This window comes from Sapajus apella, unplaced genomic scaffold, assembly GCF_009761245.1.
Source record: "Sapajus apella isolate SASKATOON/1434 unplaced genomic scaffold, GSC_monkey_1.0 scaffold66, whole genome shotgun sequence".
NCBI classification, from domain to species: domain Eukaryota; kingdom Metazoa; phylum Chordata; class Mammalia; order Primates; family Cebidae; genus Sapajus; species Sapajus apella.
Genome location: NW_022437006.1, coordinates 6,124,071 through 6,196,159, shown reverse-complemented (window position 1 = coordinate 6,196,159; position 72,089 = coordinate 6,124,071). Strand labels below are relative to the sequence as shown.

The 72,089-nt window shown below is 37.0% G+C and overlaps 2 protein-coding genes, 1 long non-coding RNA gene and 1 other non-coding gene across 19 annotated transcripts in view; 2 read left to right on the top strand and 2 right to left on the bottom strand.

Annotated features, from left to right (window-relative positions):
• YAF2 (YY1 associated factor 2) overlaps positions 1 to 5,203 on the top strand; it is an 83,563-nt gene extending 78,360 nt beyond the window's left edge. For 11 of the 13 annotated variants that reach the window (XM_032248469.1, XM_032248470.1, XM_032248466.1 and 8 more), the window contains 2 exons: positions 2,344 to 2,496; positions 3,366 to 5,203. In XM_032248469.1, coding sequence (XP_032104360.1) covers positions 2,344 to 2,496; positions 3,366 to 3,603 — 391 coding nt within the window. In that variant the 3' untranslated portion in view covers positions 3,604 to 5,203. Of the gene's footprint in view, positions 1 to 2,343; positions 2,497 to 3,365 lie in introns of those variants that run through there. The other 2 variants (XR_004259972.1, XR_004259970.1) reach the window with 1 other exon arrangement.
• On the bottom strand, positions 1,864 to 1,970 carry LOC116530428. The gene has a single exon (XR_004259990.1). It is a non-coding gene; the product is annotated as a U6 spliceosomal RNA (small nuclear RNA).
• Positions 5,204 to 13,161: 7,958 nt separating the features above from the next.
• Positions 13,162 to 68,830, top strand: GXYLT1 (glucoside xylosyltransferase 1). Of its 4 annotated transcripts, none has more exons than XR_004259966.1 (9): positions 13,162 to 13,627; positions 27,160 to 27,252; positions 38,636 to 38,807; positions 42,272 to 42,397; positions 46,276 to 46,527; positions 52,542 to 52,665; positions 52,967 to 53,139; positions 62,689 to 63,002; positions 63,088 to 68,830. XR_004259966.1 is itself a non-coding variant. In XM_032248464.1 (8 exons), the coding sequence occupies exons 1-8, from the start codon at positions 13,416 to 13,418 to the stop codon at positions 62,848 to 62,850; spliced, it is 1,314 nt and encodes a 437-aa protein (XP_032104355.1). In that variant the 5' UTR covers positions 13,162 to 13,415; the 3' UTR covers positions 62,851 to 68,830. The 4 variants fall into 4 exon arrangements, 2 of the variants coding, with proteins under 2 accessions (XP_032104355.1, XP_032104356.1); XR_004259967.1 differs by having other exon boundaries at positions 62,689 to 63,192; positions 64,164 to 68,830; XM_032248464.1 differs by having other exon boundaries at positions 62,689 to 68,830.
• LOC116530398 lies at positions 51,791 to 52,425 on the bottom strand. Its single transcript, XR_004259968.1, has 3 exons — positions 52,347 to 52,425; positions 52,140 to 52,277; positions 51,791 to 51,845 (listed from the first exon to the last, which is right to left on the bottom strand). It is a non-coding gene; the product is annotated as an uncharacterized LOC116530398 (long non-coding RNA).
• Positions 68,831 to 72,089: the final 3,259 nt, after the last annotated feature.

Here is a 72,089-nt window from a genome sequence, read left to right as displayed (position 1 = left end):
AACTCCACTTGTTCTCCCTCACTCATGGGTGGGAGTTGAACAATGAGAACAGATGGACACAGGGAGAGGAATGTCACATACTTAGGCCTGTTATAGGGTGGGGAGGGATAGCATTGGGAGAAATACCTATTGTAGATGACGGGTTGTTGAGTGCAGCAAACCACCACGGCACCTGTATACCTATGTAAAAACCTGCACGTTCTGCACATGTACCCCAGAACTTAAAGTATAATTTAAAAAAATGGTATAGTTGTGTAATACACATTTAGGAAAGCCTAGGGAAAAAAGAGAAAGATATATAACTACTCAAGAACAGAAAAAAATAACATTTTTCTTAAGGCCAAAAGGAACCATTATAGAAAAGTTGTTGATGCTTAAAAAATAACAAACAATACTAGGTACAGAGATTACATGATCATTTATTATATCACTAGTCTCACATTTTTACTTCCGGTATAGTGTAGTACCTTTCTATTTCAGACTAATGCCAGTAACCATTTTAAAATTAAAGTCGGAATTTCTTCAGTGATTTCTCGTCACTTAAGGATAAAATCAGACTGCTTAGCTTTCAGTCTTGGGACCCTTTCTTATCTGTCCATCTTGGTTTTTTCCCTTCTCTCTCTGCCACTCTGCTATCTCAAACTTGATCCTGCAGTAGTACCAGTATTCATCAGATATATTGTACGTCTTCATGCTGCTTTTTAAAGTGTGGTCCCCAGAGACATCAACATAACTTGGAAACTAGTTAGAAATACAATTTCTTGGGCTCTACTTCAAGGCCTACTGAATCAGAAATTCTGGGAGGAAGGGCTAAGCAAGCTAAACAAGCCTTCTAGGTGATTCTGATGTACCCTAAATTTGAAAACCACCACCTTAACCCTTTTCTTTTTTAATCTCAGCCATTAATTACCATACTTTCAATATCACTTTTATTTCTGCACCTCTTAATCTGCATCTCAAACTCAAGTCGGCAGTCCTATTTTTTAAGCTGTATGTTGGACAGCTGTCCTGGATATCCTTTCATTACTTCACACTGTCGAGGCCCTGTAGGCCCTGAACAAAATTCATTATCCATCTCCTGAAATCTGTTTTACATACTGTTTCCTATTTTCTCCCAGCCTTGCAGCTTAGACTCTTAGATTGTACAGTATTTTCTCATTATTTTTTATGTTGTCTTGCCACAGAGGAACAGGGAAGAAAAAAAAAGATGAAAAAAAAAAAACTCTGCTAACCAAAAAAGGGTCAGGATTTTTCAGGCAATAAAGTTAACATTATTTGTAGAGCATCTGTTAAAATGTATTTTTATCTTACTCTCCCTTACTTTTTCCCTCCTCCTCTCTGCCTCTTTCCTTGCTGTATTCTTCTTTCTCTCTCAAGAACATTAGAGACTATTTATTTTTAATCTTTACCTCAGTTGTGGAAGTTCTGTGGTAAAGCTGGAAAGGTAAAAGCTTGTACCAGCTTCAGATGTTGAAGCCAGGCAACATTTCAGATATCCCTGAACAGGTCCTACAGTAGGTTTTCAATAAATATTTTCTAAGTGAGTAAGTTAGCAAGTAGATTAATCTCAAAGGACTGGGCAGATCTCCAAGGTCAAAAGCGCATAGTGAGATTGTGGCTGGAGACATTAGAAACTTAAAGGATTTAAGCAATAAGGAGTGAGAAATTTTGATAATAAATATTTATCAAAAATTGTGATATTATAAATATTTTATAATAAAATTTGATAATAAAATTTTTAATAATATGAATGAAAAGTTTTAAAGAATAGATAGCCATTGTCATAAATGGTTAGGTATTTCCTTCTCTGAAGAGGGAGGGATAAATTATTATTTCTTTTATTTGTTTTTAATTTTTATTTTTTTTTTTATGGAAGGCTTCACGAATTTGCGTGTCATCCTTGTGCAGGGGCCATGCTAATCTTCCCTGTATCATTCCAATTTTAGTATATGTGCTGCCGAAGCGAGCACATAAATTATTATTTCATTGTAAACTTTGAAGTTTAATTTTTAGAATTCATGTTCATATATGGGTACATTCCATTTAGTTTGATACATATTTTAAATAATTTCTTATGTTGATTTATGCAACAGTATTCTAATGTTTGACCACATATTTAGACTATAAATTTTAACGTTATAGTTGGTTCTGTTTTTTTTGAACAGGAAAAACAATAATATATATCTTTAAAATTGTATATTTGATTGCCTTACATATGAGGAATTTTTATACTTGAAAGTTATTTTGTTATTAATTTGTTCTCATAATGTGAGCTATTCTCCCATAAAGAACGTATGTTTTAAGTTATAATTTAAAACACCTTTCTTTTTAACATGCACACAGGAAACCTCGACCTGTTTCCCAGTTGGTTGCACAGCAGGTTACACAGCAGTTTGTGCCTCCTACACAGTCAAAGAAAGAGAAAAAAGATAAAGTAGAAAAAGAAAAAAGTGAAAAGGAAACAACTAGCAAAAAGAATAGCCATAAGAAAACCAGGTAAATTTGAAGAATGTTTTATGACATTTTTGAAATAATAAAATCATTTAATTTTTTTTAACCTTGATATACTAACACATACAAAGTAGGAGTAAAATATTTGATCTCATAGTATCAGGAAATGTTTGTCTGAGTTTGATAGATAGGTTGGAAATGAAACACAGAAGCCACAAATACAAGCTTAAATGGGTTGCTGCTTTTTTCTTTTTACTAGATTGGAAGACGTTTGTGTCTGGGTGTTTTGTTTTGTTTTGTTTTTCCTTTCAAAAGAACTATTTGAAGCCAGGAGTGGTTTTCAAAGTACCAAACAGATACTTGCATGGGTCATGCGTTTCGAAATGGTTTATATGGGTACATCTAGTACGTAGTTTACTTAGAACAATCATGATACCCTTATTAGTTTGTGTCAGTGGAGTAACAGCCTTCCTTGCATGTAGCTCAACCTTAGCTTTTATCACTTTCCTCCATGATGCAACTATTTGATTGCTGTCTAAAACATCAATTTTAATAAAATGAATAAGCTGTCTGCAAAATTATGATACAGCTAAAGAAGCACAATTAAGTTACTTCTTCTAGGCTGTCACAGCTTTTGGTCACACTGAAGAATGTTCATGAATGATTGGTCTGATTAATGTTTGTTTTTGTTTTTGTTTTTCCCCATTTATTTATTTTATTGCATTTTAGGTTTTGGGGTTGATTAATGTTAATGAGTTGAAACATTTTGTGATGTTTTTGTGGCAGGTTACACATAAATTGCTTTAACTATATGTATTCATTTTATGACTTTTACCTACTTTTATTATTTATTATATGTTCAGAAATTTGGTAGACAGAAAAGCTAGTTTAAAATTTCATTTTTTTATGTTTAGGCCAAGATTGAAAAATGTGGATCGGAGTAGTGCTCAGCATTTGGAAGTGACCGTTGGAGATCTGACAGTCATTATTACAGACTTTAAGGAGAAAACAAAGTCACCGCCTGCATCTAGTGCTGCTTCTGCAGATCAACACAGTCAAAGCGGCTCTAGTTCTGATAACACAGAGAGGGGAATGTCCAGGTCATCTTCACCTAGAGGAGAAGCCTCATCATTGAATGGAGAATCTCATTAAAGTTTATTTTCTCCAATTTCTTAGTTACTTCTGTCCTACCACGCAAATACAGATTATGCCAAGAGGTACCACATTTTCATGACAAACATGTTCATGAACAATCCATAATTTGAGTTTTACATAAAATAGAAATTTGTTAAAATTTGTAGATTTTATTGCAACTATGCCTACCCAAACATTTCCAGACTTAATATTTTGGTATCTGCAATTAAGTGCCATGAAAATGTGGTTGAATTATTCATTATGCAGTGTTATTGGTAAGTGTATTTTCACTTTTAGTTTAGTGAATTCTAACACATAATTCTTGAATTCTCTACTATTGGCATGTAATGAATTTAAATTTTTTATAACATAGTGCAAGCTGCCTAAATATGTATTATTTGAGAATTGTGAAACAGACAGTTATATGTATACAAGTCAAAGATCAACTTAATCAACTATTGCTGCAACAGGTTTTTCTTAATGGTTATCCTCTTAAATACACCTGCTGGTACTTGGTGTGGTTAAATAGGAAAATTGTTATGAAATAAAGAATTTGTATGAACCTTTGCCAATCTTTTGACACGTTTTACTAATTATTGTTCCTGAATTATGTTTCTGGTTTTATCCATTTTTTGAGGTTTTTTTTTTTGTTTCTTTGCTTATTTTTCAAAACATTCATTTATTGTAATGTTTACTAGCAGACTAGTAAACAATAAAATATTGATTATTTAGCTTTATAATTCAGGTTTAGTGCTATTGTCATTGAACACTGGTTTTTTTTTATATCATATAAAACATTAAAATTCAAATAATTATAAGCACTTGGCAAAAACAAGAGAAAAGAAACTTGCCGTATTTTACAAGCTATAATTTTAGAAAAGCTTTATCTTGATAGTTTTATCACTGTTTCCTTGTCCCAAACTTATCCAGGGCCATAGAAGTATGAATCTAATTAATACGGGAATTGTTGCACAGAAATGGGAAATAGCTAATTTTAAATCAGTTAAATTGGACTCTTATTAAATATAACAATTCTTATAAAAATCGTAGTACCCTATTTTCAGACATAACTGCCAGTTTACATATTACTCAGTGTCCAGAAAGGAAAAAAGTACAGCCCCACTTATACTATGTAAAATTACCAATAAAATATTTTTATGACACAGATTTTGCATTTTTGTTTACAACTATTAAAGTGTTTTATGTTGTATTTAAAATTTCAGCCTAGAAACCACACAGTACTTCTTAAATTCTCCTGGGGTCTCCTGCTTCCTCTTAACCATTTGCTTAATATATATCCACCTATAGAAGATGTCTGAATTGTAAATGAACTTAAAAATAGAATGTGGATACAAAATATCACATAAGACATCATGGTAACATTTGAAAAAAAAAAAAATAAAACTGTAGACCCTAACAGTTGTGATATTTGGTGGTTTTGTGTGGTAATGTAATTTCCTGTTTAATTACAGTATTTTTTACAGGCACAGTGGTACTGTCTTTTTTGTAAGATGCTAGTTGTGAAATAGTTAATTGCATACAGTAAAAGTCTGTGATTAAAACATTTATATACCTCATTCTTTAGTGTTGTTAAATGAAAAATTAAAATTTGTGTTTATTGTAAGATACTTTCAATGGAATACCAACTAACCAGTTATGTTCCTTTAAAACATGAATTTTTTTTTGTCTTCTGTTTTTAACATGTTTCAAATGTTTTATATATTCATTTTGAGAGATAGTAAAAATTAAAAAATGTAATAGGGAAAATATTTAAGTCAAAACTATGCTTTAAAGGCATTACATCTTATGATCCAATACTTTCAGGATATATTTTAAATGCGCTGCAAGAGAGAAAAATCTGACAGGAGATGGGATTTTACCTAAATGGAGTATACTCATCTTTCTACAAAGGTGGGAAGACAGTATAGCATGGAGATTAAGCATGCTAACTGACACCTGGTGTTTGAATCCCTGTTGTAGAATGGAAGTGAGCTTAAATTACCCAAGCTTAGTTTCCATCTATAAAACAGGGCTAATGGTAGTCATATCTACTTCATAGGGTTATTGGAGGATTAAGTCAATCCATGTAAAATTCTTAACAATTATCTGACACATATTGGCCATTCAGTAAATGTGAGCTTTTATTATTGTTATAGGTAAAATCCCATCACAAAAATACAAAAATATTTTTTGTAACAAAAATTATTTTCATGCCCTCTTGGATGACCTAAAGTAAAAGTGTTCTATAGATTTCACTAAATTTTCAGTGTAATATCAGATGTTTTCTCTGGACCCAGAAAGACCATCTTTCCCTAATTAAAGAAACTGATGGGTGTGCACTATGAGACTGGAGAAATCAATTAAGTTGACTAGTTTGAAATTTTGTTTTATTAATCACAATTGTCTCAAACTGCCTTTCTTTCACCCTACCTCAAATACACTTCCACACCAGGAAAAGAGACCCAAATTCCATAAATAGAACTGATGTTAAAATATGCAGAAAGATTCAGAAGCTAGTTTTACAGTACATGTTTTGCCGTTTTTCACGAACTTACAATGTGGTTTGAGCAGTGGGTTCTTTTAGCCAAATTCCATACAAAAAGAACTTGGATGTTTTCCAGCATTTACTTTGCTATAAGTAAGAGTGAAGATAGGCTAGGTGCGATGGCTCATGCCAGTAATCCCAGCACATTGGGCTGAAGTGGGCAGATATTTTGAGCTTAGGGCCAGCCTGGGCAACACGGTGAAACCTCATATCTATAAAAAAAATTTAAATATGTATATTTGAAAAGTGAATATGATTATGTATACTTTGAGACACAGAAGAATATTCTTAAAACCTTTTGTATTATACAATAGAAATAAAGGTTTTATTTTTATTAAATGCTTTCCTAAACTGATAGTGAATAATAGACAAAGTGAAAACATTTAAAAAGGAAGAGAAACTTCACCTTTTCTAAGTTGATACTTTTAGATAAAGATCCTTATAGCCTAAAAGAATGCAGCCTCTGCGTATTATATGCATTAATGGTAAATGGTCTAGAAGTTTTTATTTCCACTGAGGTTTCCCCCACCCTATTTTTAAAACTTCCTGCTGTGGTTTGGATGTGGTTCGGCCTTACCAAAACTCATGTTGAGGCCTGATTCCACAGTTTGCTTGTGTTGGGAGGTGGTGCCTTTAAGAGGTGATGAAGTCATTAAGATGGATTAAGGGCTTTCTCATGAGACTCAGTTCTGGAATGGATTCGCTTTTGCAGTAATGGATGAATTCTCACAAGAGTGGGTTGTTATAAAGTGAGGATGCTACTTGTGTTTTGTTCTCTTTGCGCTCCTCAGTTCACCATCTGCTTTCTACCATGAGCTGAAGCAGCATGAGGCCCTCACAGATGGGCTGCCTGATCTTGGACTTCTCAGTCTTTGGAATCATAAGCCAAAATAAACCTCTTTTCTTTATAAATTGCCCAGTCTCAGGTATTCTGTTACAGCAACAAAAATGGACTGAGATACTTTTTCGCTCTGCAACTTACCCCTTTTCCAGAATCTTTTAAGGACTTGATGTAGGAACTGAGTTAGTTAAGTCATTAGTAGAAATTTGGCACTGTACTTTGAAAATTATGTGAAAACAGAAAAGTGAGTGTGTATATAAGGAAAGAAATAGTAAAATAATGCTTTCACTTCTTAGCACTCACCCTCTCTTGTATATCCCCAGGCACCTTCAGTTGTCTTGAACAAAGAATGCAGAACAACTGAAGAAGTTCAGAACAGTTACCAATGACAAAAATCGCTGATCAGAATAAAAAGACAAGGTTACAGAATATATGTTGTTACTGATCACTTTTCAAAAGCAGAAGGAAAAGAATGCTCTCCCTGGCTATTGAGGGTGATGCCCCAAAAAGTTCCTGTAGGGGTTTATTCTTACAACTTGAAATAAAGAAGTTTTTTTCTTTTTCTTTTTTTTTTTTTAAATACTATTTGGCCTGATTTGCACTAGATAGTTGTGACCATTTATAAGAACAAAAGAAAATTATTACTTTCCTGAATGCACATCTCTACCAGCCTGGATAATTTAAATGTTAAGTATGTAATGTGCAGTTGACCTTGAAAAACATGGGTTTTAACTGCATCAGTGCACTTACACATGGATTTTCTTCCAACTCTGCCACCTTTAAGACAGCAAAACCAACCATTTCTTTTTCTTCTGCCTACTCAACATGAAGACTCTGAGGATGAAGACCTTTATGTTGATCAACTTCCACTTAATGAATTGTAAATACTAGTTTTCCTTCCTAATGATTTTAATTTCTCTAGTTTTATTGAAGAATACAGTATATAATACATATACAAAATATGTGTTAATTGACTTTATGTTATCAGTGAGGCTTCTGGTCAACAGTAGGCTATTAGTTAAGTTCTGGGGGAGTCAAAAGTTGTGAGTTTTTGACTGCTTGAGGGTTGGCGTCCCTAACCCCCACACTGTTTAAGGGTCAACTGAATTAGGCTTTGTGCTTAGCCAGTGCAGATATTCCTGTCTTTACAGAATGGTCTAATTCTGGAGCATTATAAGACTAAATAATTCAATGGAAAAAATCGGGTAGCGATCTGGAAGGCTTCAGTGTTCTGGAACATGTTTCCCATTCTTAGTCTCCCCTGTCGGTGGGAGTTACAGACTGTTAATAGCTATTTCGCTGTTGTAAAACATTACTTTGTTGACTGGTTTTATTTACATCAGTATTATTTAATTCAGTGAACACTTATTGAGTATGTATTTTTCTGCTAAATATTATACTAGGGATTGATTACAAACAGGACAAAGATGTGGAATGCACATCTTAGAGGCTATAAATACAATGCCATAACTACAATAATAAAAATGTGTATGAGATACAGAGAAGAGAGAGTGCTCACCACACTTTTGTCTTTAGAAAATTCACTTAGGCTTATTATCTACTGCAAGTCCACAATGAAAATGTTAGGGTCTCATTTTGATGTTTGAAGCTGATAATGTTTGGTGTCACCAGTAGTTTTAGCCAACTACTGTTTTATTTACTCCAGCTTGAATTTTCAAAAACTTAAGACTTTAAGTCATGTAAAGTGAGATAATTTATTTTCCTGCACTAATTTTTTAAAAATCACGAAACAGCTGAAGTCTGCTATTTCCTTTTTGTAAATGAAGAAGCATATTACATCACTCTGTCCAAAAGAAATGTTACTCAGATTTACTTCAGAAAGAGCTTTAATTTGCCTTTTCCTTATGGACAAAGCAGAGTATTGATTGCCTGAAATTTGTGCTGTGATTGTAAGAATCTCCTATTAAAATTGGGTTCAGGCTGGGCGCAGTGGCTCATGCATGTAATCCCAGCACTTTGGGAGGTCGAGGTGGGTGGATAACCTGAGGTTGGGAGTTCAAGACGAGCCTGGCCAATATGGTGAAACCCCATCTCTGCTAAAAAATACAAAAAATTAGCCAGGAGTGGTGACAGGAGTCTGTCACCCAGCTACTTGGGAGACTGAGGCAGGAGAATTGCTTGAATCCAGGAGGTGGAGATGGCAGTGAGCAGAGATCCCACCCCTGCACTCCAGCCAGGCAGAGAGAGGGAGACTCTGTTTAAAAAAAAAAAAAAAAAAAAAAGTGTTCAGTTTTAATAATTGTGTTGGCTTGGTTGTCTGCCTATCTGTAGTCTTTTTAGACTTTTTTTTCTTTTTGTCAAAGGAAAAAGATTTAATAGATTCAAGTTCCACATCATGACAAAAAACTGTGAAATATCATTTTTTCTTCTTCTTTTTGTATTCTTTATAAATATTGGGTTTACTATAGCTCTGTAGTATAATTTGAAGTCAGGTAATTTGATTCCTCTAGTTTTGTTCTTTTTGCTTATTAGGATAGCTTTGGCTATTCTGTCTTTTGTGATTCCATCTACATTTTAGGTTTGTTATTTCTACTTCTGTGAAGAATGTCATTGGTATTCTGATAGGGATTGCAATGAATCTGTATATTGCTTTGGGTAGGTAGTATGGACATTTTAACAATATGATTCTAATCCATCAACAGGGAATCTCTTTCCATTTTTTGTGTCCTCTAAATTTAATCAATATTTTATAGTTTTTGTTGTAGAGATCCTTCTCTTTTGCTTAATTTTAAGATATTTATTTGTGGCTATTTTAATTGGGATTTGGGATTACTTTTTTATTTTTCAGATTGTTCACTTTTGGTATATAGAAATGCTATGGAGTTTTGTATGTTGATTTTTTTTTTTTTTTTTTTTGATACAGAATCTTGCACTGTTGCCCAGGCTTGAGTGCAATGGCACGATCTTGTCTCACTGCAACCTCCACCTCCTGGGTTCATGCAATTCTCCTGCCTCAGCCTCCCAAGTAGTTGGGTTTACAGGTGCCCACCACCATACCCAGCTAATTTTTTGTATTTTTAGTTGAGACGGGGTTTCACCATGTTAGCCAGACTGGTCTCGAACTCCTGACCTTGTGATCTCCCCGCCTTGCCTCCCGAAGTGCTGGGATTACAGGAGTGAGCTAATGCACCCAGCCTGTATATAGATTTTTTATCCTGAAACTTTACTGATTTTGTTTATCAGTTCTAATAGTTTTTTTTTTTTTTTGTGGAGTGCATAGGTTTTTCCAAATATAAGATTATAATTATCTGCAAACAAGGATAATTCAATTTCTTCCATTCCAATTTGGATGCCCTTTATTTATTTCTCTTGTCTGATTGCTCTAGCTAGGACTTCCAGTAGTATGTTGAGTAACAGTGGTGAAAGATGTTAGTGTTGAATGCATTTTTGAAAAGAAAGTAGGCTGAGTTCCCAGAAGAAAAGAGCAGTGATCTGGCCTTAGGCCCCAGAGGTGGTTTTTGGTTTCTAATAAGGGAAAATAAAAAAGCCTATGTTTTCTAGCACAGAATAAAATAAATAATTCAAGGAACACTTGTACTTAATTAGAAAAGAGAGCAAAAAAATTTTTACTTTATTAAAAATAAAATATATAAATATAAAAATAAAAGAAACCAAACATAACAGGATTACCTAGTGATGTAATTTCTGTATAGAAAGGGGTATGAGGGAACAATAAGAATTCTGAGTTTAGTCAAGGATCAGATAGAAGTGTGATAGTATCAGAATTCTTAATTATTTTCAGCCTTCAATTTTTGGGAACCTGGGTCAGAAGAGTCTTCTTATCTCTTTCCCTCTCTTTATTTCTTTTCTTTCTTTCCTAGTTTTAGGAATACATACTTTCATGCCATAAATGAAAGAAACACCTAACTGTTGTGACATCAAATATGTTAAATCATCTTCATAAACTTAATTTTAGGATTATCAAAATGCAATGTGTAAATCCTGTTAATAGAGGGGATACCAGCGTGCATGCAGCTCCAAGATTAGCCAGTTGAGATGGTGTGTCAGTAACAGAAAAATCATTTCTATTTTTCGAATGGCTTATGTAATTTTTCAACAGAAGAGTACAGGATTAGAAGGAACCCAAAGGGATGATATGGTCCAGCACCCTGACATCAATAAATGAGTGGTTATTCTTCCTGATATACTCTTTTCGTAAAATTGTTGCAAAAATGAAAACTGCTTGGCTTCTCTTTTTGCCATTCGATTATTTTAACCATCTGTGGGTCAAGGGGTTATTCTTAATTATTACTATGTTTAGCTTCTTTGTTGAAACAGAACAGTTATAGTTAGCATCTTTTAAATTAAATGTTTTTTGAGTACTAGTTCTTTAGTTTCTTGGTACCATATCCTTCAGCTTTCTCTCAAAAGATATTTTCATTCTTATCAATGCTTTTTCTATCATTCTGTGTACTTCTTTAAGTTTATTTTCATTTCTCTAAGAATTGTAAGGTGTACTGGAAGGATTAATTTAGTATTCTCATGCTTTTTATTTGCCTGTCTTCTCTTTGAGAGCAATACACTCCTTTATTTCTAAATACTCGGCATCCAAGCCCTTGTCTGGCATGTAGAATATGTTTAATAAATGCTTATTCAATGCGTCAGTGTATATTCTCATTCTTTTTACACATATTGATAGCATGCTAGTTTTCCTTTTTTTATCAGGTAAAGCAAAAAATAAAGGAAACTGAACCTTGAATTTGTTTAGTGATTTTCTCATGGTCACAGAACCACTACTATTTTGGTGTAGGGATCCGAGGATCTAAATGGAGACTACTTCTATGTTGTGCAGCATTTCCCCACCTTGTATTTCACAGCCAAACTTTTCGACGCTCAAGATGCAATTTCTGAAGTTTAACTGCATTTTCCCCCATGAATGTGTGTTTGTGTGTGTGTATATTTTCAAGCGTCCCATCCCTCACTTTTTGACACTGGAGCTGCTTTCTGCCTCCAATCTCTCCTCTCTGTTTCAGCCTCCATACTACAGCCAGAATCTGAGCTCTAAAATGCAAATATGATCATGTTACTTCCCTATTTAAAAACGCTTCCATGGTTCACTAGTGTCTGGCAGATTAAATTCAAATTCCTTGCTCTGCTAAACAAAGCACTCAAATATCTGGCCCCTTCTACTTCTACACTCTTATCACTCATCATAACCTCTCTTGTATTCACTTCGCTGTTGGTATCAAACTTCTCATATAGTTCCCTGCACAGGAGCCTGTTTATTGATCCTTCAGCCTGGAATTATTTCCCTTACCTGACTCAAAATTCTAGCGCCACCTTTGCTATGAAGTCTCTCTTGACCACACTCGCAGGTAGAGCTGATTGTTTCCACACCCATACAGGCCTGGGTCTTAACTCTGTATCATTGTGTTGCGCTTATTTACAAGTCTTACGTACGCTCCAGTCAGGTTTCTTTATACCCCTAGGTTCTCACTGCTTAGCACAAGCGATGCTCTTTTAAATGGTCAATGAATGAACGTAGTGGAAACAGCTGAAGAAGAGGGAGAAGAACTGGGGACGAAAGGAGAAGCTATGTGGGGAGAATACTAATTGTTCTGCACATGCAAATAATGAGTTGTGAGGGAGGTCAAAGGAAAGACCCCTGCCTTACGGGAACTGAGAGGCAAGGTCCGCATATCAGACAAACGAAGCAATGAGATTATCTGGGTGAAAATAGCTCGTGCACACAGCATCATAGAAACTTAGAGCCTGGGAGAGGCTGAAGAGGAAAGAGGCCTAGTCAAGTGCCTTTTAAGTGTTAGGCGGTTTTCGTGTGTCAGTTTAATCTTTACAACCACCCCACGATGAGGACAGTAGCTCCATTTTAGGGATGAAGAAACATGCTCACAGAATTTAGGTTGCCCAATGTCACAAACTACCATGTGAAAGAACCATAATTAGAATTTAGGTCAACTGCTTCCAGAGCCCTGAGGTTTTCGCTCCACCTCTCTCGGCGGTCCAGAGCCACTGGGCATCGAGTTACCTGCAGGTCGCCCGGCGCTGCCTCTAGTCGCGACGCGCACCACGTTCCGCGCACCCACATCGCCCCCGGCGTGCCCGCCCTGCGTCTCTCCCACGGCCAGTGCGCCGGCGCGTCCGGCCCTCCCGCCCGCGGGAGGGGCGGGGCCGCGTCTCTGTCGCTGACCTAGGGGCGCGCGGCCGCGGAGGCGGCGTCCTGGCTTCCGGGCGGGTTGTCAGCGAGTCCGGCGCCGCAGCTACGCTCGCCTAGGTGGTGGGCGGGGAGGGAAGGAAGGGAGCGGGCGCGAGGCTGCGGCGGCGGCGGCGGCAGCGGCAGCGGCGGCGAGGGAGGAACTTGTTGCGCTCGCGGCTGCGCGGTGCCGCTTTCTCCGCTCCAGTTCGCCCTGGCGGGCGCGGTGCTACCAGCAGCGGCGACGGAGACTGCAGAACGCAGCCGGGGCGATGCGGCGCTACCTGCGCATCGTGGTGCTGTGTCTGGCCTGCGGCTTCTGCTCGCTGCTTTACGCTTTCAGCCAGCTCGCCGTGTCCCTTGAGGAAGGAGCGGGCGGCGGTGGCGGGAAGCCGCAGGCCGCAGTGGCTTCCTGGCTAGCGGGCGGCGGACGCAGCACCCTGAGAGGCGCGGGCCCGGTGGCGCATCCCAGCGGGTCGGACAGGTACGGGCAGCTCCCGGTGTGGGGACGCGGAGAGCGCGGGGCGCAGGGCTCGGTCTGGCCCGGGCTACTCGCCGGTGGGTGCCGCGCTTCCCGCGTCTTTCCCGCGGTCTCTGATCCTCATTTCTCTCCTTCCCCTCCGGCAGGGGCTAAACCCGCGCTCCTACCGCCTGAGAGCGTCCCACACTTTTTGTGTTTGTCTTTTGACCTAGTCATGCGACCTGTAAAGCAGTTAGAAATTAATTTTCAACTTTTTAAAAAAGAGAGTTCGTTGAAAATAAGAGGTGTCCACAAAAGCCTTACTGCTTCCTGGGTAGTGAGAATTCTCTCTTGTTTTGCTGGAGTTCAAGTTGAGCTATTTAAACATCAGGCTGGCGCCCTAGTTCAGTGTTTCGGAAGTGTGTGTGTGTGTGTGTGTGTGTGTGTGTGTGTGTTTCTCTCATCCTAATTTTTCTGTGTTAAAGCTTACACTTTTTAGTATTAGCCACGGTAAAATTTGGAAATAGCAGTTGTGTGGGTTGTGAAAAAAAATTTTTTTGAAAACAATTTTTTCGGAAACAGAGCAAATTAAGAAAAATGAGCGATACTTGGCGTGCTCAAGTCTGCTATGGAGTGAGATTAGGTATCTTTCTTGACAAATCGGTATTTAAAAAGCGACATAATGACTTAGGTGGATTTGCACAAATCGCTGCTAGAGTTGGAATTAACATGAGGTTTAAATAGGAAAAAAATGTTTCTGTCGACGCATTATTAATGCTTGAAATCTGAGCGTTTACATTGTCTTGCAACATGGACACTTCCACCTTGTTTGTGGGCACCTCTCTGGGAGTGACCTGAAGTGCTCGCTACCAAGCTTTGGCAAATGCTGGTTTGATATAGAAAAGTATAGGGTTTGTAGGAAGGGGAAGCATGGGTCAGCTGTGGGCTGTTGTTTAACATCATTTTGAGTTGATGGTCATTCCCAGAATGAAAAGGGAACGTTTGGGAAGAGGAGCAGCGTGGAAAGCGGACTTATTATGTTTTTACCCTGCCATTTGGTTACAGTTACTGTAATTCCTAAATCAGGACTCTCAGTTATCTGTCGTAGGAGAAAGCAATCAGTGAAGACTTGAATGAGCTTCCTGAAAAACGACAGGTTGAAGCTAAACGGCTTATGGCCTAGTACGTTATTGTGAGGCATTTACAATTATGGAATAGGCATTATTTTTATATTGAGCAGAATTATAAGGAAGCAACATTTTAATTATTGAATGAAATTAGACTGATGTTAGCATTGAATTTTTAGTGCCTTCATCTTAGTTTATTTTGTAACAAAATTTTACAAATTGTGTTTGCTTGGCCAGCTAATTTTAATAAAATTATTTGAAATTTTGAAAATAAGAGCCTCACTTTTAATAAACATCCAATAGAGTCATTGCTGAAAGGTTAAGTTTTATGTGTCAGTACTGAGTCAACTAAAATGCTGTACTTTTTTAGGTCCTTTGAGTGGCATTACTCCTTATTTTAAATGAGGTGTACATCTAAGTTAAAACTAAAGGTGTATCTGTCTTTGTAAAAATGTGATGAACAACATGTCACCACATTTTCGCGCATAAGAAACCATTTGGGCAGAGGAACAACGTAAAAAAGTTGGATTGTCAAGTTTTAACCTATGGTTTGATTAAGGTCAGACAAGTTTCTAAGACCTCAGGGCTCCATTTTACATATCATCATTTATAACATCTTTATCGAAATCTCATAGAGCTAAATCAACTTTTGACAGGGCATGGCTGTAATCCTAGAATTTGGGGGGGGCTGAGTGGGGATGATTGATTTCTTGAGGCCAGGAGTTTGACACCAGCTTGGTCAACAACCCATCTCTACAATATGTATATATATATTTAGCTGAATGTGTTTCCCAGCACTTTGGGAGGCTGAGGTGGGAGGATCACTTGAGCCCAGGAGTGCAAGCCTACAGTGAGTATGATTGTGCCACTGTAATCCAGCCTGGGTGACAGAGCAAGATGCTGTCTCAAAAACAAAAACAAACAAAAAAACTCTTTTGGCCACCATGAGATATGGTATAGAAATCCCTAACCTCTCCATGTATAAATCATTTTGTCAAGATCCCAAAGCTGGTCATTATTGGAGGAGGATTAGAAACTGTATCCTTTGGATTGTTATATAAGAGCTCTTTCTGTAAAGAAAGATAATGGTCTAGTTTAGATAGTGGACTCAGTGGGCAGTGGGGCTGTGGGGGCAAGCCAGCAGCTTCCTCTTTTCAGTAGTACTTAGATATACTGCATTTTTGCCTTTTTTGATACCATCTTACCTGAAAGATTATGACTACTATTTCTCTCTTCTATTTTAAATGTGGGATCTAGGTTTGTACCAAGTGCCATTGGTCAGATCTTATAAAAACTATTCATAGTATAGAATTTCATGGCAACAAAATACTTAGAAGAGTCTTTCTAAGTCCTTGAAGTAAGAACTTTAAAATGAAAGGAACAATTTTTCAGTGAAATGTGTTATCCATTTGTGTATTCTGTTTGAAGCCATGATTTTAGTAATCAGAAAATACGTAGGTTTTGGAATCAGATAAACATGTGTTCTCAGTATTCTGGCTCTGGTTGCTGTGAAACTTTGGCTAAATTGTCTCACTTGCCTGTGTTTTAATTTCTCACCTGTAAAATGTAGGTAATACTTAACTTACATTTTTTTCAGCTTTATTAGGGTATAATTGATAAATAGAAATTGTAGATGTTTAAGGCTTACAGTTTGATAGTTTGACATACATATACATTAAGAAATGATCACCACAGTCAAGCTAGTTAACATCATTAATCACCTCACATAGGTTTTTTTTCCTTCTTTTTGTGATGAGAACACTTAAGATTTACTGTCTTAGCACGTTTTAGGTATACAATACAGGTCATTAACTTCAGTCACCAGGCCATACATAAGATTACCTTACTTAATTTGTAATATTAGTTGTCTTTGATGAAGAATAAATTGTCTCAAGCAAAACATGTGTATAGGGTTATACAGTTGTTGGAAGGAACAGAATTGGAGGAAAAACTGCAGATATCAGGGCAGCTCAAAGAGCCTTGAGGACTGGGAACTCTTCCACTAAAGACAAAACGTTTTTCGTGGGGTTTTTCTGTTCCTTGTGGGTTTAGTTCTGTAATCTCGAATACAAAATCATAGGAAAAGGCTCTCATTGGACTTGCTTGGATTGCATGCCCACTTGTGCACCCGTGTTACTTGGGATGGGGAGCTCTGATTGGTTGGCTCTGTGTCACTTGGGCATCTCTGTGGTAAACAGAATAACATGGTTGGTGTTGCAGAGGAGGGGTGCCTCAAAGGAGGAGGAATGCTGGATAAGGAGTGGCTCTTCTACAAGTAGAGACTGACTCTTTTAAGCTCTTCGGTGTGGACAGACTATTAAGTTCTTCAGTGTTCGACAGAGAACAGTAGTTATTACCGGGCATTAGTACTTCATACCACTGTGTTGCATTTTAGTTACTTTTTGCGTTTTAGTTACTCAGGGTGATCAAATTGTCATATTTCACTGATGAGTCCTGACATTGATTATCAAAATTTTACCTGTGGCTATACAGCAGTATTGGTAGTGGGGAGTCAAGAAATTACTAAACATTTCAGTGATACCATTTCTGGATCCATCATGCCCTTTGTGTATCTCATTGTCACACAGGGAGGTAGTTACATCACTTTTTTATTTTAAATCTGGTTAGGCCATAGAGTTGTGATTTCCACTGGATCCTGGGAACGCTAGTGTTATATACTGATAAAGAATAGGAAGTAAGGATTTTGTGGTCACAGACTTCAGCTTTGTCACTTACCGACTGTGTTGACCTTGAACTTGTTTTCATCATCAGAAGAGTATGGTATTGAATTGTTTATGAGAATTGAAATTAAATATTATTAAATAGCTGGCATAGAGTACTTAGTATGGTGCCTGACACAACAACATTTTAGCTAAAATTTTGGTAATTTAAATTAAAATTCCCCGCCCCCCTCAGTTTCTGACCTCTGGGAAAAATTCTAGTCCCTGGGCTCCAGTTAAGACCTGTTAAACCAAAATGCCTGCCATTGGGGTCCAGGAATTTATATTGTGATATGTGCTCCAGCTTGTTATAAAACCAAAAATTGAGAATAGTTTGGCCACTATTTTTGCACTACTGTTTTTAGTGAAGTTTCCCCCTTTTTTCTGCCGTTATGTTTGAAGAGAGTTGAGCCAGTGAACAGTAAAGAGAATTGAATTACTTACTAACTAATCTCTGCGTTGTTATTGCAAAAATATCTTAAATAAAACCAATACCCTGTACCTTGTATTTTAGGTCATTGAAGATCATAGTGGTATCTATGTTACATATTAGTGAAGTGTTATCTTTGTTTGTTTGAGCTGCTGTAACAAAATGCCATAGACTAGGGCACTTAGAAACTACAGAAATTTATTTCTTACAGTCCTGGAGACTAGAAATCCAAGTCAAGGAACTAGCAGATTTGGTTTCTGATGAGGACCCATTTCCTGGTTCATAGATGGCGCCTTCTCCCTGTGTTCTCACTTGGTAGAAGAGGCAAGGCAGGCCCCTTTAATAAGGCCCTTCGCTAATCCCATTCATGTAGGCTCTGCCCTCATGACCTAATCACCTACCAAAAGGCCCTGCCTCCTAACATCATGTTGGTAATTAGATTTCAACATACGAATTTTGAGGGGACACAAACATTCAGACCATAGCAAATGCTTAGTGCAAACCTGACATATAGTACTTAATACATACTAGTAATTAATTAAAATAATATCACTCTGTGCTTTTGGAAGGGAAACTTATTTGGCTGATGAAAAAATAGGTACTTTTGATTTAGAAATGTTATTTTTTATTTCTGAGGCAAGGTCTTACTCTGTCACTCAAGCTGGAGTACAGTGGCCTAGATCATGGCTCACAGCAGCCTGGACTTTTTGGGCCCAAGTGATCCTCCCACTTTAGCCTTCTGAGTAGCTGTGACTACAGGCATGCCAGCTACACCTAGCTAATTCTTTGTTCTTTGTTTTTTTAGACAGAGCCTTGCTCTGTCGCCCGGGCTGGATTGTGGTGGCACGATCTTGGCTCAGTGCAACCTCGGCCTCCTGGGTTTAAGAGATTCTCCCACCTCAGCCTCCTGAGTAGCTGGGATTACAGACGTGTGCCACCATCTATTTTTTTTTTTTTTTTTAAGTAGAGATGGGGTTTCACCATGTTGGCCAGTGTGGTCTTGAACTCCTCACCTCAAGTGATCTACCCACCTTGGCCTCCCAAAGTGCAGGTGTTAGCCACCATACCCTGCCTAGAAATCTTATTTTAAAGCAGTAAGGTAATTATCTATGTGCCATACCTATTAGAAGTACTCTGTCCTACGTATAAACTTAAATTCTGTTCGTAATATGTGTGTACCATATGAGGTTTACAATTTTTGTTTTCAGATTGGCTACTTTTTACTTTATCGTTTTTACCTATATCATGCATAGGAAAACTTTCTACCAGTTTTTCCCCCCCTTTCTTACATTTAAATCAATCCAGCTTTGTGGGGGAACTGAGGAGTAGAGGAGGTAGGTATATTGTGTGATGCTAACTTTTTCTTTGAAATGGTTAGATAATTGTTTCAGTGTCATTTGTAGATAAACAGTCCTTTTTCTACTTACTGTGGGTTAATGAAATTAGAAATTTAAGAAAAAGAAGTGAAGGTCTTACTTAGGGCTAGAAATTAAGTAATCTGGAAACAATTTTTTTTTTTTTTTTTTTTGAGACGGGATCTCACTCTGTCGCCCAGGCTGGAGTGCAGTGGCATGATCTAGCTCACTGCAGCCTCCGCCTCCTGGGTTCAAGCAATTCTCCTGCCTCAGCCTCCTGAGTAGCTGGGACTATAGGCATGTGCCACCACACCTGGCTAATTTTTTATTTTTACTAGAGACTGGGGTTTCATCATGTTGGTCAGGCTGGTCTCGAACCCTTGACCTCAGGTGATCCACCTGCCTTGGCCTCCCAAAGTACTGGGATTACAGGTGTGAGCCGCCACACCTGAGCTGGAAAGAAATTAGCTGAAAATTAAATAATAGTGATTTGACAGTATCATGGGAATGGCCTCCTTTAATGTGTCTGTAAGCATCTTTGCTTCTCTTGCACAGTCACAGGGTGGGTATACATGCTGTGAAGTTGCATTGTTGCCTTGCAGCAGCGTTTCATTCATACTGTCTCATTCTTATGCTGAATATGCCTAAATTTGTCACTGACTCTTTAAGTTTTGCATGGTTTTCACCGAAGCCTCTTGACTCTCATGGACATTTTGAAATGGTAATTACTTTTTCCAGTTTAATTTAAAAGTATAAGCAGGCACGGTAATCCTAGCAAGGAGGCCAAGGTGGGCGGATTTCTTGAACCCAGAAGTTTTACACCAGCCTGGGCAATATGACAAAACACTCTCAACAACAAAAATACAAAAAATTAATTGGGCATGGTGGCGTGCACCTGTGATCCCAGCTACTCCAGAGATTGAAATGGGAGGATGGCTTGAGCCCAGGAGGTTGAAGCTGTAATGAACTGTGTTTGCATCACTGCTTGCCAGCCTGGGTGACTTGTTTGTATGTATGTATACATAAAAAACCATCTGTAATTTGGTTTAAATAAACTTCTGTTTCAACAACTGTTATTGTGGTGAGCGTTGTTTTATCACATGTAAATACATGTAACCACCCCCACAATCAGGATACAGAATTGTTTCATCACCACAAAGATACCTTTTTCTACCCCTTGGTCAGTTGTAGACAAACTACTTAGAGCTAGATGCTTTATGCCTTAAAATTTGAGATGAGCCATAGTAACATTTTATTTCAGTTTGATCCACAGTGAAAAAGTTCCTTTTTAGGACTTCAGTGCTTTTGAATGTCAATATGCGTATAGTGAAGATATACCCACTTAGCTCATATTAACACTTTGCCCCATTAAAATTATTGAATAGAGTTACCTCTTTGATTGTTGAATGTTTAGTATTCTGCTTTCAACATCTTTAAGCAACTAATAACCAGAACCTGGATAACTACCTTTACTTTTCCAATATTTTCTAACTTTACTTTTTCTTTTTGGCCCAAACGTACAAGTACTGTCTTTAGATGAGTTGCTTTTGCTGATTTATGTTATTGCTTCTAATAAGTTACTGATAGATCATAAGTTCTCAGTGTGAGTTTCTACTCTTTATCTAAATCTCCAACATCAGTTTTTCAGAGTGGTAGAATGGGTATTTGGGAGCTAACTATAAATAAATAAATTAAACTATAAATAAATTACTTCACAGCAATACCTGTGTTTTATGATTTTTTTTTAATGGCATGCAGCATATGTATTCGCTAGTGCATATGTTTTTATATGTCCAGTAAAGAACATCATATTTCCTATACACTTTGTGTTTTTTGACATTGAATTATGATCTAGAAACTTAACTTAAAACTTGATTTTTCCCATCCAATTTTGACTGCCTTAGACCTTTGTGAAGTAATCATTCTTCACACTCCCCCCCACCAAAGAAACATTGTATCCATTAGCAGTAACTGCCCCCCTTGCACTCCTCAGTCCCCCAGTCCTAAGCAACCATGAATCTACTTTCTGTCTCCAGAGGTTTGTCTGTTCAGGACATTTTACATAAGGGAATCACACAGTATGTGCCCTTTTGAGGCTGGCATTTTTCTTGGCATAATGTTTCAAGGTTTATCCACTGTAGCATTGTATCACTGTATTTCATTCCTTTTATGGACAAATAATAGTCCATTGTACGGATATACCACACACTGCTCGTTATTTGATGAACATTTGAGTTGTTTCATGTTTTTTGGCTATTCTGAATAATGCCGCTATGAACATTCATGCACAGTTTTTCTGTGAACATTTTTTCAGTCCTGACTATATACTGAGGGATTTAATTGGTGAGTCATGGTTGCACACAACTCTGAATATACTAAAAACCATACACTTTAAAAGGGAATTATGCTTGCATTATTCTGCTTTGCTTTGTAACAGCCCCACACATCTCAGCAGTTTATAATAGCAGGCATTTATTTCTTGCACACATTGCATGTCTGTGGCCATGACTTTGCTTGATATATCTTCTCATCCTGGGATCCAGGCTGAAGGCACAGTCCATACATTGGATATCCCTAGTCTCATGGTAGTGGATGAGCAAGAAGGCAGATTGAACATCACAGTCCCATTTGAAGCTTCTGCTTCGTTGCCACAGTGTCCCGTCTTTGCACATTACTTTGGCCACAGCAAGTCACTTGAATAAGATCAAAGTCAATAAATGATGCAGGGATATATGCTTCCCCTTTCAGAGGCAGGCAAGGCACATGGTAAGGAACAGGGTTGTGTAATCCCTTTGCAGTTAAATGTGGGGAGTGAATAACTGGACAGTTACAGAGTGTACTACACAAATAGAGATTGCCAGTTAAGGAGAAAGAAAGACTAATTGTTGCAAGAAGATCTTTAAGGACCCCTAAGAAAAAGATGGGCAACAAGGGGATGCATGTAGAGTTGGTAGTAGGCATGAGACTAGCTAAGGGGAAGACAGTTAATTTATATTTCTACTAATCAGCATAGTCATATCATTAACTGTTCTTCAGTATTCATCTGAGAATGTAAATAAACAGCTCAGTTTCAACTGAGGATTGTACTGAAAAGGTACAGTGAAAGAAGGAGGTAGAAGTAGGTATAGGAACATGAATGGATGAACCATATGATATAGTCTGAGTAGCCGGGGAACGAGTAGAGGAGGGAGCTTAGGAAGCATGTGATTGGAGGTCTGAGTGATTTCCACACATGTAATGGGATATAAAGAATTAATAAGCCTGGGCAACAAAGCAATACTTGGTCTCTGCAAATTTTCAAAAATTAGCCAGATGTGGTGGCACATATTTATAGTCCTAGATACTTGGGAACTGAGGCAGAAGGATGGCTTGAGCCCAGGAGATTGAGGCTGTAGTGAGCTGTGTTTGTGCCACTGAACACCGTGGGTGATAGAGCAAGACCCTGTCAGGAAAAAAGAACCATAATTATTAGATCAGAAACTAGTCTGAGATGAGGTATTGGAGATTAAGGATTGCAGTTTCCGGTGATGACAAGGTCCAGGATTTGCCATTTTTTTCTTTTTCTTTTCTCTCTCTCTTTTTTTTTTTTCTCAGACAGGTTCTCCCTCTGTCACCCAGACCTGATGTGCATTGGCGTGATCACAGTTCACTGCAGCCTCAAACTACTGGGCTCAAACTATCCTCCCATCTTAGCCTCCCAAGTAGCTGGGACTATAGGCGCACACCACCATGACAAGCTAATTTTTTTTGTATTCTGTGTAGAAATGGGGTTTTGCTATGTTGCCCAGGTTGGTCTTGAACTCCTGGGCTCAAATGATCCACCCACCTCGGCCTCCTAAAGTACTGGGATTACAGGTGTAAGCCACTGTGCCCAGCCAGGATTTGCCATTTTTAACTGAAGGGAAGAGGAGGTAAAAGTTACTGGAACTGAAGACTTGTGTAACCTGGGTGTTAGGTAGGTCTTCCACATGGGAATATCTGAGATGACATTCTGTTATTCCCCACTAGACAGTGTGATCCATGTCCATTTTACTCACCATCACATTATTGTGTTGCCCGTGTTTGACCTGTGTAGGTAGTTATTCATTAGATCCTTTATTGATTTACCAAATGAATGGTTAGAGGAAAGTAGGATTTGGTACTGAGACGAGGGCTGTGAACGAGATGCTAGTTTTCTGTGATTCGGGGAGGAACCAGCAGGTTGATAGATCAGAATGGTGTGGCATTGTGGCCCTTTTACATGGCTAGCAGTTGATGCTGGCTTTTCACTAGGATCTCAGTGGAGGCTGTTGATCTTCATTCTCTCAAGTGACTTCCCCATGTACCTTGGGCTTCTTATAATGTGAAGACAGGTTCAAAGAGAGTTCCAAGAAATAAGATGTAGAAGTCTTAAGGCAAGGGCCTCGAAATTGGCATAGTATATATTATACCTGTACTGAATAGCATATATTCAGTATTCTATATGTCAAAGCAATCACAGAGCCCATGTAGATTCTGGATAAGTGGAGTTAGATCCTACCTTTTTTTTTGAGACAAAGTCTCACTCTGTCACCCAGGCTGGAGTGCAGTGGCACTATCTTGGCTCACTGTACCCTCTGTCTCTTCGATTCAAGGGATTCTCCTGCCTCAGCCTCCTGAGTAGCTGGGACTACAGGTGCATGCCACCATGCCTAGCTAGTTTTTTTTTGTATTTTTAGTAGAGACCAGGTTTCACTGTGTTAGCCAGGATGGTCTTGATCTCTTGACCTCATGATCCACCTGCCTCGGCCTCCCAAAGTGCTGAGATTACAAGTATGAGCCACTGCACCTGGCTGGCAGATCCTACTTCTTAATACAAGTGTCAGAATGTGTGATCATCCTTAAGCCACCATACTTGGCACCTAGTTTGATACTAGCAAAAGTGCAGGGTTCTTGGTGTGGCTCAAAGCTTCACAGAATTTAAACTCATTACTAAGTTGTTCTAAATGTTGGTCTTGTTGAATTTAATTCTCATGTCTGTGGCTTCTCCATCTTGCATCAACTTAAAAAAAAAATTGCCCCCAAATACAGTTTAATTGTAATACTGCAAGACAGTCTCTTGAGTTAGAAGCTCCCTGGTGCATATTTCCTGAGGACAGAGTTTGAAGTGCTTTCTCTAGCTCACATGGGCATTTACTTGAGACTAATGAAGATGAAGTAGTTTCAGCAACTTCTGCATGTTGGCAACATGCACATTAACTTTTCTAGTCATATATTTGTAGGAAGATATGAAAATGTTAATAGTGGCGGGTGATTTATTTCTTACGCTTTAAAAATTTTCTAAATGGTACTTAATAGCATGTATTAATTGAAGTATTCGTAGAAACACAAATTTTCAAAATTTAATTCTTTTCAAGTTGTAATAAATAAACAGGATTATCATAAGAGAAGTTGTTATCAGTACTTTGATAAAAAATTTTGAGTTGACTCTTGATATCCCTTGATATACAGTGCTTCTCATTCAGGTCTGATTTTAAGACTCATCTAAGGATATTGGTGAAAAGTTCAGCTTCCTAGGCCACTTCGCTGGGGAGTCTTGATTAACTGGGCGTGGGATAAGAGCCTATATCTATATTTTTAACAAGTGACCTGAGGACCAGGCAAGTTTGGAAAACAACACGTAACTGATTTGTAATTTAAAGTGCAAGTTGAGTCTGCAAATGGTATTGTTAAATATATATAATTTTAATAATTTTATAGAAAATTGAATTTGTCTTTGAGATATCCATTTCCATTTCTTCACTATTGTAGAGTTTGACAGGACATATGTAGTTACCTGATTAGTTATTTTTCTTCATAGAACAAAAGTATGCATTAGGTGTTGATTGTAAATAAATTGTGGATTTGTTGAAATAAAGCTGTGATAATGTCTGTCTGAAAGACAAAGATCATATCTACCTTAAAACGTTTCTTGTGAGTCTAAATAGGTGTGAAACTTCTTGAATCTGAAAAGAACTCGAAGTTAGTTGTTATTACCATCACTGAGTCTGACTGTGTGGTATGAAGTCAAAGACTTAAAAAATACATACCCATGCCTGAGAGCGTATAAACACAGATTTTCTAATCAAGTCATAAGTTTTATTGATATGTACACATTTTCTTCTCTTTCTGGTTTATGAGCCTTTTAAATGAAGGTATGTAGTCTTTTGTGCTATGCTAGAAAATGGTGTCTCTTTAGGGGAAAACAAAGTTACAATATAACTTATTTCTATTGATTAAGAAATTCCAACCTTGTTCTTTATGCTCTAGTAGGCAGAATTACTTAGGCAGCATTTTAAAAACCACCAGTGCCAGACCCTGTTCCTAGAGATTCTGATTTAACAGGTCTTGTGTGACACCCTCTACCAGGGCTGAGAACCCCTGCCTTAGACTGTTGCCATTTGTGAGACATGTGATCAGATTTTTGCAAATCATAAATTTTATAGCCCATTTGATATAACCACAGTAACTCATAATTGAATTCATAGTGAGGGAACACAAAGCTGCATAGTGATGAGATAATGAAGTGGCCTGGTTTGGTGACTCACCCTGACTTCATACATACTTTAGTACCCAGTGAGTTTTAAACTATTCTTTTGAACAGAAATCATCATGAACAACAATTTTTTTATAATATAAGGTGTTTTCTTTTTTCCTTTTTGGCTCCAACATGCAATCTAAGAAGAAAGACCAGACTTGATCCTCTCTTGTGGCTTGTGTAGTATGGAACTGAGATAATGTAGATAATGATACTAGGCTGTGAATATCAGCATGATTTCCATTTTTTTTTTTGGGGGGGTGGGGCTTACATTTGTTTCTTTTTGTTTTGTTTGAGATAGCTTCTCGTGCTCTGTCATCCAGGCTGGAGTGCAGTAGCATAATCACAGCTTATTGCAACATCAAACTCTTGGGCTCATGCAGTCCTCCCACCTCAGCCTTCTAAGTAGCTGGGAGTTACAGGTACATGCCACCATGTCCAGCTAATTTTTTATTTTTAGAGACGGGGTGTTTTTACGTTGACCAGGCTAGTCTTGAACTCCTAACCTCAAGCAGTCCACCTACCTCAGCCTTCCAAAGTGCTGAGGTTACAGATGTGATCCACCGTGCTCATCTTTGTATGTATGTAATATGTGCATATGTATGTATATATACACACACACAGCAATAGGTTTGCTGGATCATATGGTAGTTCTATTTTTAGTTTTTTGAGGAATTTCTGTGTTGTTTTTTATAGTGGCTATAGTAATTTATGTTCCAACCAGCAGTGTATTAGTGTTTCCTTTTCTCTTCATATCTTTGTCAGCATTTGTTGTTTTTTGTCTTTTTGACAATAACTATTTTAACTGGGTGAGATGGTATCTCATTGTGTTTTTAATGTACATTTCTCTGATGATTAGTGATGTTGACCATTTTCATATACCTCTTGGCCATTACAATATCTTAATTTTTAGTTGAAAACACCATACAAGTAGTTTGGGTTGAGGATTAATTTAAAAGCATTAAAAACCTTCTTTTCCCTTTCTGCCAGCATTTGTGGCATTTTTATTGTGTTTGAGGATAAGCAAATGTTTTGTTTGTCCCAAAGGGATTTTGTTCTAGGGGTATAGCATATGAAGAAAATTTTAGAAGATGTATTTGCCTGTGTTATCTGAGGAGAGGATTTTAATATATCAGGAGGATTCAGACTGGAAAACTGTTTCCCAATCTATAGTATAGTCTACCTCTAAGGTTTTAAAGTTCTGTTTAAAATAATGGTGCCCTAAGTAAGGGAGAAATCAGTTTTCCAAAGTCTTTATCATAGCAATTTGGATTTGCAATTTTATTTGCTCTAAAATAGAACACTTACTGTGTTACTGAGTAAATTCCTTGTTAGCAAACCAAAATACTCACATTTCAAAATACTCTTATTTCTGTCTTACTCTGTTAGGTGTAAAGATTTCTCTCTGTGTTACTGGAATCCCTATTGGATGCTGCCCTCTGATGTTTGTGGAATGAACTGCTTTTGGGAAGCGGCTTTTAGGTAGGCTCTTAATATTTAACTGGAAGATCAGTGTAGGTAAGGCTAGATAGTTGATAATAAAACTTTTGACTGTGATAGGATGTAAAAATGTTTCTTATGATATTATACAAATAATTTATTTTCTGATTGGGTTTTTTATTTTTCCCATTTTGTAGTGTTACCACTGTTTTTTAGTACATATTGTGTATAAATGCTTTAAATTTTCTTAGATGTTATTAAGATAAATCACAGTTCTTAAGAGAATTTATGATCTAACTTTTGGTAACAGTTGATAAAGTGATAAACTGGGATAAAAATAGGCTTCTACTAATGTTTACAGATATGCACGCGTGGACACGCACACACACACACACACACACACATTTATCTAAATTAAAACTGAGGTACTGTAGTGGATGGGGACAACTGGAGAAGGATTATATTAGTTATTAGTAGAGAGGTTGAATATTGGGGAATGGGAGGACAAACATAAGTATTTGATGGAGGAACAAATGATAAGACATTGTTTATTGACCTTTTAAGTTACTGACTAGTTGGCTTTATTCACTTCTCTGGATAATGAAGGTATTGGGTTGCCTGACCTCTTAGATCTCTTCCTGCACTAATCTTCAATGAAAGAAAAAAGTATTGATAAGAACAGGTTAAGGCAGTGTCTCTTAGACTATCTACCTGAGATAGTGGCAGAGGAGAGTGGGGCAAAGGTTTGAAATGCTCTTCCCAAGAGTAAAATTTCTTTGAAGAGTATGTATTTTTACTGCATCTTTATGATTCATTTATTCTGGACTGGGTATGGTGGCTCGCCCCTGTAATCTCAGCATTTTGGGAGGCTGAGGCAGGAGGATTGCTTGAGGCCAGGAGTTTAAGATCAGCCTAGGCAACAAAAGCAAGACCCTGTCTCTACAAAAAAAATTTTTTTTTTAAATTAGCCAGACATGGTGGCATACACTGGCTAAGGTGGGAGGTTTGGTTGAGCCTGGCAGGTCAAGGTTGCAGTGAGCTGTGATCATGCTACTGCACTTCAGCCCAGAGTGAGACCCTGTCTCAAAAAAACAAATATTAATTCTACTCATTATATTTGCCACACGCTGTGCTAGGTGCTAAGCACCAGACTCTTGGGTCAGGTTAATGTGGGTCAGGTTAATGTGGCTCCATCCTTCTGGATGGAAGCTTGCATTCTAATAGGAGTTTCACACTAGTAAACCCAAAATTACAATAGAGTGTGATAAGTTGTTGCTATGATGAGTCATCTTAAGGCATCAGGGAAGACTTCTTGGAGGGAGTGACTAGATGATGAACTGGAAATTAGCTAGGTTCAAGGACAGGAAGTCAAGTGTTCTAGATAGGAAGAACTTCATTTTAAAAAATTCCTAATTAAATTTATTTTTAATTGACAATAATTGTATGTATGGGGCATAAAGTGATGTTTTGATATTTGTATACATTATGGAATGATTGATTATATCAAGTACATTAACATATTTATCATCTTACATATTTATCTTTTTTTTGTAATGGGCATGTTTAAAACCTATTCTCTTAGTAATGTTGAAATAAACATAATTATCTGTAGTCACCTTGCTGTACAGTAGATCTTGAGAACTTATTCCTCCTATCTGACTGGAAGTTTGTATTCTTAGGTCAACATCTTTCCATCACATACTTGCTCCCACCTCTTCACTTCCAGCACCTGGTAACTACCATTCTATTCTCTGTAAGAACTGCATTTTAAATATCTATTAATTGTACATATTTGTAAATTCTTGCATTCTCAGTACAGTATGCATCCCATGAAGAACTGGCAGGGAATAGGTTGAAATCAGATAGTTTAGTTATATCCATTGCTGTGGAAGAGATTGGGTGATTGAAATTTTAATATGAGCCAAATAATAATATTTCAACTTTTGAAAGTTAACTTTTAAAGAGAATCTAACCTTTCAGTTTGATTGTAATTTTGGATAATTGGAGCTTTGTATGTTTTCATTCTTGTGAATATTTGCAAATGATTATAGTATTGACAGGAACCACTTTGCCTTGCCACATAATTCTACTAACTCAAAGCTGGGTAAACTTGAAAGCTTCAACATACTCTAATTTATGCAACCCAGACCCTTTTGTAAATTACAGTGTGAGTGATAATAATCTTCCCTCCTTATTGACTGCAGGAGTATCCCAGGGAAGTTTACCTAGTTGGAATCCTGGATGCTCTGCTTACCATTCCTTTTGTGTTGGCTCCTCCAACTCATTTTCCTAATGCTTCCAAGTATTCCCTAAAATAAATTATATGTGGATGGATACGTAATGTTATAAGCCTTGTGCCTGTAACTCTCCTAAATTTGAGATTTCAGAAGTTATATGCTTTTCCTCTGTTATACTTTCTACCTGTAATATTGCATCCATTATATCATGCTATTTACATTTAAAAAGCATACATTTTATGTTGTATAATTATGTAAAAATCTCTCAACCTTACTTACTTAGAACTAAGGATCCCTTACATTTAATCACTCTATTTCAAATACACGTACACACCCAAATGCCATAAAACTGCCAAATTATTCTTGCCCTCCATTTCAGTATCTCAGTAATACTGGTAAAGCTTCTTTGGAATCCCCCTTTACTACCACTTTTGATGTCACATTCTGCCTGGCACCAAGAGGCCATTAGTTGGGTACCTTATTTTTCTTTCAATGCCTGTCCCATCTTTCCCAACTTGAATTATTTGTATAACTTTGATTAAATCTTATCTGAGGGATCATTTCCTCCCACATAATTTATTATACAGTGAACATAATATAAAAAAATGGCCTCAACTCCTATTGCAAGTGTTTTCATCATTCATATACATCATATGCTTTTACGTAGCTGTGATTCTAGTGTACACTAATGTTGAATTTTTTTAATTTAAAAACATTTTTTATATAGGGTTTCTCTCTGTCTCCCAGGCTGGAGTGCAATGGCATGATCTTGGGCCACTGCAACCTCTGCCTCCTGGGCTCAAGCAATTCTCCTGCCTCAGTCTCTTGAGCTAGGATTACAGGCATCACTACTGCGCCGGGCTAAGTTTTTTGTAGAGACAGAGGTTTCATTATGTTGCTGAGGCTGGTCTCAAACTCCTGAGTTCACGTGATTTGCATGCCTCGGCCTCCAGACATGCTGGGATTACAGTTGTGAGCCATCCCCGACCAATTAATGAATTCTGAGTGTAAAATTTTAATACTTTTCAGTGTAGTATGGTCTTCATATTTATCATGTCAATGATAACACACTGTTCCATTGATTTTTGGAAAGTACTTCATACTTTGAACTTTTTTCTCTTTTTGAGAACTTTAGAATTTTTATCTGCAGTTACTGAATCTTGTGTTTGACTGATTGCTTCCCAGCAGCATGTCAGAATACTCACATCTCGCCTCTGCTGTCTCCCCACTGTTTTTTTTTAAATGAGATACAGAGTCTAGCTGTGTCACCCAGATTGATTACAGTGGTGCAGTTATAGCTCACTGCAGCCTCAAACTACTGGGCTCAAGGGATCCTCTTGCCTCCTCCTCCTGAATAGCTGTGTATGCCACCATGCCTAGCTAATTATTTAAGTTTTTTTGGGGAGACAAGGTCTCACGATGTTGACCAGGCTGGTCTTGAACTCCTGACCTCAAACAGCCCTCTTGCCTCAGCCTTTCAAAATGCTGGGATTACAGACATGAGCCACTGTGCCTGGCTTTATGTCCTTAAAAAAAAAATTTAAAAAATCCCTACAATTTGCTTTCACTCCTCTCTTTCCCTTCATCAGCAAGCTTTTTTTAAAGAGTACCTACCTACTGGCCGGATGCGGTGGCTCACACCTGAATCTCAGCACTTTGGGAGGCCAAGGTGTGCAGATCACCTGAGCTCAGGAGTTCGAGAACCAGCCTGGCCAACAGGACGAAACCCCATCTGTGCTAAAAATACAAAAATTAGCTGGGCGTGGTGGTGCCTACCTGTAGTCCCAGCTACTTGGGAGACTGACACAGGAAAATTGCTTGAAGCAGGCAGAGGTTGCAGTGAGCCAGTATTTCACTGCTGCACTCCAGCCTGGGTGACAGAGTGAGACTCCATCTCAAAAAAAAAAAAAATTAAAAAAAAAAAGTGCCTACTGGTTTTACTTCTGGGTTTTGTTTGGTTTGCTTGTTTTTTTGGGGACGGTTTCACTTCATCGCCCAGGCTGGAGTGCAATAGCACCACCAGGGCTCACTGCTACCTGAACCTCCTGCACTCAAGTGATCCTCCTGCCTGAGACCCCTAAGTATCTAGGACTACAGGTGCATGCCAGCATACTCGACTCCTTTTTTTTTTTTTTTAATATTAGTGGAGGGAGATGAGGTCTCACTATGTTGCCCAGGCTGGTCATGAACAACTGAGCTCAAGCGATCCTCCTGCCTTGCCCTTCCAAAGTGCTGGAATTACAGGTGTGCGCTACCATGCTCAGCCTTGGTTTTACTTCTTTAAAAATAACTTCACACCTCAGCCATCTGCCACCTGACTGTTATTGTCATCACCCCACCTCTGAATTATTGTCCTGAGGCTTAGTCTTACTTTTCTTACCCATTTGGCACCGTTTACCACTTCCTTTTTCTTTCAACTCTGTCATCCTCTGGCTTTTGAGACCAGACCAGTTGCTTAGCTCTTTGATCTCTCTTCTCCTGGACTCCTCTAACACTGCTTTCTAAATATCTGTGTTTCTTAGGACTCTGATCTTTTCTCTCCTCAGTTCCTGAATAGTCATAGGATAATTTGTTTAACTGATAGTTCCAATTCAGAGTTATTTTCTGAGAGCCAGACCTGTATTTCCAATTGCATATTGATCATTTTTACCTTGCTGATTGAGATGTCTCAAAGACTCATGTTCAAACCTGAACTTATGGTCTACCTCCTCAGACTCCTTCATCTCTGTTTTATATCATGTTTTACAACTGACTTTCTCGACATGTCAGTCCACATTGACTCTTGCTTTGTCTCTTTTCACACTGTTGCTCCTGGCTACTTCTTCCTTCCTTTTCCCTTAACTATTGTACTCATCGCTTCCCAAATGATTGTCTCCTTTGACTGCTCACTTCATCTCCCTTCTCTCTCTCCTCTTGGTCATTGTGCTTACCACATCTGTTGTGATTGTGAATCTTCATCCACTTCTAGACTGTTAACTTTTTCCAGGCTGATACCATGTGGTGTTATCATTTAAGTCTCATGCCTAGCAAGGTGTTTGGCAACCAGTAAGTAACAAATGGTTAACAGGATCATTTCTTTGGGAAGCTTTCCCCAATACCAGGTTAGACTAGGTCACACTAGGTTAGATGTTTGTGTTGTGAACCTCCTTAGCAATCTCAGTTTTTTTCTATTAAAATGATTACCATGCTTTCTTATTTTTTAAAAAATCAGTCTTTTGACAACAGGCTGCAAACTGTGTGAGGGAAAGATTGTGGCTTTCTTGCCTACCCCAGTGCCTATATGAAAGTTGTTCAAATATTTGTTAAAAAAATGAATTATATCACTGAATTGTGTTCTAAAAATTATATGGATTTAAGCCTGCACCAGCATTGTGTGAGTGTACTTGGAGTCACCATAACCTTAGCATTATAATTTTACCTCTTATTAAAATGATGGCTTTTTGTTGATTATTTGTTGAATGTATTTCCACATTTATTTAGCTTTTTTCTTTTGTCCTGTATATCATCTATATTGATATTTATCTATTGAGTTTTTAATGTTTATTTTATAAACTCTTAGAATAATATATTTGGTTTTGCCATTGATTGCAAATAATTTTCCAATTTGTTTTTTATTTTACTTTTGTTATATAAACTAAATTTTAGAATTATCAAAATATCAAAAATATTTTGTTTTAATGTACTAATTTTTTTATGACTTGAGCTTTTTAAAAAATCAGTTCTTTAAAATATTTAATCTTCTGTATGGTGGGAGTTGATTTTAGATTTGTGAATTTTTAACACAGCTCTTTTTTTTCTTTCTTTTCATCCATTATGTGTTGCTGTGAACAATTCTTTTTTAATAGTAAAAGAAAAAGGTGTTGTTTTTCTTTTTAAGCACAACAGGTTAAGCAAAAAAAGCTTTCCGTTTTGTTCAACTGCAGGCTTTTAAAGATAGCTTCATGGGAATTATTTTTTAGTTTGAGTAGTTATTTGAAATTTAATTCTGTTTAGTTTGACTTTATATACTGTAATGCTCATTCCTAATCTAAATATTATTAATGTATGTCTCTTTTTTTTTAACAGAGAATACTAATTTAATAATAGGCTATAAGAACACACTGGAGGTTATACTGTGAAATAAAACAAAATAAAAAAAAAGCTATGTTCCTTCTTAGCAGAAATTTACTTAGAATAAGAAATCAATTTCTAAGATTTAGAAATTTATTAACAGTATTTGTACCTAAATTTGTTAGGTAACACATCCTTTAAGTACTTTTTATTGTGGTAAACCCCAGCTTCCCAATTTTTTACTTTGATAAATTTCAAATATACAAAGATTACAAGAATAGTACAGTGAACCTGTCATACATTTTTTTCACCTAGATATTTATCTATTATTAACATTTTGCCACTTTTCTTTTTCTGCCAAACCATTTGAGAGTTAGCAGGCATCATGACACACTCCTAAAAACATAGATTCAGCATGTTTTGCCTAAAAACAGGGACATTCTTTAATACAGCCATAATTGTCACTTAAGTTAACACTGTTCGTAGAATATGTATTCCTATTCATATTTTCTTATTTTCCTGTTAATGTCCTTTTTATCTTTTCCTCCCCGATGAGGACCCACTCAAGGACCATACATTGCTTTCAACTCAGGTTGAGTTAGTCTCCTTTATTCTAGAACTGTTCCCCAGTGTTTTTTTTGGGGTCAGAAGCGGTGGTGGTGTTGGTATCTTTTGCGATATGTTTGTTTTTGTTTTGCAGAATGTACCTTAATTTTGATTTGCTGACTACTTATTATTAGATTTTGGCAGGATTACTGCATGGAATATTGTGTTGTTCTTTGGGCATACTATCAGGAGACACCTAATGTCATAAGTTTAATATTATTAAGTTTGATCACATGGTTAAGGTGATAGTCTCACATTTATACAGTGTAACAGTACCTTTATCCCCTTTGTAATATTTGGGGGAAATACTTTGTTAATATGTAGTTTTAGCATCCATTGATTATTTTTGTCCTAATTATCTGTTACAGCGGTGATTGCAAAAATAGTGAGTTTTATAATTTTCTCATTTTTCTATGTTTATTAGTTGATATTTATCTTTAAAAAAAGAAGAGTTCCCTCTCCTTACCCCTTTATTTAATGTCATTTTTTTGACTGGTGGGTTCACTTTTTATTTATTTATTTATTTTGAAACAGAGCCTCACTCTGTTGCCCAGGCTGGAGTGCAGTGGCACAATCCTAGCTCACTGCAATGTCCACTTCTTGGGTTCATGCAATTCTCCTGCCTCAGCCTCCCAAGTAGCTGGGATCACAGATATATGCTACCACGCCTGGTTAATTATTGTGCTTTTAGTAGAGATGGGGTTTCACTGTGTTGACCAGCCTGGTCTCAAACTCTTGACCTCCAATAATTCACCCTCAGCCTCCCAATGTGCTGGGATTACAGATGTGAGCCACCATGCCCGGCTAGTGTTCACTTTGTAAATTTAATACATCATCATTCATTACTGTCTTATTTTTCGTACTCAGGTTATGCCAAGTTTAACCATGAGAGCTTTCAGATATCTCTGAATCATCTGAAGAATTTCTTTTAATCGTATATCTGTAGAAAAATAGTTTTGACTTTAAAATCTTCTTTTCTGTTACATTTCTTTAAACCCACACGGACTTTTCTCTTGTTCATACTGTGATCAAAAGAAAGATTTTTGTAGACTTGGCAAGATTCCGCCATTCAACTGAGGCCAACATTATTTGAATGGCTGCTTTCCTATGACTACTTAGAAGGTTTTAGTTATCAGTGCCTGTCATGGATTAGCTTACTTTAGGTTTTTTCTAGTTGCAATTGATTTTCCTGTCTTTCGGGTCTAGGGGTAGGGTGGTGGTCAGAAGCATCTTTTAATTGTGTTTTTTTATGATCTGTTGAGGAGTTGAGCCTGATGTATATAATACTCTCACTAAAAAGGATATCAAACAGAAAAGCAAATGTGATGTGGTTGACAGTACTTCTGTAGAAACTGTTACAAGGAGTGCTGGCAGTGTGACCAAAACAATCCTTGCTAAAAGACCTCGGAGTTGTTCCTGGGACCGATTTTTAGAGGGATTTTTTTCCTTGAGAAACATTTGGGTATGTTATCATTTAAGACATCGCCCAGCACCCAGAGTGGAGTGCAGTGTGACATGATGACAGCTCACTGCAACCTCAAACTCTTGGACTCAAGCAACCTTCCTGCCTTAGCCTTCTGAGTAGCTAGGAGTACAGGTGCATACCACCACACCCAGCTAGTTTTTTTTTGTGTGTGGATACTGGGTCTCTATGTTACCCAGGCAGATCTCAAACCCCTGGCCTCAAGCTGTTTCTCTCACCTTAGCCTCCCAAAGTACTGGAATTACAGGTGTGAGCCACCACGCCCAGCCCTGAGGCTAATTTTTCTTAAGGTTTAATATACTACTTGTCTGTATGTAGCTGATGCTGTACAGAACAGCATATGATTATTATGCCTTACTTTTAAAATCTTCTCTTGGCCTTTGACTTTGGGGCAAGATCTAGTTATGGGCCAATAAAGCAATCTGAACCCATTATAGATTATTAAAACATGGTGCTATAAAGAAGGGCTTTATACCACATGAGAAGTAGGATCTGGAGGTAGTTGCCTAGTTTTTAACTTGTGTCATTGTGGCTTCCATTGTTTTTTTCGCCCATACTGGAGGGCAGTGGCAAGATCTCTGGTCACTGCAACCTCCATCTCCCAGGTTCAAGCGATTCTCCTGCCTCAGCCTCCCAAGTAATTGGGACCACAGGCTTGCACCACTATGCCTGGCTAATTTTTGGATTTTTAGTAGAGTCGGGGTTTCACCATATTGGTCAGACTGGTCTTGAACTCCTGACCTGGTGATCCGCCCACCTCAGCCTCCCAAAGTGCTGGGATTACAGGCATGAGCCACTGTGCCCGGCTCAGCTTCCACTGTTTCTGAGATGAACTGGATTCATGTCCCCTTGTTATAAACATAGAAAGCACAGATAGTCTCCCCTCCACTGAGACTTTAAGTCTCCCCACCATCACTAGTTTCAGTGTTATGAACTGATGGGCTCAACACAAAAGAGGGCAAGGGATGGAGAGTGCAAACAAGGGAAGACACATTGCTTCTTCCTAAATACTGTCAATGGAAAAGAATAGAGAGCTTTAAAAAGACCCAAGCTGGCCAGGTGCACTGGCTCCTTCTTGTAATCCCAGCACTTTGGGAGGCTGAGGTGGGCGGATCCCTTGAGGTCAGGAGTTGCCAGCCTAGGCAATATAGTGAGGCCCCATCTCTACCAAAAATAAAAAAAAATTAGCTAGACATGGTGGTGCACATCTTTGGTCCCAGCTACTTGGGAGGCTGAAGTGGGAAGATGGCTTGAGCCTGGGAGGTTGAGGCTGCAATAAGCTGACTGAGCCACTGTGTTCCAGTGTGGATGGTAGAGTGAGACTCTGTCTCTAAAAAAAAAAAAAAAAAAAAAAAAGGTAAAAAGACCAAAGCTTATGCTAACACCAGATGTGTGAAAGAAGTGGCACAGCAGAAACAAGAGGTGTTAAAGGTTGCTTAAGCCTATTGATAATACACTGCTACGCTGTGTTAGAAGTAGATTCTAAAGACATAACTAGTGTTCGATTAGCATGTTTTAGACCAGCTGAGAAGTGTTTACATCTTGCTGAATATTTGGTAAATGGGACTGAATGTATATTATTAATGTGAAGGAAATTCGTTCTTGTAATCACCATGGTTTAAGATTGGGTATAATACTGAAATATTTATGAATAAAATTATGACTGGGTTTGCTTCACAGTGAACTGTTAGTTGGTGAGAGGTGGTGTGGGGAGAGGTTTCAGATGAAGTAAGAATGTGTTTAAGGGTTTTTTTTTTAAATAACAAAGTTTAAAAAAAAAAGGAAAGACCTTCAAATCAGTCTTTCTCCATGGGTTCCTTGAGAGAATTAAGCCCTAATTTCCTAAGGCATCCAATGTGAGTAATGAATTAATTTATCTGCTGGCAGCTACAATGGTGCTAGTTACATATTCCTGGGAGAATTGAGAAACTAGTCATTTTTTGTGTGTTCTGTAGTTCATAAGGAGGAGAATTGGTGGGAAGAGCTGGTTGTGAGTGTAGAAATACATGATTGATTCAACATTCTAAAAATGTTTTGTAATTGACGTTTGTTTGCCCTTATTTTTTTTTTTTTTTTTTTTGAGACGGAGTTTCACTCATGTTACCCAGGCTGGAGTGCAATGGCGTGATCTCGACTCACCGCAATCTCCGCCTCCTGGGTTCAGGCAATTCTCCTGCCTCAGCCTCCTGAGTAGCTGGGATTACAGGCATGCACCACCATGCCAAGCTAATGTTTTGTATTTTTAGTAGAGACGGGGTTTTACCATGTTGACCAGGATGGTCTCGATCTCTTGACCTCGTGATCCACCCGCCTCGGCCTCCCAAAGTGCTGGGATTACAGGCATGAGCCACCGCGCCCGGCCTGTTTGCCCTTATTTTTTAAATAAATAAATTATTTTTTTTGAAACAACGTCTTGCTCTGTCTAGAGTAAAGTGGTACAATTACAGTTCACTGCAGCTTCTATCTTCTAGGCTCAAAATATCCTCCCATGTCAGCCTCCTGTGTAGCTGGGACTACAGGTCCATGCCACCCTCCTGGCTAATTTTTATATTTTTTGGAGGAATGGGATCTCAGTATATTGCCTAGCTAGCCTGGTCTTGAACTCCTGGGCTGAAGTAACCCTTATTCCCTGGCCTCTTGAAGTGCTGGGATTACAGACGTGAGCCACCACACTTGGCCTAGTTTGTTTTATAAATAAAAATTTTGAACTTCAGTTTTCCTCCTTCCCTCCCTTTCTTTCCCTTTCTCTTTTCTCTCCCTTCTCTTTCCCTTCCTTCTCCCTTCCTTCTCTTTCCGTTCTTTCTTTCCTTTGTCTTTCACAGGGTCTGGTTCTGTTGCCCAGGCTGGAGTGTAATGATACAGTCATAGCTCACTGCAGCCTTGAACTCTTGGTTTCAAGTGATCCTCCTGCCCTAGCTTCGTGAGTAGCTGGGACTGCAGGCATGAGTCACCACATCTGCCCTTGAACTTCACTTTTTAACATGGTGAAAGTATCATGTTGTAAACATATACTAAAACTGTTGGAAAATATGGTTTTCTTTCCTGTTAGGTATAATCTGAAAATACAGCCTGTTGAGAAAATGCATCTAGCTGTAGTTGCCTGTGGTGAAAGACTGGAAGAAACTATGACCATGTTGAAGTCAGCTATCATTTTCAGCATCAAACCTCTTCAATTCCATATTTTTGCTGAAGATCAGCTACATCAGAGCTTTAAAGGCAGAGTAAGTATTTGAGATGAGGTCAAGGTTGTAGAATTGAATATTTAATAATATGCTCTAATAGAATGTTGTTGTATTAGTCTGTTATCACACTATGAAGAACTACCTGAGACTTGGTAATTTATAAAGAAAAGAGGTTTAATTGACTCAGTTCAGCATCACTGGAGAGGCCTCAGGAAACTTACAATCATGGGGAAAGGCAAAGGGGGAAGTAAGGCATGTCTTACTTGGCAGCAGAAAAGAGAAAGAGAGAGAGAGAGAGAGAGAGGGAAAGGAAGTACCACACTTTTAAACTGTCAGATCTTGTAGGAACTGATGGTTATCACGAGAACAGCATGGGGGAAACTGCCCCCATGATCAAGTCATCTCCCACCAGGTCCCTCCCTCCACATGTGGGAATTTCAGTTTGAGATGAGAATTGAGTGGCAATACAGAGCCCAATCATATCAGTTGTTGTATTCCTTCATTGCACAAAAATTTTCTGTAACATTGCCCTTCTAAAGTGGAAAGTGCTTCTTGAACCACTTCTATTTGAGTCTAGATCTAAGGTGAAAGAGGAAGGTTCATTTTTGAATAGCAGTGGGCTACTTAAAAGTAAGTTCTTTGTCAAGCATGGAGGTTTGGTTTTAGTGACTATAGTTCCAGGATGTTTGACTAAGAAGTCCTATGATTTATTTTTGTCCATATCCTTTCCTTTGGAGTGCCTTAATCAGAGCCTACATAAAAGTTTTAATCTGGTTTTGAGAGGAGGAATTCTTGATTAATAATATGGCGGGAAATGACTTCTGGATCTGATAAGAAAATTACTTGTTTTGGTTTTGTATTAGTTCAGATCAGTTTGGCAGCAATGGCAGAAAACCCCAAGTAACTGTGGCTTAAACAAGATTGAAGTTTATTTCTCTCTCACATAAAAGTAGGTAGTTTGGATTATATGGCAATTCTTTATCTTCAGGTTTTCAGGCTTCGTCTGACTGTGGCTGAGCCCTTTTCAGGATGAGGCTTCTGCTTCATGGTCCACAGTAGCTACTCAGATTCCAGCCATTGCACCTATATTCTGTTCAACATGAGGAGAGGGAGTGAAGAAGGGCAGTCTCCTCCTTCTCTTAAGGGTACTTTTTAGAAGTCATTGTGACATTTCTGCCAACATCCCATTGGTCTGAATTTAGTCATATAACCATACCTAGCTGTTAGTGAGAGTGGAATATACACTCTTTAATCAGGTCAGCCTTGTAACTTCCTCAACAACAATAAAATTCATGTGAATTTTCTTTTTCTTACATGTTCTTCTGCCTGTATCTGTTCTCCTCTTATTGTATAATAATAATACTTATTATATAGTAATATATAGTAATAATATTGTATAGTAATAAGATGAGAACAGATACAGGCAGAAGAACATGTAAGAAAAAGAAAAGCCACCTGAAATCTCACTACCTTGCATTCTGAAATGGTGATAAAGGTGATGCTGATGATCATTCATTTATATTTTCTCTCTCCTCCCTCTCTATCATCTGTCTGCATCTATCTCCATTAAATTAAGCTTTCAAACTCATTTGTATTTTTATGCTTGGCCTAACTATGTAAAAAATATATTTGATGTTTTTTCAGGTTAATTTAGTTCATTGTGCATAGTGAATGCAAAAATACTAATTAGGAGCTCAGATCTTTTAGTTTTCTGCCAAAAACATTTATACCTTTTAGTCTGGCGGAAAAGCTATAAAAGTTTTCTTACCTCTTAAGTGGTATATGGAAGTATACCTTTTTACTTACTGTTTAAAAATATTTCTAGTATCGGCTGGGCGCGGTGGCTCATGCCTGTAATCCCAGAACTTGGGAGACTGAGACAGGTGGATTACCTGAGTTCAGGAGTTTGAGACCAGCCTAGCCAACATGGTGAAATCCCATCTCAAAAAAAATATATATATATATTTCTAGTATCTATATTTTTGTTAGATAATTTTGTGATCTTGATCTCTTTATCTGGATTGTTTTCTAAAATATTGAGGAATTAATCTTGTCTTAGTGGTTAAGAGAATAACAGCCTACTGCCAGTTATGGAAATCTTTGAAAATATAGTTAAAAAAGTAAAACATTTATTGCATTGTCTTAGTTGCAGCCTCTGTGTTGTGTTTACACCTGGCTGAATTATTGCTTGTGTAACATACGCTGTATTTTTAAACTTAGTTTTTCTTTGCTATAATAATCACTGAGAATGTTTGGTTTTGCCTTTGATGAAAGAATATCAAATATTTTATGGAACATGCTTTTAGTACATAAAACAAGACTACTATGTTAAATGAAAAGTGACTAATATTTTATTTCCAAGTTGGTATTGAAAGGCTCTTTAAGTGGTTAATAAGTGAGGCAGGGAAATAACAGTGCTAGTATTTTAAAATAATTATAGTCACTAGCTGGGTGTGGTGGCATGCACCTGTAGTCCCAGCTACTTGGGAGGCTGAGGTGGGAGGATCACTGGAGCCTGGGAGGCCAAGACTACAGTGAGCCATAATCATGTTACTGCACTTTAGCCTAGCGTGAGTAACAGAGTTGAGACCCTGTCTCAAAATAAATAAATAAGTTAAATAAATAAATAAAAAAAAGTAAAATAAATAAAATGAAATAATTAGCAGAGACAACAAAGCAGAATGTTGGAATTAAAGGTATTCCCTTAAACTATGTTGGAAGATGTTAATATTTTAAAATTGACTTAAACACAATCATAATTCAAAAGTGATTGTATTCAGCCTGTACGCAAACTACTTTGTTTTCCCCCCATAGATTGTTTCTTAATGCTTTTTAGGAAATGTGAATCAGTAATTCCATTGAAATAAGAATGAGAGATAATACTAAACTGAATTTGAAATAGTTCAGTATCTTGAACTGCATTTAGGGTACTGAAGTGTAAACATGTTCATTGTAGATTTTCAGATATAATTTACTTTTTGCAGTAATTTTAAAAAAATTGGCATTGGTTATGTATCAGAATATTTTATTATCAGAAACATTCAGTCATACTAAAATTATGCATTGATGGACAAATATTTGTTAACCAGTTTCATATTTGGTCTGACTTTGAATGTAAGCATCTGTCATACCATATATATAGTGGTAATAAAATTAGTGCTTAATTTTTCTGATTTTAACTTGTTAATGGGTTAAGAGAATTTACACATTAGATAAAGTTGAGGAAGACACACTTGCAAGGGTCTTTCACCTTTCTGATGGGAGTCAGACCTTGATAACTTTCATTATGCCTCAGATCTTAATGGTGAAGTCTTTCTGGCATCTTATTTTGATTTTTAGATTTTAAATGGAAACAAATACAGTGGTGGAAGAATCTTTCTCTTAACTTTACAGCATAAAATGTATACTATCTTAATTTTTAGCTCTTCTGTTTTATAGTCTGTTGTTTTAGAGAGAAAATTTAGAGTGAAACTAATCTGTTATTTTTTTTTTAATTGTTTTAGCTTGACAGCTGGTCATTTCTACAAACATTTAATTATACGTTATACCCCATAACTTTTCCAAGTGAGAATGCAGCAGAATGGAAAAAACTCTTCAAACCATGTGCTTCGCAGAGATTGTTCTTGCCGGTAAGTTTTTTCCCCCAGTGTCCTTTTTTTTTTTTTTTTTTTTAAATTGAAACTTAACTGCCAATGAAGGTGGCCGAGAAAAACAAACAAAAAAAAGAAACTTACTTTTACACAGATGAGTCTCTGAAGAGTTACATATAAATCCGGTTTAAAAATTAATAAATAGAAATCAATAGTTGTACTATTTCCCCTTTGAACGTGAAAAAATATTCATATGGAACAAGTAAAATAAAAACCCTGTTAAGAATGAAAAATTTTTAGTAACATCTGTTGAGATACCAGTTTAATGTATTCAGCTGCTGTGAACTCTTTTATATGTAAGAGGGAATAGAGGTTGCCAGGTCTTAATGGAGCCGGGTCTGTTGCCAGCAGAAATGCAGTGGCGTTATCATGTTCAACTTGTAGACTGCATTTAGAGTTTGAGAAATGAGGGAGAGTGCATCATTAAATAGCAATTTGTGTCTTATACCAAGCCAATTTTTCTTTTGTAACTGATACTTAAACAGAAACAAATTTAATACATGTGAACTCAAAGGGAAAATGGGAACTATTTATTCAGTGGGGTTGTTCTTTGGTAGTGTTCTGTGGTGACAAACCTTAATTTTTTTTTCTTTTTTATATACAAATGTTGTGAAATAAGGTTACCTCTTTCATTTTGATTTGATTTTACCCAGTTTTAAAATGCACAGTAGTTGTGTAGACCATTATGATATTTAGATACTTAAGGTTTTGCAACTTAAACACATAAAGAATACTTATGGTAGAAATACTGAATTTAAGAAGCACAGAAGTTTCTGGAAAGTATATAAATTATGGGGAAGAACCTTCAGTTACTTCTTATTGCTAAGTGGATTAAGGCAATTCCTAGCTTATTAAGAATACAGTTTATGGAATCCAGGATATCTATAAGATTAAGTTATAATTCTGATAAGCAGGTCTGCCTAACTACTATCTTTGTGCTCTGCCTTAAAAAGTTGGACCCTAGGATCTTTCTCTTCTCTTGTCTTCTATTGTAAAAAGCACACAAATAAGGGTTTAAGATTGGTTAAAAAAAAAATTAAGAAGTTTTAGATATTTCATGTAGGTTTTGTAAGTTTTTGAAATAAGTTTTATATTGAATGATTGCAGTGTCACAGTCAATTAATTAATATGTGAGTGCCTATTTCTTGTCAGTCAGCTATACTCAAGTGCTGGGTATATAGGAATCAATAGAGCAGACATGTTTCCTGTTTTCATAGAGCTTCTTGTCTGATGGGGGAGACAGACATTAAATAATCACACCAATATATTGGAAAAACAGTAAGAGATGAAAGAAAGGTGTGAGATTATGGCCGTTTCTCTGCCATTTTGTTATGGCACTTAATAAACACTTGACACCATAGCACTTTGTTAACACTTTATTAACAAGTTTAATTGTTGATGGTGTTTTATGAAATATGCCAGATCATTTAATTATGTAAAACTAGTTAAATACCTAAATGCAATTTTAAGTGCAAGAAATACTTGAAACCTGTCAAATTGACCTCATACTTTGCTGTTACTTCTACATCTTTTTAACCAGATTTAAGTAAATTGGTGCTTTATTTTTTTAAAGTGATAAACTTTTTTGCTGAGTTTCTCTTACTTTGAAATAAATGCATGAAAATAACTAATGTAAACTGTACCAGTGCCTTCTTCACCTAAAAGGAATCAGAACTATACATAAGTGATTATTATTTAACTGTATGTCTGATTTCCAGTTGGCAGTGGCTCCCAGCATTGAACTTGGAGCTTTATGCAGCTTCTTCCTAGTCTGCTAAGAATATAGTAATCTGTAAATAGATATGACACAGATGTAGAATGTTGCTATTAAAAACAATTCTCACTCCACTACCCCTCAAAAAAGGGAGACAGACACACAGATTCCGCCTCCCCTGACCACACCTTTTTTTTTTTTTTTTTTTTTTTTGAGACAGAGTTTCACTCATGTTACCCAGGCTGGAGTGCAATGGCGCGATCTCGGCTCACCGCAACCTCCGCCTCCTGGGTTCAGGCAATTCTCCTGCCTCAACCTCCTGAGTAGCTGGGATTACAGGCACGCACCACCATGCCCGGCTAATTTTTTGTATTTTTGGTAGAGACGGGGTTTCACTATGTTGACCAGGATGGTCTCGATCTCTTGACCTCGTGATCCACCCGCCTCGGCCTCCCAAAGTGCTGGGATTACAGGCTTGAGCCACCGTGCCCGGCCTTTTTATTTTTATTTTTTTTTAAGATAGAGTCTTGCTCTGTTGTCTAGCCTGGAGTGTACTGGCGCTATCTCAGCTCACTGCAACTTCTGCCTCCTGGGCTAAAGAGATTCTTCTGCCTCAGTCTCCCAAATAGCTGGGATTACAGGCATGCGCCACCATGCCTGGCTAATTTTTGCATTTTTAGTAGAGACGGGGTTTTGCCATATTGGCCAGGCTGGTCTTGAACTCCCAACCTCCGGTGGTGCACCCATCTCAGCCTACCAGTGCTGGGATGACAGACATGAGCCACCATGCCTGGTCACAGATTCCCTTTTAATTGAGGCCTTTGACCAAGTGAACCTTCCCTACTCAGGCCCTACAGTCAGTCATTTTTTTTCCCCAGCCTGAAATTAAATCAGCTGATAGTCATCTAAGGGAGGAATGAGGTGATTTCAGCCTAGTAGCTGCCCATTAAGGTGATGGCTTTAGTTGCAGCAGGAAGTAAGAACTTTGAAAAGCAGCAGAATTAGGATCAAGCTTCTATTGCATTCTTAACTCAAAAGGTTTAGATTCACCTATTCATTGAATCTTTCTAATAGACCAGGATAGGCAGTAAATTTAAATCTGTAGGAGTCAGAATCTAAAGTTAATGTGTAAGGCAGAAATAAAAAATTATCCTTGGTTGGGCACGGTGGCTTGTGCCTGTAATCCCAGCACTTGGGGAGGCCAAGGCAGATGGATCACGTGATGTCAGGTGTTCAAGACCAGCTTGGCCAACATGATGAAACCCCATCTCTATTAAAAATACAAAAAATCGGCCAGGTATGGTGGTGCATGTCTGTAATCCCACTTACTCAGGAGGCTGAGGCAGGAGAATAGCTTGAACCCAGGAAGCGGAGGTTGCAGTGAGTTAAGATCGCACTACTGCACTCCAGCATGGGTGACAGAATGAGATTTCTCTCTCTCTGTCTCTCTTTCTGACACACACACGTGCGTGCACACACACACACACACACACACACAATTATCCTTAAATATCCCCAGGAAAGGCACATGTTGAGTTAACATCTCTTAGAAAGTGCAACATAGCCAGTCTAAGTCAAGCCTTTACCCTTGGTAGGTGTACATTCTCTTTGATTCATTGGGAGACAGTAAGCATAGAAATAAGAGCATGGACTTTGAATTGAATCTGGATTGCCTGAGTTCCAGTTTGGCTCTACCTCTTACTAGTTGAAACTGAAATGGTGTAAAGGTGTCAGTGTTATAAGGCAAGGGGAATAAGATCAGAAGATGTTTATTTGTATTGGTTTATTTATGTATTTATCTCAGGAAATTAGTATTAAAGATATAAATTTACCTAAGTTAATGTTATTGTCCATTATGAAAACCATTTCCTCCCTGATCTCTGAAGATATTGGTAGCATTCTCTCAATTTTTATAATTGAGTATTTTGTTTTGGTTTGTTTTTATATCTTCTCTAAAAATTAATATGAAGGTTAGCATAGTATCTTTATATGCTATTGTTAAAAATGACAGATTTAGGAAAGATTACCTTAAAATAATATCAACTAGTTTATCTCTTAGGTGTATCGTGTACCATTAGAGGTGATTTTATGTTTCTTTTTGAAATAGAATTATAGTTAATTATTCAAATATTTCTCCTTGTAGTTAATCCTGAAAGAAGTTGACTCACTATTATATGTCGACACTGATATCCTTTTTTTACGACCAGTTGATGATATTTGGTCTTTCCTAAAGAAATTTAATTCTACACAAATTGCTGCAATGGCACCAGAACATGAGGAACCTCGAATAGGATGGTATAATCGCTTTGCTAGGCATCCATACTATGGAAAAACTGGAGTAAATTCTGGAGTTATGTTGATGAACATGACTCGAATGAGAAGGAAATATTTCAAGGTAAGTCACTATTACAGGTAGTTGTTAGCATTTCTCTAAAAGCCTTCTAAATGGTTTGCTTTTCAATTTAGTTTTACTAAAAAGTAGATTGAACTATAAAGAATTTTTCTACTAATCTAGAATAATCTAGAAGATTAGAAGAATCTAGATATCTACATTTATCTGGAAGTGTGTTCATATTATTCTGTTTCAGAGAATTACAATAGGTCAAACCAGATGGTATTACAATGAAGTAAAATAACAGTGTACTAAGTAGTGAACGTCATTTCTCTAGATTGCCGTTCCAGGAAGCAGGTGTTATTTTGTACTTATATAGCCATGGAGTGCATCGAATCTAAATTATGATACACCTTAAGGACAACATGGAGTTGCAGTTAAAAGCATAGACTCTGCAACATGTTTGGTCTCACCTGTAAAATGCAAATGATAGCACTATCAACATCATGGGACTTTTGCGAGGAGGAAATGAGTTAGAACAGTGGCTGACACATAGTAAGTGTTGGCTATTATGGTGTTATTGGAAGTTAACTTAAAAAATTCCTGCATGTTTTCAGTCTTTCAGATTGTGAGGTCAGTAGAAAAGTCAGACTATTTAAATTCTCTGAGTGTGCATTTAGATTACATCAGTATGTAGTACCGTTTACCAGTTTCATGTAGATTAATTGTATATCTAAATTGCAAGTCACTGTAGTTTTCTGGCTCTGGAGTCAAACTGGCTTTCTTTGTAGCTTTGCCTCCTGTGCCCTACTTTACTAGTCACTTCGTTAACTTTCAAGTATAAGTTCTCTCAGCTGAATAAGAAAGATAAACAGACTTAACTAAGTTAATTTCAAAGAGATCTGTTGAAAATTCTTACTAGATTGTGGCATGTAGTAAGCAGTAAAATGTTAGCTTAAAACAGTGACTTCTGAGCACTCACTCACTGTAGTCTTTCCCTCTGGAGGTATAGACTTACTGTTTATTCCTTTATGTCTTATTAGGACTAAATTAAACATTAAGGGATATCATGTCTTTTATAATATGAGTATGTGTATACATTTGTAGATACATATTTTTGTCATGTATTTTTCATATGGTATCTGGTTGAATGGAATTATTTCTTCTTTCTATATGTATGATTTAAGTCTTTGCCTCATTTTGAGCTGTTTCTTCTAACCTTTGGTATAAGCAGCAATACTGCTGTAGCCATTACCATGTGCCAACACTTCAGTCTTAGAAGTCTGACAGCTATTACCTGTCACTCTTCTATTCTGTTGATCTGGTAAACCTAGTTTTCTTTTTAGCCTTCCCTATTCTAAACCTTTTTAAAATTCTAATTTAAATTCAGTTTGTCTTCCACTGCTGGTTGCATTAGTGAGCCCAGTGTTAGGAAACCTCTGCTCTTGTTTCACAGAGAACATCTCGCTTTGGTTGCCAAGTTTGTTATTATATCTTGAATTTTTAAATTTCATGTACTGTAAAGTTTTGCTATATGACAAAACCAGTATGGTAACATGATTGTTATTTTCTGATTGTTAGATTATGCACGGTGATATTATACCAGAAGATGGTGCTGTAAGATTATCTGCAAAGAAATAATGTAACTTCTCAATAACTGCATTTGAAATTAGTAGAAGTTTAATGTTGCAAAGAACTGTAGAGATAACACCAGTTGATTAAAACTTTAAAAAAAATACAGCTATATATTTCAAATCTATTATTTTAAAAATTATTTTATTCTTCTTTCACTTTTTGGTAGAGAATGGGCTCTGCAAAAAAAAGAGTTGCCCAGGCTGGTCTTGAACTCCTGGCCTCAAGTGATCCTCCCACTTCAACCCCCCACAGTGCTGGGTTTATAGTTGTGAGTCACTGCACTTGGGCCAGATCTACTGTCTTTTACTTCCCTATTATTTAACTGTCATTCATAAATACTTCCATAGTTTCTCCCGTTCCCTTTTTCTTTTTTTTCTGTGACGTGTTCCAAGTCATCTAGAGATATAGTTACGGGGGTTGGAATAATTTCTAAAAAAAGTATTACGGTATTTCTTAACTTTTTCCTATTTATTAGAGAAAAACCGAAGAGTATAAATTAGGCATCATGGGATCTTTTCCTTGTTTGTTTACTCTCTGCCCTTTTTGTCCTATGTATTTGTAAAGTCTTTTTTTGTTTGCTTGCTGTACCTAGTGAGGGCAGGATATGTCTTTGTACAGCTTTATATTTATTTTAGCCTGGTGCCTGACATAAAGTAGCAACCTGATAGATAATTATTAGCAAAGGACAGTCAGATGAAGGTTTTAAAAACTAGGCCATTAGTGAATTATTGAAAAATATTTTGTATGAAGTAGATACAATGTTTTTACATATTTGTAACATGTATGTGATAGAGGACTTTTCTTGTGTTGTACATGACTTATGAGAACAGAATAATGACAAACATCTTGCCAAAGGGGTTGAACTTTTTAAAGTGAAGTAACTAATCTTTAGGAGTTGATGAGTTCCCAGTTTCTCGCATTGTTGGAGCATAATTTGAATAATCTTCAATTTTATATATATGTATGGGACAGGCTGATAATGACAGTCTGCTCATTTTCAAAGCGTGCTTAATTTAAAAAATGAAACTAACTGATCTTAATTTTAACACACATGTATTTGGTCATAGATTTGCTAAAATTTGTAAAATTATAACTATGATTTTCTGTTTTAAATGTTATGAAACTAAATTATGCTTATAAAGATTCAAAAACTTCAATGTATGTAGAGTAAAAAGACAGGTCTCCCCTTGACATACCTCTCTACAGTTTCATGTGTCCACCCATAGCGACACTATAAATTTTGCTATGTGTTCTTTGGACCTTTTAAAAAGTGTATTTTGAGGCTGGGTGCAGTGGCTAGTGCCTGTAATTTCAGCACTTTGGGAGACCAGCCTGGCTAATATGGTGAATCCCCATATCTACTAAAAATACAAAAATTAGCTGGGTGTGGTGGCACATGCCTGTAATTGTAGCTATGCAGGAGCCTGAGGCATGAGAATCACTTGAACCCAGGAGGTGGAGGTTGCAGTGGGCCAAGAATGTGACACTGCACTCCAACCTGGGCAACAGAGTGAGACTCTGTCTCAAAAAAAAAAAAAAAAGGAAAAGAAAAGGAAAAAGTATTTTGAAACAAATATACATGTGCATTAGCACTTAGATATAGGATTCTTTCATATATTTTCACCTTTTTTCATTTAGTAAATATATAGTTGACTGACTTCTGTGTCATTACACATAATCACATTTTTTATGTGTGTATGATGTGGAGAATGGATGATTTTATTTTTGTGTGTGTGTAACTAGTATGGATGTGTAGTTGTATAACTAAAAATATATTTTAAAATTTGTTTTTTCTTGACTATACTACCATTGTGGTTAAAAATCTTTTCTTGTAATTTGTAGCCACTTCTGTTTCTCCTTTTGTGAATGGCTGCTTGCCCATATCCTTTGCCCACGTCTTGGTTTTCTCTTACTTATTGACTTGAACTCCTTTTATATGTAATGCCTTTTTATTAAACTCATTTTTCATAGCTTTTCATTGATTGTCTTGGATAGTCTAGGTTATATCATTAGCAAATAATAGTAGTGTTGTTGCTTCTTTTCCAAATAGTTTTCTAATATGACTTTTTTCTTAAAGTTAAGGTTTTTTTCCCTTTTGATTTTTTTTCCTAAGACTGCACTGGACTCTTAATTTTGACTTTCATTGATTTTCTTTGAATATATATATTTCTTGTGAGATAATATATTTAAATATATATATTTGATTTATATTGATTTTTAAAATTTATATTTATATTTCTCTATATATTTAAATAGATAGACTCACATGAAGACTTTAACATGGGATTGTACAAGGGCTCCACCAGTTCTGTCTATTGAATGTGTTGCTGGTTTTTGTCCTTGTGTAATTGATATTTTTCTTTTCAGAACCTAATATTTCCTAAACATACTCAATGACTTACTTCAAAGAGTTATCTTTTCAAATTATTTCCTTAAGTAAAACTTGTTTTAGTCATTTTCCACATTAAAAAAAAATTCTGATTATAATTACTATGTATACTGTGATCCAAGAAATTTCACACAAGGTTAATGCTATTGTAGATCAACTTAAGTACGTGGATTTTTTTTTTTCATGAATTCTGATCTTTTTATTTAAAGGACAGATTGTTTATATTGTCATTGAATTTACTATAAATTATAAAATTGCTTAAAACATTGTTTCTCAAACTATGGCAAAGGATTAATTTTTTAAAAAAATTCAGTATGTTATGAGCCAATACTTCTGTAAAAGATAGATTACTGGAAAAACATATTAAGTAAACATAAAACTATCAATTTGCTGTAAAGGTTTCTAAATCTTACTCTTAATTTCTGAACTTAATTTCTTAATCTTATTGGGGACATATACAAAATGTACATATTATTACACTATGTGAACTGCACTATTAAGAATGCTGGTTTATACTCTAGATAGTTTAAAAGAGTCATAGGGCTCTAAAAGGTCCAGTATTCAATTCAGAGTTTCACCATGTTGCCCAGGCTGGTCTCGAAACCCTGAACTCAGTTGATTTGCCTGCCTTGGCCTCCCAAAGTGCCGGAATTACAGACATGAGCCACTGCGCCTGGGACCATAACTATCAAGTAATATTTAAATAATGGTTCTCAGCATGGAGGAATTACAAGCTCCAATATTAGACAAGTGAAAGAAATAGGTATAAAAATTAGATAGGATGTAAAATTATCATTATTTGCATGACATATTTACATCCCTGGAAGACCTCAACCTATTAAAACTACTATAAACATTAAGGATATATGGTTAATTTGGCTGGGTTGAAATTAAAATACAGAAATCACTACTTTTAAAAGGAGAGTCAAACCATTTACTGTGGCTAATTCCAGGGGTTCTTTCTCAGGTAGCCTAGTATGGTCTCGTCCTGAAAACAGTGTTGATATGTCAATCAGTTGATACCCAAGAATAGGAAAATACCTTTTCTAGGAGGGTTGTAATTCTGATATCAAAGCTTATAGTCGTTAAATGGGTTGGGTGAATCTATCAGCTCTTTGATAGTATGAGAGGCATCAGGAGACTAGGATCTCTTTTGTGGAGTGCAGTCTCTAATACTGCCGAAGATGCCAGTCCTAACTTGCCTCCCTCTGGGATGGTGAGAGTTTATGGGACTGCATACACCTGCTATACTGGACCCAGTTATTTTCCCTAGGAAATCTTCTTTGACTTTGTGTATCATTCATGGTGCCTCTTTACAGAATTCTTTGCTTGCATTTTCTAATATACAAATAGCAACCTTTTAGAAGATAAAATGCAAAACCCTCCTCCCCTGTTAAAATAGTAACGAAAGAGATAGCATACATAGGAACAAACTTGAAAGAAATCGGCAACATAAATATATATATGTATACACACACACACACACACACACACACACACACATCTTTATATCTGTCAACACACACACACACACACACACACACTCTCTCTCTCTCTGTCTCTCTCTCTTACTTTCTTTTGTTATCTTCTCTTTTCCTGGACAGCCTTTCTCACATTTAGGATTAGAAATGTCACATATACAAATAGCAACCTTTTAGAAGATAAAATGGAAAACCCTCCTCCCCTGTTAAAATAGTAGCAAAAGAGATAGCATACATAGGAACAAACTTGAAAGAAATCGGCAACATACACACACACACACACACACACACACACACACACACACACACTTTTATATCTGTCTACATAAACACACACACACACATTCTGTGTCTCTCTCTCTCTCTCTCTCTCTCACTTTCTTTTGTTATATTCTCTTTTCCTGGACAGCCTTTCTCACATTTAGGGTTAGAAATGTCACTTGATGTCATGGGGAGTTTGCATTTCGCTTTGTGGCTCTGTTATGGTTGTTGTGGGAAGAACGTAGAACTGTCATCATACTGCCATTTTAAGCCTGAAAATCTGAAGATCTTTTGAATGTTTTAATCAACAGAATGATATGACAACTGTACGACTACAATGGGGAGATATACTTATGCCATTGCTTAAAAAATACAAACTAAACATCACATGGGGTGATCAAGATCTATTGAATATCATGTTTTCTCATAATCCAGGTAATTATTTAAATTCCTTTTGTTTGCATTAAAGAATTCCAGATAATACTTAGTGAAAAAGGAGAACATGCATTTATCTGATTCTGTCTTACATTAATGATTATAGCTATTTATTTTTAAGACAGAGTAAAACTTTTCTTGAATATTGGTTTAATTGGAAGAGATCTAAATGCCAAACATGTTTTTTATTATTGTAATTTTTACCTATAAAAGCTGCATTTTTTAACTAAAAGTTTTGCAAAATGTTACATCTGTTGAATTAGGGGTATTTGCTTCATTGTTTGGTCTTTTCTTTACATAGAAAGCCTTTTTGTTTTTCCGTGTCAATGGAATTATCGACCAGATCATTGTATTTATGGAAGCAATTGCCAAGAAGCAGAAGAAGATGGAATCTTTATTCTTCATGGGAACAGAGGTGTTTACCATGATGATAAGCAACCGGCATTTAGAGCTGTTTATGAAGCACTGAGAAATGTAAGATTTGCCTTTTCTTTTCTTTTTTCTTTTTAACTGTTTGAAAATAATTTCAAGCTTATGGTTAGTTTACAGGAATACTTAGAATTTTCATACACCTTTCACTCAGCCTCATCCGTTATTAAAACTTTGCCTTAGCTTTGTCATTGGTTCTCTCTCTACATTGCTTTTTTTTCTGAAAACAACGTAGTTGTTTTTTCAGAAAACTCAACTTACATTTGATTTTAAGTTCCATACATCAAGTTCTTCTAGCCCTAAAAAAGTCATTTTTTTAAAACTAAATATAAGGACATTCTCTTACAAGATTTAGCATCTATCATTGGTTCTTGCTCAAAGCAATCTTCACTATGTTATTTACAAATTGTTGATTGTTCAACACTAGCACTCCTTCCTTATACATCATTTGACATTTGGTGTGCTTCTATAAGGAAGAACCCTCCCTTTTGCACATATATTGATGTCTATATAATCACTATGAACCCTTTGATACTTATTTTCCCCTCAATGATTTATAATTCATTATTTCCTTCTAATGTTGATGCTAAAGTTGTTCCAGATATGGCCATCGGGAGCCCCATTGGGGCTGCTAGTTGTGCCCCTTGGACATGCCCTCATCATTTTTTTGAATACCTCCTTTATTTTCTGTCCCAACAAAATATTCCAGGTTTGTCCAATACTGTCCCTGCCCTACCCTTGAAATTAGTCATCTGTCAAAGGAGCCCTGGTTTTTAGTAGGCTCTGGGTGTTAGGCATGTTTATTGCTACCAGGGTCTCGTTGCTTCTGAGCCCTTTCAGCGGCAGAACTAGGAAGTATAAGCATGCACACATGATGTTATGTGTTCACACTTGATACTCCAATTCCAGGCCGTTCTTCCAAGGCTCTTCTTTGCTTTCTTCTCTGTATTATATCTCCTTACTTCCACAGTTAGAATCCTGACTTCTGTCATCAATACATTTTCTCATTTGCTTAATCCTACAATCATTTAAAATAATTTCAGAGATGTTCCATTTTTACCATTGTCTCCACCCCCAAACCAACCTACTAAAAATGGCTTGGGATTTGTTTTCAGTCCTTCCTCCTCCTTTCCCCTGCTCCCAGACAAGGGTGTGTACTCAATACTGTATCTAGAAGTTACTTGGATTAGTTCTTTTTTCTTCTCTTTCAATGTGATTATTTTATTCATTTGAAATACATTTGGGTTCATTTTTTTCCATATGCTTTCAGTTTTAGTTTTTTCCCACTATCTTTGTTGATATAATTGCATTTTTTGATATATGGAATATTAATTAATATACTTCACAAAGTCACAATTACATAAGGGTTTACTCAGATGTAACCTGTTATCTTAGTCCTTTCATCCTAACTGCCCCTTACCCCTATAAGGTACCAATTTCATTGTTTTCTGGTTTATCCTTCCTATGTTTTTATAAGATGAGCAGACCATGGAAGTTTAGTGATTTCCATTTTCTTACACGAAAGGTAGCATAGTGTATATCTTCATTTATTCTTTGCTTTTTATACTTCAAATATTCTGGAGATATTTTCCTCTTAAAAAAAAAACAGCTATATGGTACCCTATTTTATGTATGTGTGTACCAGAGTTTATTCAGTCATTCTTGATGTTTAGACATTTTGTTGGTTTCCAGTAGTTTGAATTATAAATACTGCAGCAATGTACACTAGCTTTGTCATTCATATATTTGTATTGTTGGAAGGTGAATCTTCAGGGTAAATTCCTAGAATTGGGATTATTGGACTGAAAGGATTACCGTGTTCCTCCATAGGGATTGTTTGTATTCCTGCCAACGATTCATGAGACAGTCTGTTTCCCACATTCTCATCAACAGAGTATGTTATCAAGCTTTTAAAATTTTGTCATTCTGATGGGTGAGAAGTGGAATCTTAGTGCAGTTTTTATTTGCATTTCTCTTACAAGTGAGGTTTATTATTATATATTTATGAACTATATTTATATCTTTGGCGGGGGTGAATTGTCTTCTAAATCTTTCACCTATTCTTCTATAGGTTTTTAAAAAGTAACTAATGACTTTGGGAGGCTGAGGTGGGCAGATCATGAGACCAAGAGATTGAGACCATCCTGGCCAACATGGTGAAACCCTGTCTCTACTAAAAGTACAAAAATGAGCTGGGTGTAGTGGCGCATGCCTGTAGTCCCAACTATTCAGGAAGCTGAGGTGGGAGAATTGCTTGAACCCAGGAGTTGGAGGTTTCAGTGAGCTGAGACCACGCCACTGCATTCTAGCCTGGCAGCAGAGCGAGACTCCGTCTCAAAAAAAACCCCAAAAAGACTAATGAAACATAATTTATATATCACGAACTTCACCCATTTCAAATATATAATTCAGTGGCTTTTGGCATGTTTGCAGAATTGTACAACCATCATTACCATGAGGACGTTTGGTCTTTCTCACCCTCTCCTCCTCCCTTTGTTAGAAGTTCTTTGTACGTTAGGAATATTAGGACCTTTCCTTTGATGCTTTGAAAAATATTGTGAATATTTTCTACCAATTTGACTTTATGGTATTTAATGTCATTCAGTTTGTATAATTTTTTCATGTAATAAGTTTATCAACCTTTATTTATTTTTTTGAGACGGCATCTCACTCTGTTGCCAAGACTGGAGTGCAGTGGCATGATCTCAGCTCACTGCAACCTCCGCCTCCCGGGTTCAAACAGTTCTCCTGCCTCAGACTCCCAAGCTGGGATTACAGGCATGTGCCACCATGCCTGGCTAATTTTTTTTTGTATCTTTAGTAGAGACAGGGTTTCACCATGTTGGTAAAGCTGGTGTGGAACTCCTGACCTTGTGATCTGCCCGCCTCAGCCTCCCAAAGTGCTGGGATTACACATGTGAGCCACTGTGCCTAGCTTTTTTTTTTTTTTAAATGACTGGGTCTTGCTCTGTCGCCCAGGTTGGAGTGCAGTGGCACAATCTTGGCTCTTCAACCTCTGCCCCCTGGGACTCAAGCGATCCTCCCACCTCAGCCTCCCAAGTAACTGGTACTATAGGCATGTGCCACTGCACCCAGCTAACTTTTATATTTTTTATGGAGATGGAGAGTTTGCTCTGTTGCTCAGGCTGGCCTTGAATTACGAGGCTCAAACAATCTACCAGCATTAGCCTCCCCAAGTGCTGAGATTGCAGACATGAGCCATCAGGCCTGGCCTCACCGTTTTTTTTTTTTTAGGCAGAATCATACTCTGTCACCCAGGCTGGAGCACAGTAGTGCGATCACAGCTCAGTGCAGCCTCTACCTTCTGGGTTCAGTTGATCCTCCCACCTCAGCCTTCCAAATAGCTGGGACTACAGATGCGTGCCACCATGCTTGGCTAATTTTTGTATTTCTTGTACAGATGAGGTTTTGCCATGTTGCTCAGTCTGGTCTTGAATTTCTGGGCTCAAGTGTCCTCCTATCTTCGCCTTCCAAAGTGCTAGGATTACAGGGGTAACCCACCACACCTGGCTTAACACTCTTTTTTTTTTTTTTTTTTTTTCTTTTTTTAAGTCATAATCAGAAAGCCTTTTCTAATCTACACTTGGGTTACAGAACAGGTTATAGGAGAATTCACCCATATGATGTTTCATTTATTACATTCAGGCCTTTGCTCTGTTTGGAATTTACTCTCGTATTGGGTGAGGAATAGATATTATTTGACTCTTTTCCAAATGACTATACTTTCTTTGTGGTAAAACCACAAAATGGTAAACAGCATTTACTTAAAAATTTATATTTGGCTGGATGCAGTGGCTCACATCTGTAATCCTAGCACTTTGGAAGGCCAAGGTGGGTAAGCCCAGGAATTCAAGACCAACTCAGGCAACTCCTTGAGCCCAGCAGTTGGAGACCAGCCTGGACAACATAGTGAGACCTTGTCTCTAAAAAGTAAAAGAAAATAAAATAAAAGGCTATCTTTAGCCAAAAGATTTGAGATACTGACATTATCATAAATTCCATTTGTAATTTTGACTTTTCTGTTTAGTTCCATTGGTCTGTTCATTTGTACACTAATACCACACTATTTTAATTATAAAGGCTTTTTGCTATGTTTTAATATCTGATGGTTACTCCTTCTTTATACCCTGGTTTTTTTTTTTTTCAGTGTTTTCATAGCTATTGTATATTTATTTTTCCATAAGTATCAACTTTTTAAACTCCATTAAAAAATTTAAAAACTTGTTGGTATTTTTAGGCTAGGCATGGTGGCTCATGCCTGTAATCCCAGAACCTTGGGAGGCTGAGGTGGGAGGATCACCTGAAGTCAGGAGTTCGAGACCAGCCTGGCCAATGTGGTGAAACCCTGTCTTTACTAAAAATACAGAAATGAGCCGGGTGTCATGGCTACATGCCTGTAATCCCAGCTCCTCAGGAGGCTGAGGCAGGAGACTCTCTTGAACCTGGCAGGTGGAGAGGTTGCAGTGAGCCAAGATTGTACCATTGCACTACAGCCTGGGCAACAAGAGCAAAACTCTGTCTCAAAAGAAACCCAAAAAAACCCAAAACAACTTGTTGGTATTTTTATTGGGAGTGATTAGCTTCATATATTAACTTAGGGACTGCTAACGTTTTGATGGTGTTGAGACACACTAACCGAGAACAAGGGCTGTCTTTACATTTGTCTTTTAGGAATGTTTTATAGCAAGCCTGTCCAACTTGTGGCCAGTGGGCTGCATGTAGCCCAGGACAACTTTGAATGTGGCCCAACACAAGTTTGTAAAATTTCCTAAAACATGACTTTTTTGTGATTTTTTTTTTCTTAGCTCATTATCTTTAGTGTATTTTTGTGTGGCTTAAGACAGTTCTTCCAATATGACCCAGGGAAGTGAAAAGATTGGATACCCCTGTTTTGTATATTTTTTCCTATAGATTTTGAATATAACTTAAGTTTATGCTTAAGTATTGTCTTCTTGTTGCTTTTGTAAATGAAGTTTTGTCTTTTAAGCATTCGCTTTATAATGTGTTTGGAAAAAATTTATACTGCTCCTCTCGCCCCCATCCCCCGATTGCCTGTTCTCCTCTCTTTTCTTCTTGTTCTTACTAGTCCCTTTTTATGTAATTAAGGTGGATTGATGAGGGAGATGATTAATACTTCATTTACCTCTAGATGGATGTATGCACCAGATTTCTGTGAATGTTAAGGACCAAGACTTGGGGCAAATCCTGGGGAGGTTTGGATTTATGCTGTTACTTAGCAAGCTGTATCACTATCCATGTTAGCGAATTCACTACTACTGAGGAATAAGTATTAATACATGTGACCACTTAACTCTCTTGTAGATATACTGTCCTGCTAGACTGTTTAATACGATGTGGGTAGAAACAAAGCAAATAATAGGAGTGCTACTTTGGTTTAAATGTGGGGGTCAGGAGAAGAGCTGATGACCCCTGTTTACTAGGTTTTCATTATTTGATAATGACTGAATTCCTCTGGTCTAGTATAGCCTCATTGATAGCAGTGAGAATAAAAACACTTCACTATAATCCATGGTGACAGAGAGTGTACTGGAACTGTGAAAGAGTGTCTCAGTTTTGCCTCAAAGGGCCAGGGAAGGCCTCCTTGAAGAGAAGGCTTTTGAAGTGGGCCCTGAAGAATGAATAAGAGTTTACCAGGTGGATGGGGACAGTCTGGGCTGAGAACTGCCTGAGAAAAAGGTTCAGAGGCTGTGAAAAGATTCATGGAGAGGTCAGGCATCCATCTTTTCAGTGTGACTGGAGTGACGGATGAAAGGCAGCAGGGGCCAAGATGAAGTGGATGTGGAGATGGTGTACGGTGTTAAGGTGATATCTGCATGAAAAGGAATTGAAGTTTTCTCCCAGAAAACTGTTTCTTAAACTTGGTGGTAGACAAAATTCTAACAGCATTGTAGGCTATAGTTTTAGTGTATTATTAGCTAAGTTTCCTGTCCTATAAACTTGACAGATACAGCTTCTAAATAATCAGTTTATCATGGTATGACTATACTCACTGAAGAATTATAAAATTTAGTGTTGATGTTCATTTTAATGTAGCAGGTCTTGTATGCCTTCAGAAATTAATACCATATTTTAATAATGCTTTATTATGGGCTGTCAGAAGGTGATAAAAATGAAGAAAAGTGCTTGTGGGGTTCTGAGACTTTGCAGGATAGAAAAGAAATGCATTCCTATAAAAATGCAATTCCTTTGTTTCCTTCGAGCATTTAAAAAAAACTATTAGAGAATTAAATTTCCCTAGGTTTATTTGATCATTTCTTTGGTTTATAAGTGTGTACCTTTAAAAATCTGAGTAAGAGTTTTAAGTTGATTAATTACAGTTGATTTTTTAAAAAGAAATCTTATTTTTAAAAGGATTTCAGATGATTAATTATCTTTTGTGTTTGTTTTGGGTCTGTGTTAACTACAGCTTACATCTATTCATTTTTCAACTTAATGAAGTTAATCAGTCTTTTATGGTGCTCCTGCTTAGTGTTTTTATCTTTCCTTATCTATAATTCAGTGAGAAGTGTAATTTTTAAAGGAATTGTATTCAGACAAGGATATTTATGCAAGTTTCAGCCAGAAGCTTAGTCATAGCCATGGAATGCAGTGAACAGTATGAATTATAAAGGATGTGAACCATCTTTAAAGTGTGAATTCATGGCTGTGTCTACCAGCAAATCTGTTTTTATAGTCCTTGCATATTTGTTAAATATTAGTTGTTGAGTGAATAAAAATATTGTTTAACAATTACAAATTCAAAATAGGAACAAAATATTTTATGACTCTATAAGGTATTTTTGGCATCATGCATTTTATTCTGAATTATTTCTTGATGTTTCTGTGTTAACTTTGATTTACTTTATACCTTGCTTATATTTGCATGAAGCAGTCTTGAATGTTTTCCTTCCATGGTACTGCCTTGCATATATTTAACACTCAGGATTTGTTGCATTGAACTGCCATTCTGCTATATTTTCCGAGATATACTATTCTTTGAAATTACCTCAAATTGCCTAAATATGATCATCACAGCCTCACTATTTCCTGTTGTTCAACTGACAGTATAAATCATGAGCTTCCTAAAAATTAGTATACTGGGTCCTATGCTGGTGAAAAGAGGGAATGATTAACTGTACACTGAAAGGCTTCTCAGAGGAGCTGACATTTGAACTAAGCTTCAAGGATGATGAGAACCAGGCAGAGAAGAAAAGGTAAAGACAAGTCAGGCATAGTACATAGTATATAGTATGAAAAGAGGTCTGAAGTCAGGTAAGGCACATGTGGCCTCTGGGAAAGGGACACCTAGATGTAGGTTATATACTGCACAAATATGCAGGCACTGCAGACTATGTAAATGGCAGAATGCATTGTTTTTAGACTATATTTAATATAGGTGGAAATTTTGGAAGTTTGCCTTCTCCCATAAATGTCAAATTGTGTGTGTCATATCATGGGCAGAAAGAGGTCTAGCTCGTGAAACACTGTTTTTATTTCAGAAAATGGAAAAGAGCCCTTTTTTGTTTTTTCAGCGAAGAAGAAAATTTTTTTTAACCACAAACACTGGGATTTAAATCACATGAAAATAAACTGAATCTCAAGCACTACATACTCCTGGAAATCGTCAGTCTTCCTCTATTCTTAAATGCCTTCATGTTTTTTTGTTATTGTCATATAGTAAAAATAATGATCACAGTAGTTTGGGCTTACCATTATTTTCCACCTCTCAACCAGTGTTCAAGTGTTTTTTGGTACACATTGAAATGTTTCTTGACAGTATCACTTGGCCGGGTGTGGTGGCTCACGCCTATAATCCAAGCACTTTGGAGGCCAAGGCAGGCGGATCAACCTGAGGTCGGGAGTTGAAGACAGCATCACTTGATGAAGTTTACCTTCTTCAATCTGGTTACACTTTTAACTGTGAACAGTTTGTCATTTAACCCCGAACAGATTTTTGTATCTATTTACAGTACAGCAATTTGCCCAGATTTCCACCATTCATTGAGCTTCATCCTTCAACAGGATTTTTGAACTGACTTGGCATGGTTTTGTTTGCTTAATGTTTGGATAAGTAGCGCTGTCTGGTGGTTAATTAAGTGCATGGACTTTTGGAGTTAGGCTGCTGGGACAAAATCCTGGCTTAGCCACTTACTGGATTTATGACTGTGAGAAAATCCTCTCTCCCTGCCTTAGTTGTTTTATTGTCAGATGGGGATAATATTACCAATATTATAAACTTATTGTGAGGCTTAAATGTATTACTACATATACAACTCTTAGAATGGTGCCTGGATGTAGCAAGCACTCTCTGTGCTATTGTTACTTTCATTGCATCGTTCTGGCTAAGCTTCCCCTCCTCTTTTTAAAAATTTTATCTTCAAAACAATTTTAGACATTTATCTTGTCTTGAGTATGTGCGATCGATTTTTAAAAATAACTCCAAAGGTGATGGTTTTATGCAGTTAATGCTTACGTTTTTTCTTGCTCAGAAGATACCAAAGTTTAGGATCTCTTTGCATCTCTACAGTGACAAAACCCATGTTATAAACAATCATTCAAGTTCATCCTCTTTTACACAGATTAACTGCAGCTTCCTGCAGATCTCACTAATTGTGCTGGGGGTGGTGCTTTCATTTCCTCTCCCTCAGTGTGAATGTGAACCTCAGGGATAACCTGACAGATTTCCAGTTCTGAATTTCTTTTGTGATTTTGCATTTTTCACTAACTTCAACTTCCATATAAATTGTTCTATTTTTAAGGCTCATCCATCTTTCTAATTGAAAATATAACATCTAGTTGAAATTACTAAATCTCAGAATACCTGGTTGAAAAAACAAAGATTACAGATTGTTTCCACTTTACTACCACAGCCCTTTCCAAAATATATTTCTTGATATTAATATATTTTATAGTAAAAGAAGGACTCTGGCCAAAAATATATTTTGGGACAAACAGGTCAAACAACACTCAACAGATTTATTTTCTGTTTTACTTTTTAGACTTTTTTTCCTGTGCCAGTCTGAATCCACATGAAGAGTGCCTAATATTTGACAGTTCTCAAATTTGTTTACCGTTGAAATCCTTCTCTGCAGTTAGGGTTCTGTGGGAAGTGCTGAACTACGTTATCATCTTTAATTCCTTCCACCATATGCCTCTACCTCATTTCCTTCCAGTCCAGCCTCAGCACTGTTATTGCCAGAAAGGTTTTTGAAAGGTGGATTTCAGGTGTCATATGTGGTAAAGCTCTTCTTTTAGCAAGTTCAGCTTCTGTTAGTTTCACCCAGATACCTGCAGGGCTTTTGGTTGTCTTAACCGGTATCTCGGAGTCTTCTCTGCCCTTGCGCATAGTTCTCCAGGATTCCTCCAGAGAGTTACCACGACTGTCTTTCTTTAATGGGAGATAATAGTTATGTTTAATTTATTGAAAATATTTGTTAAACATCTAATTTCTGTGAGACATTAAATGGACGTTGTTCATATTAAACTGAAGAAGTTTGGAAAATAATTGAATTTATATATGTACCTTTGCCTTTTAAATTTGTTTTTTATTTTTTTTAATTTTCTTTTCTCTAGTGTTCTTTTGAAGATGACAACATCCGTTCCTTGTTAAAACCTTTAGAACTGGAACTACAAAAAACAGTGCATACATACTGTGGAAAAATTTACAAAATATTTATCAAACAACTGGCAAAAAGCATAAGAGATCTTTATGCCAGATCACCAAAGGAAAAGTGATTCTTAGTGACTGCTAAATCAAAGGGATGAAAACAACAAAGAATCAGAGGATAAGTGTGAAGGAATCATCTTGGGTGAAGTATTCAGGAAGGAATTATTCATCTGCAGAATAGTTTTTTTTCCTAAAGAAGTTAAATAAGCAGTATTTTCAGGTAATGAAGAATAAGTTAATATCTTGGATTCCAACAAAGAAACATTTTTGATCTCTGATGTTTTGTAATGTTACTATCATTCCAGTATGGTTTTAGCCTGCAGACTTCTGTTGACTCATACTCTCAAGTAAGAGTGGTAGGATTGTGTAGATGGAGAAAATGTACCTCAAACAGTGCAAACACTCAGACTGTGAGTAGAGCAATAATTTTATGTCAGCACTAACCTCACTTTATATGTGTGAGAAAAAAGTTTGTTTACAGGAGCAGAAACAGTTCTGTTTCTAAAGAAATGTGATGTAACCGATATAACCATTGACAATCTATGTGTGCCTTTATACATTTCATCTCTGTTTTAGAATGTTTTTATGACAATCATGTTTAAAATTATTTTTAGATTATAAGTAAGCTGCATGTTAAAAATTGAACTGTGTAAGAAAGAGGAAAAATAGTGAAACCTTTGGAGTTTTAATCTGTGTGTGTGTATGAGAGAGAGAGAGAGAGAGATAAAATGTAGTGTTTTGTTTTGTATGCATTAAACTGTCTTGCCAAAACTCAAATTTAAGATTGTTAAGTAGATATTTGCAGAAATTTTTCTTTATCACTTTAAATGAAAAATGTCAGCTTTACTGGGCGTTCTGGAAGCAAAATATATTATGCTCATCATAAGGTGAGAACCTTAAGAGTATACTCATGATGGTGGAAAATGTGGTGGACCAAAATGCATAAGCTGTATACTTCCTGTGAGTAGTAATTTCAGTTACAATGAAGTTGAAAAATGTGGTCCATTTAGTTTTCTTCTACCTCATAATGGCTTTGCAAGATACTTTTGAAGAAGCAAATGTCTAGAGCCTTACTTGAAGTATGTTAAACAACTTTGGTGGATGATTTGGATTAAGATTGTTATATCCAGCTATAGAAAATGTGGTTTTAATTGAGCTGATGTGCATATTTTCCTTTTTTTGAATATCACTTAAGATAGTTAATTTTTTTAAATCTTGAAGATGAGAAAAATACTGCTTCTTCTGGCATTCTTGACCAGTTATCTAATATAACTATAGATTCTGAATACTTATCATATACTGTGCTGGGGCACATATCTTATTTTACCAACTGCTTTATGGTTATCTTCTTTTTCTCTCTGATATTTTAATGCTCAAGTAGAAAATGGAAAATCATGAAGAAAAAATATCACCTGTGAAAATTGTGGCAGTTAGCTTTGTGAAGACACTGTGACCTCTGTGGAGACATGGAATATGCATAAAGAGATGGTTAGTACAGTTGTTCTATCTTCTGCAGTTCAGTCAGGGACAAATTGAGAGAGGAAAGTTAAAGCGAGATGCATTAAATGTTGGTAACCAGCCTAGCATTCTTAGAACAGATGGATTTAGAGAACACAAGTTGTAGTTCCTTGGCAGAATCCCATGGTGGATATAAGAAGCTGTGAACTGTGTTGAAATTGAGCTTACTGAATAGAAAATGAGAATACCAAAATCTTGAAGTTTGGAAGGGTATGTATTAGATCATTTCTAATGGTCCCTAAATAAGATCATTGCCTGCCTGACTATATAAGACTTGTGTTGGGAGCTTAAGAATATTCTAAGCTTAGGCCTTTGGAGACTCTGGCATGCTGTGTCTAGGATGGAGCCTGCAAAAAAAATTTTTAGTGAAGAGATTTAAAAATTATGCAAAACTAGTGCATTGGTATTCAACTTCCAGATCTGACACTTAACCCTAATAACCCCATGCTTGCTTCATCTGTCACTTTTTTCTTTGCTTAACTATCGTAAAGAAAATCCCAGACATCGTGTTATTTCACTGCTATGAACACTTTGGGTAGGTACCATGATATCACACAGTCTTTTGGCTTCATCTCGGCCAGTCCTCAAGCAGATTTCCCTGATTATGTCAAATATGCCATCTTCTAGTTGGTTTGTTAGAATCAGGGCAGAGAATATAAGTCACATGATGATTTTGTTTTTAACAATTACCTCAGATGACTTAGATGTTAGCTACTTTGGGAACCACTGGAAATTATTTTGCCAACTTGAAAGTTGAAGTTAGGATGCCACAATTCTTGGCACAGTTGGTGGATTATAAATGCAATTTTGAAATATTATATTGGAGGAAGCATTTGGGGTTATTGACAAGATATGAATGTGTATTAGTAAGTTCTTTAAGATTTAATTTCCTCAGTGAATGGGGAATCTCAGCCTCATGGGCTCTAATTGATTGGGACTGTGTAGAACGTGGTCATAGTTTAATCCAACTGGACCATATGCTGTGGTCTCACTTGTGTTGTGGCTTATTTACACTGAGACACACACTACATTGTGGATCAGTTGGAATGTTCTTCAGCTGGTTTATTTAGACCTGACCTAATTGATCATTTTACCATAAATTGAACTATAGCAAAAGCTTTCTCTTAGGTACTGTTTCTACCTAAAATTAAAGATATCAAAAAATATCTATAATAATTTTAAAATGAATTTTCTGAATTTCTCTTTAGACAAGGTAACTCTTTTGAATTCTAAAGAAATGAAGTTCTTGGAGTTGATGAGAGATTATAGATGGAAAACTGAGAGAATATATTCTATTTTCATGTAAATGGTCTTTCATAAAACGTAGTGTACCTGTGCAGTTTATATAAATTACGTGATTTATTATTTGAGTCTATGTATTAATTCTGACCTCAGAACTATCTCTGGGCTACAGTATTACCAAAGTGGGATGCCTTTAAAGTGCAGTCAAACTTCATTTTTATGAAGTAGAAAAGAACTTGGGAAACCTTTAAGAATATATATTGTGATTTACACTTTGAGAAAATTTATACTTTTCTTATGAAGAGTAGTTCATAATAGATAAGGGTTATAAGGCCCTGAAATGATATTAGTGCTTCCTCATTGCTCTCTTATCTTGCTTCCAGTCAGACGTTATTGGTATAGTGAAAAGAAGACCAGATTGTGAACTAGATCTGGATTCTCTTCTTAGTTAGTAACTCAGGCATGTTATTTAACCTTCTTTGTGCCTTAGGGTTTTTAAGTACAATCAGTGTATACCCTTTGAACCTCAAAAAATGAGACTCAGAAGAGATAATGGATTTGGAAGCATTCTGCATGGCTTACATTATGCCACACCAATTTTACTGTTGAAGTTCTGTTTTGCTCTGTTGTTTTCTGTACAAAGCATTCAGTTTACTCAGGCTGAATATTTTCTGACATATATATATCTCCAGTATGAATTTGTTTATTTTACATAAGGAAGAGTTTTTCAGGAAGAGAAAGTAGAGAAGAAAAGAATGATGTAACTAAATCAAAAAAGAAGGAAAAGAGAGGAAGTGAGAAAAGGGGAGAGGAAAGAGAAAGAAATAAGAATGGGAATGGCAAAGGGCAGAGTAAGAGAAAAGATGGAATGATTGTGTGGAAAATTGAGAAGCAGAGAAATGGTGTGGAAACAGTACTTTTTGAGTTGTAGCCCTCGTGCTCCATCACGGTTGCTTGCCTAGGCTCTCTGGGGCCGGGAAAGGTGCTGACTTTCATGGAATGGGGCAGCAGGGCCTGCTGTATTTGGTTTGTTGGTACTAGAGTTGTTTCCCAGTCACCTACTCACTGATCATTTAGTGCCAATTCAACAGTTTATGTTTTTTTTTTTTTTTTTATTGAATCCCAGTTTGTGAGCTAGGTCCTATGGAAACACAAGTGTCTTCCTTTTTAACTTTATCCTTTTAGCCATCCCAAGTGTTAGACTGCAAGACTAACCACATATTCCCCAGCTGAGGTTGGAAGTGGAGGGGACTGCTTCATTAGGTCTGAAGGGGGCCCAGGAATGTATTGTAGCAGTTTTCCCAGATGATACTGATGAGAGGCCAGTTTTGGGAATCACGGCTCAGCCTTGGATGGCAAATTAAACAACAAATGACACCTGTTTATTCCTCAGTTGGAATACTTTGAGTTGAACCATTCTGAGTAGATTTAAGAGAACAAAAGACAGCAGAAATACCTTAAAAGATATTATTCATTGTCTTATTTTTCAGATGTTTGTATTTAAGTAATACCTTGGTAATAATCAGAACTTCTTTGAGGTGTTTTTAGAAAGACCACTGATTTGTTTTTTAAAATAAATTTTCTGTTTCCTTGGAGTAGAGAAGAAAAGTAGGGGTGCAATATGTCAGGTGTGGGGCCAATTACCCATTTATTAAATGCAATTTCAGATGTCTTAAAATAATAATTGCCTTATTGCATTTTAATATTTAATAAAAGTAGATTAAATAATGATTTGTCTTATAACAGTTATTCTTTTATACATTGCCAAAGCAACCTGTTTTGCCTATTAAAGTCTGGCTAAACTGTTCTGATGTTGTTTCTTAATTCATTAAACATGAAACTGGGTTTTAAAAGCTAAATTATATAAACAAGACAGAAGTCTAAAAATCATACAAGAAAATTCTTTTTTTAAAAAACTAAAATGATGCTATTCAAATATCTAGCAATTAAAGAATCATGAGAAAAACAGAACAGCATATTAGATGTAACAGTTTAAAATTGATTGCAAATCAATGTTAAACTTTTAAATAGAAAATATTTAGCACCTCATTTCTACTAATAATTTCAAATGTTTAATGGTACTATTTCATTAGACTTTACCGTAAACTCAGTTTTCCAACAAAAGCCTTCGAAAAGGTAAGAAAAAGTAGAAATGAAAATTTCTCTCACCATGAATACTGTGAATACCATTTGGAGGGTCCCTGGTCAAACCTTTAAATATCAAACTGAAGAACTGATGTGGAGCCTTTGATTATATTTAGTTTGGACCTAAATATTCATACACATAGCACACTATAGCAACCTCTTGTAAAAAATTGTGAAGATAATGCAAGAGTGTATATACTATTAAAAAGTAAATTGGCTGGGCGTGGTGGCTCACGCATGTAATCCCAGCACTTTGGGAGGCCGAGGCAGGAGGATCACTTTAGCCCAGAAGTTTGAGACCAGACCAGTCTAGGTGACAAAGTGAGACCCTGTCTCTACAAAAAAATTTAAAAAATAGCCAGGTGTGGTGGCATGTGCCTGTGGTCCTAGCTACACAGGAAGTTGAGGCAGGAGGATTGCTTGAGCCCAAGAGTTTGAGGCTGCAGTGAGCCAAGATTGCACCATTGCACTCCAACCTGGGTGACAGAGTGAGACCTGTTTCATAAAGGAATTTGACTTTGTGAAAAATTGCCATCTTCAACCTTTGTATCAAATCTCTTTAGGGAATATTAGAATATTATTTTTGTCAGGCAAAAATAATTCAGGGCTTGAGTATTGCTGTACAATATGTTATTGCTTCAAAACTTAGCAGAGCATGCATGCATCACATGCACGATCATCAATATTTGAGAGCTGGACCAGTGGTTTTTGATGGATGCTATAACAGAAGATCTATGATGGATATGGTGGTTTGCACCTGTTCCTGAAGTCAGAAACTGGAAAAGTTTGCAGGTATTTCAATTTTCCCAATCCTTTTGCATAAATGTATTAATATTTTGAGTAATAATAGTTCTAAAATTGCAAGAAGGCATCATGGTATACTGTGATATGTAGAGAATACTACTTATACACTGCTCTTTACGTTAAAAGGTTTTGGTGTAATGTGAATATTTTCCTCCAAGTATTTTGTGTATTTTGACAGTTACTATAGGAGAATATAAAATTATAGATTCTGATCTAAACTAAGAATAATGGAAAGTTGCTTTGTTCTGCCTTAGAGGAGTTTTCAGTTCATCCTCTTCCTGAGAAACTGTGTGTTGCTGTTACTAAATAAACATCTACTCAATAAATTAGTTCCTCAAATGATGTGTCTGGATTATTTTTAGCAATCAACAACAGTTGTAGAATATTTGCAATTGAGGTGCTTGAGAACCAGGAGTCTAGGTGGAGGGCAGTTTCTGGATTGACTAATTCAGCAGCTGAAGTGTCATCAAGAACCTGGGTGCCTTCTGCATTTCCATTGTCATTCTCACCAAGTGAGTCTGATGTGTCCCCTTACAGCTCCAAAGTGACTGCAAAGGTTCTGGGTGGTGGATGACTTGGGGCTGAAATGTATCTTTTTTATAACAGGAAGGTTTCACCTGGCCCCATTCACTTGCCCTCATGGCCATAGCAATGTGTTTTATCTTTAAAGCAATCCCTTTTCAAAGGGAATAAAGCTGCTACAATTGGCTCAGACCATGAAGATTTGCCCTTGAAATTAAAAATGACCTCCCCTTGATGAATGGCTGCTCAGAAAAAGGGGAACAACTTCCAGGCTCTGAATGAAGTTGGTGGGGCAGGTGTGTGTAGGGAGTTTGGAAGATAGCTGTTAGGTGGGCAACAGACCATATGTTGTTTTACTGACCCAAGTGTTTCCTATAATTTTCAGGCAGATCAAATTTCAGATCTAGGGAAGAGCATCCTTTTCTGTGGCAGGAACTAGTTTTGCTTTTAAAAGTCTGTGTAAGGCCAGGCAAGGTGGCTCACACCTGTAATCCCAGGACTTTGAGAGGTTTGAGGTGGGAAGATCGTTTGAGCCTTGGAGTTTGAAACCAGCCTGGGCATCATAGTGAGACCTCCCCTCTGTGCAAAAAATATAAAAATTAGCCTGGCGTACTGGCACACGCCTGTACTCCCAGCTCCTTGGGAGACTGAGGAAGGAGAATCACTTGAACCCAAGAGGTGGAGGTTGCAGAGAGCTGAGATCATGCCACTGCACCCCAGCTTGGACTACAAAGCCAGACCCTGTCCTCAAAAAAAAAAAAAAAATGCTAATTTAGATGAGAATTGTGGACTGAAGGAAATTTAAAAATAAGTTTCTGTAATGTTACAATAACAGTTTTCAGTTTTGTATATTTTAATTTTTATACAACTTTTTTTTTTTTTCCCCCTGAGATGGAGTTTTGCTCTTGTTGCCCAGGCTGGAGTGCAATGACGTGATCTCAGCTCACTGTGACCTTCACCTCCTGGGTTCAAGCAATTCTCCAGCCTCAGCCTCCCGAGTGGCTGGTACTACAGGTGTGTACCACCATGCCCAGCTAATTTTTGTATTTTTAGTAGAGATGGGGTTTTACCATGTTGACCAGGATGGTCTCGATCTCGACCTTGTGATCCACCTGCCTCAGCCTCCCAAAGTGCTGGGATTACAGGTGTGAGCCACCGCACCCGGCCTATACATTTTTTTGTCACAATTATAAAAAGGGTTTTAAAAGATTGTGGAGGTGGTGATGGCTTCTGGGGAGAGTTTAAAAGTTCCTTGAGATGAAAGATGTATTTATTGGCAATCTTTGTCATGTTTTTAATTAAATTTTTTTTTGTAAATTAAAAATTGTCCTAATTGAAGTAAAAAATACAGAAGATTTAAAAGTATATAATGTTTAATATGAAAGAGCTTCTTTTCTACCTACAACTAAAAAACATTTGGTATCTTTCTTCCCAGTCTTGTGCTATGCATATGTGTACATACAGGAACGCACGAATGTGGCTGTAAAATGGTTTCTGCTTTATGCACTGTTCTACAATTTGCCTTTTTCTTTTTTTTACATCATGTATGACATCTTAACACATTAGATCCACCTCATTCATCTTCATAGCTGTGATTATTATGTAGTGGTGTCCTTAAATAGAGATTAGTACACAGATTTCTGAAGTAAAAATTGTAAGTAAATGAGTTTTAACTTGATAGGGGAAGTAGAAACGAACTACTTTCTGTTTTTGCTTAAATGTGATTGAACTTAAGGAGAGTTATTTTAGGAATAAAACTGTAGTGTAAGCATCAAAATAAATGTTTTTTTAAAATAAATTTTCTACAGTTTGATACATACTAATACATTAGGTTGGTGCAAAAGTTACTGTTTTTTGCCATTTTAACATTTAATGGCAAAAACCGCAGTTACTTTTGCACCAACCTAGCAGGTAGCAATACCTGATTTTGTGAAACTGGTGTGTCTGATAAATGTTACTTAAAGGTTCTTTTTCATATATATAGTTTGAATATTTTGAACAGTTAAGTTTAAAAATTATTCATAAGGCCGGGCGCGGTGGCTCACGCCTGTAATCCCAGCACTTTGGGAGGCCGAGGCGGGTGGATCACGAGGTCAAGAGATTGAGACCATCCTGGTCAACATGGTGAAACCCCGTCTCTACTAAAACTGCAAAAAAAAATTAGCTGGGCATGGTGGTGCGTGCCTGTAATCCCAGCTACTCAGGAGGCTGAGGCAGGAGAATTGCCTGAACCCAGGAGGCGGAGGTTGCGGTGAGCTGAGATCGCGCCATTGCACTCCAGCCTGGGTAACAAGAGTGAAACTCTGTCTCAAAAAAAAAAAAAAAAATTCATGGTCTGGATTTGGTGGCTCATGCCTATAATCCCAAGCACTTTAGGAGGGTGAGGCTGGAAGATTGCTTGAGGCTAGGACTTTGAGACTAGCCTGGGCAGCAAGGGGAGACCCCCATCTCTATAAAAGATTGTTTTAAATGAGCTGGGTGTGGTGGTTTACACCTATAATCCCAGGTACTCTGGAGGCTGGGGCTGGAGGATTGCTTAAGCCAAGGAGTTTGGGGCTGCAATGAGCTGTGATCATGCCACTGCACTCCAGCCTGGGTAACAGAGTGAGATCCTGTCTCCTTATAGATAGATAGATAGAAAGATAGATAGATAGATAGAATTAACAAAAATTGACCACAAAATGTGCCTGTGCTTTGCCCACTGTTCTTTAACATTTAAATTATATTAAGAGAACCACAACTGGTTAAAATAAATTTTTAATATATAAAAAAAGTGTATTCAAAATTAATTTCACTAGCATGTTTTATTTAACCCAGTATATCCAAAATATTATCTGGACATGCCAATATAAAGTTAGGTATTTCATATTTTTCCCCATACCAGTCACATATTTTTCACATACAGTACACTTCTCAATTTGAACTTGCCACAGTTCAAGTGTTCAGTGGCCACTTTTAGCTAGTGGCTATCATACTGGACTGTGCCTCTCTAGAATGTAAACTCTGAAAGCAGACATCATTTCTGTTTTTACTGTAGTGTCTATCACCTAGTACCCTGATCACAGTACTGTACATA

Bases quoted from the DNA above. Each gene is read 5' to 3' on its own strand.
- GXYLT1 (XM_032248464.1), top strand. From the start codon at position 13,416: ATGCGGCGCTACCTGCGCATCGTGGTGCTGTGTCTGGCCTGCGGCTTC. The intron at 13,628-27,159 runs GTACGGGCAGCT...TTACTCTGTTAG, and splicing joins CATCCCAGCGGGTCGGACAG to GTGTAAAGATTTCTCTCTGT. The intron at 27,253-38,635 runs GTAGGCTCTTAA...CTTTCCTGTTAG, and splicing joins TTTTGGGAAGCGGCTTTTAG to GTATAATCTGAAAATACAGC.